The sequence below is a fragment of the Carassius gibelio genome, chromosome A25 (genome assembly GCF_023724105.1).
Source record: "Carassius gibelio isolate Cgi1373 ecotype wild population from Czech Republic chromosome A25, carGib1.2-hapl.c, whole genome shotgun sequence".
In the NCBI taxonomy this organism is placed as follows: Eukaryota; Metazoa; Chordata; class Actinopteri; order Cypriniformes; family Cyprinidae; genus Carassius; species Carassius gibelio.
Genome location: NC_068395.1, coordinates 15,773,113 through 15,844,697, shown reverse-complemented (window position 1 = coordinate 15,844,697; position 71,585 = coordinate 15,773,113). Strand labels below are relative to the sequence as shown.

General features: G+C 39.2%; 4 protein-coding genes across 8 annotated transcripts in view; 1 reads left to right on the top strand and 3 right to left on the bottom strand.

Annotated features, from left to right (window-relative positions):
- nfat5a (nuclear factor of activated T cells 5a) overlaps window positions 1–9,905 on the bottom strand; it is a 20,608-nt gene extending 10,703 nt beyond the window's left edge. Inside the window, exons 1-8 of one of the 4 annotated variants that reach the window (XM_052544083.1) lie at window positions 5,078–5,198; window positions 3,084–3,151; window positions 2,777–2,839; window positions 982–1,558; window positions 696–879; window positions 412–602; window positions 146–318; window positions 1–55 (exon numbers count right to left, since the gene is read on the bottom strand). The exon at window positions 1–55 is cut by the window's left edge and continues 80 nt beyond it. In XM_052544083.1, coding sequence (XP_052400043.1) covers window positions 1–55; window positions 146–318; window positions 412–602; window positions 696–879; window positions 982–1,487 — 1,109 coding nt within the window. In that variant the 5' untranslated portion in view covers window positions 1,488–1,558; window positions 2,777–2,839; window positions 3,084–3,151; window positions 5,078–5,198. Of the gene's footprint in view, window positions 56–145; window positions 319–411; window positions 603–695; window positions 880–981; window positions 1,559–2,776; window positions 2,840–3,083; window positions 3,152–5,077; window positions 5,204–9,583 lie in introns of those variants that run through there. The other 3 variants (XM_052544080.1, XM_052544081.1, XM_052544082.1) reach the window with 3 other exon arrangements.
- A 5,022-nt stretch (window positions 9,906–14,927) lies between these two features.
- dbndd1 (dysbindin domain containing 1) lies at window positions 14,928–23,283 on the top strand. Of its 2 annotated transcripts, none has more exons than XM_052544165.1 (4): window positions 14,928–15,174; window positions 17,287–17,433; window positions 17,587–17,724; window positions 19,963–23,283. In XM_052544165.1, the coding sequence occupies exons 1-4, from the start codon at window positions 15,144–15,146 to the stop codon at window positions 20,133–20,135; spliced, it is 489 nt and encodes a 162-aa protein (XP_052400125.1). In that variant the 5' UTR covers window positions 14,928–15,143; the 3' UTR covers window positions 20,136–23,283. The 2 variants fall into 2 exon arrangements, with proteins under 2 accessions (XP_052400125.1, XP_052400124.1); XM_052544164.1 differs by having other exon boundaries at window positions 19,951–23,283.
- An 854-nt stretch (window positions 23,284–24,137) lies between these two features.
- afg3l1 (AFG3-like AAA ATPase 1) lies at window positions 24,138–34,695 on the bottom strand. The gene is made up of 15 exons (XM_052544110.1): window positions 34,473–34,695; window positions 34,091–34,181; window positions 33,924–34,015; window positions 32,588–32,737; window positions 32,232–32,434; window positions 30,781–31,051; window positions 30,565–30,702; window positions 30,327–30,480; window positions 30,058–30,165; window positions 29,202–29,327; window positions 28,870–28,980; window positions 28,446–28,561; window positions 26,326–26,526; window positions 25,781–25,975; window positions 24,138–24,678 (listed from the first exon to the last, which is right to left on the bottom strand). Exons 1-15 carry the CDS (start codon window positions 34,578–34,580, stop codon window positions 24,454–24,456), a joined length of 2,289 nt encoding a protein of 762 aa, XP_052400070.1. The 5' UTR covers window positions 34,581–34,695; the 3' UTR covers window positions 24,138–24,453.
- Window positions 34,696–41,403: 6,708 nt separating this feature from the next.
- Window positions 41,404–57,887, bottom strand: tdrd12 (tudor domain containing 12). Its single transcript, XM_052543728.1, has 34 exons — window positions 57,834–57,887; window positions 54,544–54,708; window positions 54,100–54,236; window positions 53,581–53,700; window positions 53,439–53,494; window positions 53,275–53,360; window positions 52,914–53,139; window positions 52,676–52,782; window positions 52,509–52,594; window positions 52,296–52,338; window positions 52,110–52,168; window positions 51,904–51,984; window positions 51,764–51,824; window positions 51,577–51,684; window positions 51,154–51,339; window positions 50,254–50,407; window positions 50,029–50,156; window positions 49,750–49,941; window positions 49,542–49,670; window positions 49,188–49,305; window positions 48,577–48,716; window positions 48,280–48,497; window positions 48,077–48,158; window positions 47,717–47,898; window positions 47,335–47,542; window positions 47,158–47,250; window positions 46,884–47,056; window positions 44,566–44,781; window positions 43,931–43,989; window positions 43,745–43,838; window positions 43,524–43,637; window positions 43,247–43,400; window positions 43,080–43,140; window positions 41,404–42,525 (listed from the first exon to the last, which is right to left on the bottom strand). Exons 1-34 carry the CDS (start codon window positions 57,855–57,857, stop codon window positions 42,452–42,454), a joined length of 4,134 nt encoding a protein of 1,377 aa, XP_052399688.1. The 5' UTR covers window positions 57,858–57,887; the 3' UTR covers window positions 41,404–42,451.
- Window positions 57,888–71,585: the final 13,698 nt, after the last annotated feature.

Below are 71,585 nucleotides of genomic sequence, written 5' to 3'. Positions count from 1 at the left end.
ACAGAGCAACTGTGAAGACTCTTCTTAAGGATTTCAGGCACTCCGGCTGGTTGAGCTGAAAATGTGACAAATGGAATACAGTTAGAAATGTGTAAACTAATATCCCTTAATATCAAATCTAAACCCTTATATCTTTGGCACTTACTACATAAGATAGGAGAGGAGAGGGCCTGGAGGGTTAGGACAGATCCATCAGGTCTTGGGATGTTGACTCTAAAGGCCAACCGAGCTCGAGTGCTCTTCTTTTTGGAGCCAGCAACCCCTATACGAGCTTCAACATCTGCATTCCTCAGCTTCAAGATGCCAACACAGTCCACGCTGCCAAGACGCATTACATTACACTTTAACAATACATAATAACTAAAAGAGACCGTAATTGCCACCAGAAACCACAGACAGAATGATCCTTACGCTAGACTCATAGAGTTGGTCGGCTCAATGTTCACTTCAATAACTGTGGTCCCTTCGATATCCACTTCCTTACAGGCCGTTGTGTTGCGGCCCGTCACTCTGCAGGCTTGATAAAACCCATGAGGCTTCACACGTCCAGCGTCATTAGCCACAAACACTTGGAGCACCACTGGTTCACTGACTCCCTCTAACTGATGCACCATATTTAGAAACATTACCACATAAACTGTATTATCCATAAACCCATATTTGTCCAGATAATGTGATGTGCATTAAGTGCTTACTTTGATTGTAGGAAACCCTTGCTGTGTGCGGTCTTTGACGGATCCCCTACTTCCCTCCGTCAGGTATCGTGCTCTGTGCTGCGTCTCCGGCTGAATCAAAATCTTCAGCTCCTTCCCTTCGCTCTTCTGCGGGTATTGAATGGAAAGAATACCCCCTTTCTGATTGTTTGACCCTTCCAGGGAGCTGAAGGGAAAATAAAGCAAAAATTAAGATAATAGCAACTACATAAACACAGTGACTCCTCTTCCATGACATTTTTTGAGGTCAAAAACTACATTCACCAACCTCACTTTGGGTGTGACTTTGGTGTCTGAACCCAGTTGTGAAAGAACAAAGTGCGGCGCTTTAGCGCTATCTGCATCAAATACATCCATTCCAGCTTCCTCCCGGGCCGCAGGCTTTGGCCCCGGACGCTGGCGTGGAGTTCTCTTCCGGGACTTTCTGGGCACTTCAGTATTGTCGTTGTATGAACTGCTGCTGCCCACGCTAAAGTTGGACACAGAGTCGTCCATCCACATACTGCTGCTCTGCTCCGAGTCCTGGTTGGGAAGCACATCATCCTGGCAGGACATGCGACTGTCATCCAGCAGGTCCTCTGGAGGGGGCGAGATGCTCAGGACGGTCCGCCGCTTCGAGGGAGTCGCCTGGCTCTGTGTGGCTCCGACAGTATCCACCGCACTGACAGACACCACTGATCCAGGCTCCACACCCATCCTCTCTGGCATCCCCTCTGCGGCAGGACCGCTGTGGAGCCTGGAAGCCTGCTCTGGGGCTGAGGTAGCAGAGAGCATGCTGGGACAGGAAGGAAGTGTACTGCTGAGTCCTCCAGGGGAGGAGGCAGCGGCGCAAGTGGCAGCAGCATCTGTAGTGTGCACAATGCAGAGCGTTAATAAAACCTGTCCGTGCAAATCTGGCTAGCAGTCCCGATCAAGCAGTGAAACTCGACATGATATCTGGTCATTGGCTTTTATCGGTTTTGAATGTCTTGTTACTGTGCGTTCACACCGCCGGCGTCGAGAGTGTCAAAGCGGCCGGAAGTCATTATTTTTCAGTGTGAGCCGGCGTCGAGCAGCGGCGAGGAGCGGCGCGGCACGGCGCGACTTGGCCGTTGAGAGCGTCGAGGAGAGTTGAAATCAAGGCAACTTTATGATAATGATCTATGACGCGGTTGGGCATCAACCAATCAGAACGTAGAAGTCCAGCGCTTGAGAGGATTCCAGAGAACGCAGCTCTGACCATTAGTTCCCAAGCACAATCAAGGACAGGTTGTTTATTGCTGTTTCGCGTTTGCAAAAATCTTTAATGTGTCCCTGTTTGCGTACAGGGACATAAAAAATAAATTAAAAGTGATACGTGGACCAAGGTGTCTGAGATTTGTTCATTTTAAGTAAAGGATGTTAATATTTCGTCCACAAGAATATTAAATGAGGTTGTCTTATAACGTTACCTGGGTTAGTCTGCACGAGATCAACAAGCTTGTTTGCTTTGCGGCCACTTTAAATACAAAATAAGTATCGATCTACGTCAGAGCGTCTGAGAGCTCACGAAACTTTCTGCAGCGTCGTGAGCAGAGCGGCAAGAGCGATTTTTGACGCTCTCGACGCCAGCGGTGTGAACGCACAGTTAATATTAAATCGCTAATTAAAATAGGCTTAATTAAGCTGACACATTATCCAATCCCTAATTTCTTTCTTATCTTTATCAGTTCATCTTTGGAACATTTTAGCTATTTTGTAGAATCTCAATAATGGCCCAATAACTAGTCCTATAATAAAAAAGCAAAAAATAAACATGCGGAAGGGGTATACAGAGCATTTGTTGTTGCTTCTGCATAACCCAGTGATGATCTATAAAAAAAAAAAAAGCCAAATTACATTGGCCAATGATAACTAATGCATGCCAACTGGGCAAACTGGTGTGGTACTGGTTAATATCCCAGAGCTGATTTATGAAACACAGCCTCTCATAGACAGATAATATTGCACAATGACAATTCTGCGGTGTCGATTAATGCATGCCAATTGGAAGATTTGGTAGGGACTGAACGTAGCCATGGAGACAGAATAAACAAGCTTCTGACCTACGAAGCAGAGAACTGCAGACCATTTTATATGCAGACTCTCCCTGATTCAGAGGGAACTCCCTGGAATAAAAATGACAAATGACAGCGAATAAACAATAAGTGCTGGTCATCCAATGTAGATATCAGCAAATTTTGGTCAGAATCATTTGAGCAAAATCATAATATTCATAAAAACATATGTTTTGTTGTTGTTGTTTTTAGATAACAAATGGGCCAGTTTTTTGTTTTTTTTTACAGACTCAAATAATTGGTTTTCTCACCATCCTATTTTGGTGGTGGGTTTGGTTTTGGTTGACTGTTTAACCTCAAATTTATTGCTGCAAAAACTCTGATATTTGTCTGGGCTGCTTCACTTAAAGATCCCTCAGCTTCCTGTCAAAACAGGAAGTAGTGTAACGTTAACCTGGCTACTAAATTACAGTATTGCCTTTCAATTAGAATTCAATTAGAACTGGGCAATATATTTGATATTATTGTGTTGACCGAAGCAAAGTTGTAAATGTCAAAATGACCTTAAACACATAAAGCAATAAAAAAAAAGATATTTTAATAATGTCTCTAATTTAAAGTTCCAGAAATCACAACAGTTTGATTTCTGCAAATTAATTTAATCAAAAGTATCTGTTCACTCTAGAATATTCACAGGCATCCTTATGTGGCACTGAATTTTTCATGTGACAATTTTTTGAATACATATATATACATAAAACAGAAGTGAATTTCCAAGTGAAACAGGTATCAATTTGTTTTTGTTTTTTATTAGAATTAAGAAAATACATAGGACCACTTATGATGTAATCTCAACTAAATATTGATATTATGCATTATGCTGTCAATATGCATTCTTATATTGGTGCATTTAAGTAGAAATAATTAAGCAATCTCTTTTATATTCAGTTTATAATACATAGAAAACAATTTGTGATTACATTTAACTATTCAATTACATTTTTCATAAATAATTTATATTTTATTGTATCTGACATTTCTGAAAAATAACAGAAACATTTCTGGTTTTGTTTGTTTTGTACAGTTCCACTGTAAATGCATACATAAACAAGATGTGAAGTATTAAAATAAAAACTGTTTTTTGCTATATTGTCCAGTCCCAATCTGATTTAAAGCAATTTTATCTTTAGTTCAGAGAAGCAAAGGCCTATAAAGCAAAGAAAAATAAAAAAGATTGAGAAAAGCCTCAAATTAGGTCTAACACCAATATAATTGATAACAAAGAAGAAGAAGAATTTATGGTTTATGTTTTTCAGATGTCACCTAGTGTGCCATGGACCACTGCTAGTCAGTAAGTGCGGTTTATATTGCCTTGACTGGCTTCGATTAGGGCCCTATGAAATCCACTTTATTTTTTCCCAAATTTCATTAATTATTTTGTCCAAATTCCGTTTTTTTCATTTAACTTTTTCTGGATTCCAGTTTAAATTACATTTTATCAATCCAAAAAAAGGTATAATCTCTAATTAATTAAAAATCATGAAACTTATACAATTTAAACGTTTTTTAAAATTACATTTAGGAAATTTGCGATTGTCGCACGCTCAGTAGTAAAGGAAACTGCACATATGCGCCATTCACTACAAGATACACTCAGAACATTCAGGATTCAGATTTTATTTGTCTTGCTTAATAAGTACAGGTAGTAGTCTGTATCGAGATTGGATTTAAGTGTAATGACCTACTTTTGATGAATTCACTCAAACTTTGACAAATTATGTTCCACGTAATACAGTAAATTCCATTTTTATGACTGGATTCCGCGATTCTGTCCGTGTTTTCCACATTGCGGAAATCATAGGGCCCTATTCAAACATAACATGCTCTCCAGACTGGGAAAAGTCAGGAAATCACTCTACCCCACAATCAGCAATAACAGGAAGCTCTTTTTAACAGGTTTAATGGGACAGGTCAAGTAAGACACTTGAAATGAGTTAGTCTGCAAAATCTGAAATGATCTTAACAGCCAAAAGAGATGAAAAAAAAAAGGTCCGGACGTGCAGATGGGTTTAAAAAAAAGTGTGACAAGTGAAAAAGGAAGCACTAGTCAGCAGCACTAGAAAGCAAAGTCTACAAACACATATGCTGAGACAGAAAAAAAGAAAAGAAAAAAAATTAAAACACCACACCACTCAAGAGAAAAGTTTAGTAAAGCTCCAAAAACACAAAAATCTAAAGAGAAGCTTCACAGCAAGTCACCTGAACACTGAGACTGAGCGAAACTGATTAGGAAAGTCTTTCTAGCTTGAACAGAAATGGAGAATAGGAGCGATGTGTACAGTGTCCTACCTGAGGCCAGGGCCGCCGGAGGAGGAGGTCCGGCCTCTCCACCGCTCTTCTGGCTCATGCTGGGACTGTCCTGCTGTACGATCGAGGGCAACTGCAGCTCTTTAGGGAGCAGGTCATACACCGACTCTGAGTGAGAGAGAGTCAGGGTGAGCTCAAGATGTACAAAGATGTGCTAACAAAGAGCAATAAACCTTGAGCAATGATGACATCTTCCTGCATGCAGTGCTTCATCTTTTAGGAAACACTGAACACGTAGGGTGTTTTTATGTTTCACTAAATCCAGGTTTAATAGCCTAAATATCCATGACCAAGACAAATGAAAAAAAAAATTTGGTGTGTGCCTATTAAAGTTTAACAATGAACAAGTTATCATCAAGCTACCACATGCCTAAAAGAGATATTTTTTATCAAAGTTAAGAGTCAACCCCGTGCCCCACTAAGACGACTCATTTAAACACGCCCCACATGTCTATGTCACTGTGTGGGAAGATTTGCATAATGCCGCCTAAATGATCACGCAAAGAAAGAAGACGTGGTTTCAGTAACACAGTTAGTGTTGACACAGTCATGTCAGGGAGATGTGTGTGTTTCTAGGAGAAAGCAAAAGCACTTTATTTGTTCTCCCGAAAGTAGATGCATTTAGGAATACTTAAGATTACTTACAACAGAACAGAAATGCATCTTATGGACTGGATTTGTGAACCTATGAGACGAGGTCATTCTGACTTTGCTATGACAATTTGGCTCTTCTGAATCAGCTACTGTAAGTGTGTTTTGTTATTAGTTTTTAAGTATCTGCTATTGACTGTTCAAATGTGGAATGTGTGTGTGTGTGTGTGTGTGTGTGTGTGTGTGAGAGAGAGAGAGAGAGAGAGAGGGTCACACAGTGGAGTCAGCTGTCTTAATCGTCCGTGGCTCATGCGCTGCAAACACATACGAGCTTCATCACTGTGTCTGTCACACTTCTCTGTTCCTCTTTCAGACTTGAACTGATTAAAACTAAGGACATTATTAACTGTCTTTACATTTATATTTATATATAACTGTCTTTATATTTACATTTTGAAAGTTGAAGCTTGCGATTATGGAAAGGGGCATTACATTTCCAATGAGTGTTCGTGGTGTTCGGCCAATCACAATGCACTGGGTCAGTTGGCCAATCAGAGCAGACTGTGCTTGTCAGAAGGAGGGACTTGGTAGAAAACTACGAGTTAGAGAGAGGAGGGACATAGAGGACCTACAATAATGTACAGTATTTGAAAAATAATGTGTTTTTTGAACATTAAAGCATGTCACCATATTCTATTACACCAAATACACAAAATAATTATCTTTTTAAAAAGCATCATAGGACCCCTTTACCTTAAATATGACACTTTTTATTTTAGATCAATTAGAAAAACGACAAACAACAAAAGCTGCGTCACTAACATGATTTCCTGCTGTATTAGCCAGCCAATTAAATAAATATTAAAAATTTCGAGTTACAAGTTACCCTAGTGTTAAATCTGCAAACTTGTTACTTGTTCTGTCATGTTAATTTAATTCATACGTTTATTAATGTTCCTAGAAAATATAAATATTACACAAGTCAAGGTTGTGTTCAGAAGGACTTTGTGATCTGAATATAAGGCTGAAAATGCAAATTGACAAATAAAACCAGCTCATATATTAATTATAAAAAAAGAAATAGGGTAGTTAATAGAAGCATGTTTTCTGTTTTTAAAATGGGCCTAGTTCGTAACTGGGAATAAAGTTTAAGATTAGAAATCAGGTCACATTAAGATGTGGGCTTAAGGGCTGGGTATCATTCAAAATGTTTAATATCGATTGCGAGCCACATCTCTGGGCAAAGCCGATGTAAATTATTAGGTGTGTTCAATTTGAACAATCAGTGTATGACATGAAAGTACCGTGAGAGCTATAGAGAGCAGACAGCTTGAATTGCTCTCGTACGTTGATCTCAAACACGATCGATCTGCGCAGCGCTGCTTCGAGTTGAACACACCTATTGTTCTTCCTGGACGCCTCACTAGACCAATCACCAGCACTTGATTTAGGCACATCGAGAATGTTGCATGCTTATTGGCTCACTGGGGTTGACAAGATTAACCCCTTAGGAATCAAAATTAGATGCAAAAGTCAAGCCATTTTTCGATACTCTATGTTATCGAGGCAATTCAGTTTTCTGCCTGAAAGGTATTGAACTCCATAGCTATGAGACAAAGTCTCAACTGTGATTAAGTCAAAATAACAAGAAATAAAGGCACCAAAAATACGCCGCATTCTAGGTAGACAAACAATATTTCCAGAATGTTAAGCATGTTACCAACTTTTTGTTAAAGAACAAAATTTTGACCTTTTTTCGAAAAATAACTACGGTTATTTTCAAAACCGCAGCTTTTTCTACACGGTCTGGCCGTTCGTCCACACGCAAACGCAGCAGGTCAGTGAAACCCAACATTTTAGAAAACTCCTGCCAGGGTGAACATTTGCAGTGTTGCAGTGTCATCACGTAGACAACGAAACCAGAGTTTTTGGCTTCTGACGTCGAAGCATGCGCGCTCATCTCCACCAACTGGACGTTTTTCAGGCTTCTCATTGGCCAACATGGCTTTATGGTTGAGATTATATCGCCACCTGTTGGCTTGGCATGCTCTTGACAGTCCTTCATCGCATGAGTTTGCATGAAGTGATTGCAACGATAACGTTCCTCTGTATCATTATCATTGCAGCCGTGGAGTGGGCCTTGCCAATGCTATATTCCTGCAATACTGCTTTTTTAGGACCCTTTCTTTTTCTTTTTGATAATGACACCCATCCAATTCTGTTCCAACAGAGACGACCTAATTCAAACAAAAAACAAACAGATGCAAAGACTAGATTTATTTATCCATCTCTCCATCTTATCTCTTTATACTGTATTGTTATAGTTACTGTCCTTGCTGTGAACGGCCTTTATTCACTGAACAATTTCAGGATCAGTGTAGCATTCTTGCCCAGAGACACAAAGTGGACAAACAGAGATGGAAATCAGAGCCTGGATCAACACTCCCCTACAGAAATGCTTTGTAAATAAAAGCGCTGGTGCCTGTAGTGAAACTGAAGCCGCGGTCAGCAGGTCTGCATACCACATGTTCTGCATTCCTGCTATTTTAACACTAAGCATCCCTGGACGACAAAGAGATAATGGGATGGTCCGGCTCTCCTCAGCCTAGCCGCTGTTTTATATTCCAGGGATTAAATCTGTTCAAATGAATTCAAAAGTACAGAAAAACTTCTCTTGGAGCAGGAAAGGAGGCCAAAGTGTCCCAATAATTACACACTTCTTCTTCGTGAACACAGGCTTTGTACAAATCCACCAAACGCAGGTGGAGCCACATGATGAAAACAAAGCAAAGTATCGACAAAGCAATTCCTAAAAGGAACCATTAAACGTGTCCATCACTACAAAGTCAAAGTGAGATGAACACACAAGACCAAGCATTATCAATAATGCCCTCTAATATAGTTCCTGCTATAGTTATCGTTTTCCATGTGAACAGGCCTTAAGGCTGTTTAAGCCTAGAGCTCTGTCCTCGCAAATGTGTTCTGGATTTATCTGCTTTATCGTCATTTGAAGAGTTATTCATGTCTGTAACGCAAACAGTGCTATATGAGAAACAAAAGAAGTGCATCAATATAATAAGACATTCAATTCATATTCAAATCTGCATCCTTAATCTGCATGTAAACCCAAAAAAAGGATGTTGTCCACTTCCCGGTGGCTCGCCACAGAGGGACTGTCTGTAGCTGTATCTGTCTTAAACCATTCACAGTACAAATAAAAGGCTTACTTGTACATAAGCCACTAACTTTTAAGTCTATTATCATCACATCAACAGAGGAACATCATATGGTCAAACCAGTCCATCACATGCGAGGAGAACAGTGCCAGATTCAGCCATGTTAGTTCTCAAGCTGAATGTGTTGCTGTTGGCAGATGAAATATTAATTATAATAGCTGAGGATCGGTTTCTGCACATGGCATCCTCTACGATGGCACTAGTCCAACATTTATAGTGCATACAAGCCGATTAACACGAAACACCACAAACAGGACCTACAGTGTGTTCTTGTTTTTATTTTTTATGAGTAGACAAGAAACTTTGGTTGTCTCAAAGTCACGAGTCACTTAAAATGTGTATAAAGGTAAACAAACACACATACACACCCACCCACCCACTCCCTCTCTCTCTCCCTCTCTCTCACACACACACACACACACTCACACTTAAACACACGCGCATTTATATATAGACTCACACACACACAGACTCACATTCACTCGTTCATATGGACTCACATACACACATTTATAAATACACACAGCTAGCGCGTGTCTGGTCGTGCTAAGTGACGTTAGCAATTCTTCATATTTTATGCTCAGCTACACGTCTCCGTAAAGACCAGTGCAACTCTAGATGAATGAAGAAAGGATGTGCTATTATAAAAACGCGTTCTTACCTTTGGAATACAGCGATTTGGGAGAACTGGGGTCGATATCGGTGCTCAGTAGAGATATAAAATCAGAGGGCATGCTAGCATGCTAAAGCCTCATGAGATCAAAGGAAACGACTCATCACGCTCAGCTTCAAGAGCAATGCATACAGAAATAGAGATGGTTTCAATCATAAAATCCTTATAAAGGCTTTACAGCAAATGTACTGTTGTAATATTCACACTCGGGAAGGTTTTAATATGCTTTTTTCCCATCTGATTAGCTAGTCAGCCATAAGAGCCATTCACCTTTTTCTCAGCGACTCCTCCCCCCTTTCTGCGCATGCGCACGAATTCGACTGCTTCTGACACTATTATTATTCGAACGTAACTATGTGATTAGTGTTGGGTTTCTATCATATTACCTGCAGTTTAGTTATAGTAAAATGATAAAATTAAGTGTATGCTTTTTAATTATTCAAGTTCCTATGTCCATGTTCAATAAATCAGAGAATCTATCAAATGTATAACGCATTTTGTTTGGGGAATGAACTGAACTGAATAACGCACTCTGTCGAAACGCAGATTTTCTTTAGATTTTCTCAGGAAAAAAAAGCGCCCACAAAGAAAAAATAAAAAAGTGGGGGTAAAAATCTGACAAAGCGCCAGCGGTTAGAGAGAAAGTCGTGGGAGTTATTTTTCAGAAAACCTGAAAGCAGCATTGCGACACTTGAATAACGAGCTGCTCTGGGAATAGAGTCGTTTTAACAGTGAAGACGAGTGTGAGAGAATGAGAGTCTCTATCAAAAACAGGCAAAGATCCCTTTTAAAATGTTCCCTTTTGAATTTAGGCTAAACACCTGTTTTTAAATTAGGATCATTTGTATTCATCATTTAGTTCTCCAGTATATGTGTAATTTTTGATGCTGGCTATAAAGTGAACCAAATAAAACTGATGTTATGGCAAGATTCAACTATCCACCTTTTTTCTACACCTGCATGACGCTTTGCATGAATTATGGAAGTATAGGGAAGAAATAATCCGCAGATTCAACGTGATGAAAACCAGTTTCAAAAACTGGGTACAATGAGGGGACATTTTTCCCAGATAGCACATGTACATCTGCAAGATGTCTGTTAAAGATTGCCTCATGAAAGCATCTGCTGTGTACAAACATCTGATAGATGTCTGTAAGATGTCAGTTTTACATGCATTCTAACTCACAAACATCTTAAAGACGTCTAATAAATGTCTGTTTGACATCTGATAGGAACTCTAAAAAAATGTCTTGAAGATGTACATGAAGATGTCAAATAGACGTTTTCATGATGTACGTCTGCTATCAGGGTTCTTCTTACCCTTCAACCATCAAACATAAAAAATAAATTTAAAAGAGTTAAAGCATTAACAAATTACTACAACAGACGACGAATAACCCAAAAAGCCTGATTATTTCTGCAGCAATATTATGGAGTATGGACATGTTAAATAGGCTATCACTGCATGTAGGAATGAATGTTTGTTTAACATGCACTTCCTTCACCAAAAGTTTTAATTATCTGGAACATTGAGGCATAATATAAAGTACATTTCAATACTTTATAAATATAATATTATTATTGAACATTTAAATACAAGGCATTATGTTATTCTGATGTCTGAAAATAGGATATTTTCAAAAATAGTTAATTCAGTCAAACTGAGAGATAAGGACTATTTGTAGGCCAACCTTATTATTTAAAAGAATTTGTTTCAGTCTTTGTTAGTGGAACTTCCCAAAACCGGAAGTGCCTCCCTATAATCAGTAGACACGTTAGGAAAAAGCTAGATACGGCAGATTTATTTTTGTGGCTGATTTACTAAGTTTATGATTTGCACCACCAATCAGAATTGAATACAGGTTAAATGCCAAATCAAATTGACAGTCTTTATAATGGCAAACACTGTATAAAGGTCCTAGATAATGTAAATTTCACAGCTCACAACTTTCTAAGACTAAATAGACTAAAACAGCATTGCTTTTGGCTTAACCAATAGCACTGATGCCACTAAAATTAACAATCAACCAGGCATTCAATATTGTTTTAATTCCTCTGTTGATGATACAAGACGATGATATCCAGAATTGTCTTTCTGTTCTATACATATGCCGCATTCCATTTACCTTGGAAGTCAGATGTCATAGTTGGGAATGACGTCACAGCCAAGTGGACAATGTTACAGTAGAGAAATCCTAAAACCAAAGTTAGCAGTACCAGTCAGTTAAAAACACATAAAAATTGTATTTTGCACAAATTACATTAGTATCATGTCCACAGATACAGAGTGTATAGTACTGTGTGCACCACTGAGTTTATTGAGACAGAGACGAACATTTTTATATTTTTAATCGCTCACAAAAAATGTTATTACTACTGTCTCTCTTCAGTTGATGAGCAGCCATATTGGATTCTGAAGTTGGAGTTGTTGCGATTCCTCCAAGATTCCAAGTTGGAACTCTGACTTTGAAGGGCATTCCAGCTAAAAGTTCCTACTGGCGACTCGGAATTTCCAAATTCTAAGTACAAATGGAACACAGCAATACAACAACAAGGTTAAGCACATTTTAACAGTCAAAGAACCTCATTGCAAGTCAACATGAAAACTAAATTTTTATAGAATTTGTATTAAAATATTACGTAACCACAGCAAACCATTTTGGAAAGAAACGGTATGAAAGCATCTCAAGCAATACATTTTTTAAACACAAAAGAAGCATTGCAAACAAACATATCAAAAACATGTTTTGAGGGAAGAATAAAAGACTTGACTTTTGATTTTTCATAATTACTTTCTGATGGACAAGTTCTGCCCAATCTTTTTCTTTTTCTCATTGAATATCTTGTCTTACTAGGGAAAATGTCAAACAATTGGAGTAAATGAGTTTCTGAATGCTGTTTCATGTTGTCTTTAAAATAATTTAATGTCTATTTTATTAGCTAAGGCATGAAGGCAGACCATGAGCCTCTAAATGCATTTTGTAAGACAACACAAGTTTTTATAAATCGTATCTGAAGTGTGTTATTTATTTGATATTAAAATACTTTATCCTATTCCTTCTTAATAGACAATGAACAGATTGCACAGGTTTGGATTGTTCATCAACATATGGAAGAGTTTCTCTGCTAAGCTGAGGAATCTGCTGACGCTAATCCAATTTGGCACCACATACCTGTGTGAATCAGCCTTGGCATACCATAAAAACAAGTACAGTAACAGACCGAGCCCAGAATAGATGTCTCAATCAACTAAACAAACATTAATTCCTCTTTAAAATGGATATCTTTAAGTGTATTATTGCAACAGTAAGTCCAACATTGGCCTTCACATTTATCTGTATACATACATGTATGCATGTTCAATGGTCAACCATTTAATTGTAGTTAGCTATCCATCTTTGAAACATATGCACAAAACCTGTAATGATAACACTTATAGATAAACTAGGTCAATTTATTATTATTTTAGTTTTTGTATTTTATTCATTAACTTTTTTGATCGTATTGTGTATCGAAATGTTTCAGAGTGCAAATTCACATCGTAACGTATTGCAAGTACACATTGCAATCTCAGCATTGCCACAAAGGGCAATTAATGATGTGCACCTACAAGTGTTCTAAAAACAGTTTTCATTTTAGGTCAACTACCATCACGACCATTCACAGAGAGTGTTGTCGAAGTGTGTCAGGACAAGGCAGTTCACTTGGCAGCCATCTTGGGAGTGCGCTTAGACAGCTTAGACAGCTATTTTCAATCAGGCCAACCAACATCAGTTGGCTCTTTGGATGGCAGGACTTATGCTGTGCTTTGTGATTTCTCCCATTCATCATAAAATCAATGGTCCAATCAGTAAACCCCTCCCCATAGCCGATTTCACTGGTCAACTCAATCACCTGTCAAGAGACGTTCAGACTTCATGTATTGAGTTCAGAATTTACAATGGCATGGATGGATCAGTTTGAGATGGACAGTAATGCTACCAGGATGCTCTGCCAATTCTCCACTGAAGGTAATGAACAGGGGTTAGGGGGTTTTCAGCATTATGTAGGCAGTTAAAAATACAATCTTTAGAGAAAAGAAAAGAAAAGAAAAAAACATGTGCCATGTGCAAGTGATTTGAGCATTTGAAAAGAAAGGTCCACTAGGTTTGCACACTGTGTACAAGGACAAGCAGAACACAGAAAATGGAGTATACCTAGGCCTTTAGTTCAAGTTGATTTTATAGTGTTAGCTACCTGAATAATAACGTCTGAGGCGTAAGGCACACAAAACGGGAAACACTTCAGGAGTTTCAAAGTAGACATCGGAGAGGATTTCTGGGAGATGTGTTTGTTGCAATCACGTCTAGAAAATTAAAGCCAAAACATTGTGAATTCATCTGGTGGCTAGCTGGGTCAAAAACCTTGCCCTCCGGAATGCAAAGCAAACTAAATACTCTAATACACTTAGAATGTATTTTTCCCCGAGATGGTTTCCATCATTTTTGGAACTTCTTATCACACTGATGTATGTTTTTCTAATACGTTTTTGTTAGTCATTTGATGCTGGGTGTGGGTCATATTTGTGTGCTGGGTAATTGGGTGGGACTTTGATAATGCGGCTCCAGCTCATGACCACTACTGCACAGACTTGGACCCCTAATGATGTCATCGGAGCAAGACGACATAGGCCATAACTGGCACATTTCGGCTTCACTTTTGTACAGTGGAAGTGGAGACATGTCATCCATCTTGTTTTACAGTCTATAGTCACTTTCTCTATCAGTCCACCTGGAAACAAAAGACTGATGCCAAACTCTCTCATGGAAGAAGCTGTCATGTTCACAGCTGTGATAACAAGCACTTATCAGGAGATGCTAAACACTGGGTTTTCAAAAGTATATGGCAGATTTTCCACGGCATACACTCTTGACGACTGAAGACGGTGTTGTTGAGTGATTTACCTGTTGATGATAAATGGTTCTACGATCAATTTAGGCTTACAATGCTTTTGGGAAACGCTGCCGAGACCTTTTGAAAATCTGGCTATGTGAGACTACCTGAATAATGACACTGACATTTGAAAGTAAATCTATTGCCCCCTTGAGTACTGGAGTTGTAACTACAAGAGCCACATGCTAGTAGCATCTGTACTCAGCCTATTTTTCCGGCCTTCATCTAATACAACTATTAGACAGACACACAGATATGCCTCTTTTTTCATGTCATTGTAAAAACTAGATCACTAGACCTCTGCCTCCCATATGAATCCTTTTTATTGTCTACGGGCACCTCCCTCCCCCTATCCCTCCCTCCCTCCTGTTTTGGTGTGTCATGCAGTGGCTGACTGCGTTTCTCTCTTGTGGGACCCTTTATGTGTCACTGTTGTGTGTGCTGCAGTGACAATGGGAGCTAATGTGTGACAGTGCATGTAGGGGTGGGGAAGAGAGAGAGAGAGAGAAAGAGAGAGAGGGTGGCTAGATAGAGAGTGCACACGAGGCGAGAGGCGCTCCCTCTAATCCCGGCTGCGACGCCAAACAGCATTGCACCGGCTGCTACGATAGTCTTAATGGAGGCTCAGGCAGACTCTGGTGCTGCAGGTAAGAGCAAACATTTCTTCAGCCGGCACGCTGCAACACATTTAAATGCGTACTCCCATTGAATTCAATAGCCCGCTGTAAGAGCTGCCACCATGTCTTTTTTTCTTGAATGCACAGACAAAGCAGGCAGTCAGAGGAAGCCGGTAGTGCTCAGTGGCTGGCAGCTTGCATTTGTGCACATGGGAAAGGGTACAGCAACTTGACTACATTTAGGGTGGTGGCTTATGAATAATAGCAGAATTGTCTAACGATTACTAGAACTGCTATGTGAATAAACGACAAAGCTCATGGGCGAGGGGGATTTTTGGATGCAAGCCTTTTTGAGAATTTGACATTGAATTTCATCTTTGCAGTGGTTGCTTTGGGACAATGAGAGTTGGGTACCAATGGGTGCTACTAAAAATATAGTTCATTTCAGCACGTATGGTTTGAATTGAGAGCCTTTTGGAATACGCAAATATAACCCAATCCTTGCACCAATATTTGCATGACTGGCATGCACAAAAAGAGAACAAGCCAGCAGAATCGGCTGTGTGTGGGCTAATGAGCGGTGTGAAGCAGGGAGGGATGACCCGCAGACTGCGGAGAACGACCACAGCTGGAAGAGTCTGTATCATCACATCATGGATTCTTGAGATGTGGTGTCCTACAGAAGTGAAAAACAAGTTAACGAACATGCTACGGAAATGAAAAATACGTTTATGTACCAAGAAATGTGTTGTTAGGTTGAATGCCATCTCTTGCTACTTTTCACAAAATGTATTTAGTTTTTTTAATGATATTGTCGTGTAATAATTAAAAGAAAACTGTGTGAAACCATTAACACATTTTGTTATGCCTTCTGAACTGTATGCAAATTCTATAATTTCCTATATTGCTTTTGCAGTCAACGCAGCCCCAATTGCAACTACAAGAAAAGGGCCTCGCCAAACCACAAAAAGCACAGACCGTATACTAGAAATACATATACATAATACATATATTTATAAAATACAATAAATATGATCAAATAAAATAATATTATTAAATAATTAAATATCATATAAAATTTATTATTAAGTAATGACACATATAATACTTTAGAATAGTCTTGTTTTTAAATTTCTGGACATGTTTGCTACATATCTTAAAAATTAGCTGTGTATGCATTCTAAAAATAAACCGGTTTAGATCCAGTTGTCCACTTGTTTTTTTTATCCCATGTGTGTAATTTAACTGCCTTCAATGATATGAAACGATTGTCTGCTTTGACTACTGCCGCAAGAAATCAATAGAGGGCTGAAAGCTTGTTAAACACTCAGGGAAACACAAGCATCTTCTGTTTCACTTCTTTGGCAACCGCTGGCAAACCCTTTTAGAGAACGAGACACGGAAAGCAAGAGATCAGCTTTAGACGTAGAGCTAAACAGTGATTGAGAACACCAGAGCAACCGCAATGGTCAAGGTATCACAAAACAGAACATGTGCTAACAACCCCCCGTAACACCATAATGACTCCATAGGAACATGCTAGCAATCGCACAGCAGTGCACTGACAACTCAGAACATCTTAGCAACCACTTAGCAATGTGCTAACAAACTTCCAGGAAACTCTAGCAACAGCCTCCTGTAGCAATGCACTAACGACCTTTTAGGACACCTTATAAACTACGTACATAGCAGTTTTCTGGCTACCACTCAGAATAGCAACCACACAATGTGACAACCATCTAGAAAACACCCTACAACACCACCACAACCAAATAGCCATATGCTAACAACCATCTAGCGCACCCAAGCAAATTTCTTCTGCAGCAGTGCACTAACAACCACTTAGAACATCTTATCAGCTACATTAATACATTCTCTGAATACCAACACTCTAGCAACCATATATCAACATGCTAACAACTACTTAGGACACCTTAGTAAATGTACAGCAATGATCTGGCTACCAGGCAGAACACACTGTTATTGTGACAGCTCTGAATGGGCAAGCACTACTCACATTTTGTTCAGAGAAAAATAAATAGACATTTCATTATCTGTTATATATTTAACAGCAGATAGTCAATATACATAAAGGTTATAGGCTACAATAATAATGCTCTATAAAATGCCTGTTTTTTGTAGAGCCACTTAGAGACAGAGAGTTCCAGAAGCTTCTGAAGTCCTCCAGCTCCGCCAGTCTCACCACTGAGGCATCCCACAATGCCTCAGGAGAGTACGTTGGCACCCCAGCACATCACGGCAGCCAGGTGCTGATCACCGAGAAACGACGTGAGTGGAAGATTGCATGCAGGCCATATTTCATATTTAATAGTGCACAACATGTCTGAGCATGTCTGAACAATGAAGTCAGTTTAAGAATATCAATGAAGTACTCTTAACCAGTGATGCAGGTAGATTCTGATATCTTCTGCCTGATCTCAGAGCCTCTCAGCAGTGTGTCCTCTCTGGAGGTACACTTCGACCTCCTGGACCTGACGGAGCTCACAGACATGTCTGACCAGGAGCTGGGCGAGGTGTTTGCTGATTCAGATGAGGAGAATCAAACAGAATCCCCAGCAAGTGAGTCAGCTCTCCGTTTTTACCAGATCAGGAGGCTTGAAATGAAATCAATCCATTCCTCGAACATATTATTCAGAATCTGTTTTAAAAAAGTGAAGTGAGGGAAACTGAGTGCTGCAGGAATGATGACGTATTTTTGTAGGCCAACCCGGATGTTAGCATCCCCCTGGTTCCCTCAACAAGAAATCAATAGGATTTTCCCACTGCCTTTCGGATAGTTGCAGAAAATAAGCTCTGTGTCTAACAAATGTTAATAAGCTTAAATACAACCCTTAGAATTAATGTGATGATGATAATGTCCTTGACAACCTCTGGAGTCCCATTAGCAACTTGTTAATAACCAGGAGAAGTAAAAGCTTTAAAAAAAAAAAAAAAAGAGTGGGATATTACATTTATATTTGAATAAAAATAATAAAATGTGAAAATATCTTGAGCTTGTGTTTACAGCTGGCCTTATTTCAGGCATGAAACCAAAAACCTATTCAAATTGCATGATCAAAAATAGTTTTAGGACTCGTTCCTGCAGCACTCTATTGTCCACGACTGAATGTTCACTGTGAAGCAAGACAAATAAAATGGATAGCATTTTGAGTAGAGTATGTTGGATACTTGGCTGCTAGCAATGTGAGGTGATTCCATGGAAATCTACAGTGAGCACATTACTATTTGATTAAGCTCTGAACTGAAGTGCACAAATGTGAACATATTAAATATTTAAACTATGATGCAATGTCAGTGGCATTATGAAAAATCTAGATTAGCATTACCTCGAACCTGCTGCATAAATGTTATGCTCCCTGGTCTCTAAGTTATGTGAATAACATTTGTCTAGACCCCAAAATTTGTCAGGACTTAAAATGAAGACAGATGCATTTTTATTTCTGCTTGTTAGTAGGCATTCCTTCTTAATTGTTGTACCCTTATACATTATTAGTCACCTCAGTGTATCGCAATGCACGAAATTAAACTTTAACTAAACTCTTACAATGTCTGTCACTCATGAGGCCTCAGATGGCTGAGTTTCACTGAAAATGAAAGAAATACAGACGCTTTCTTTTTTTCTTTTCTTTTTTTACTGCAAATCCCTGTCAGTGTGAACATCCCTAAAGGCAGCATGTTGAGGAGTCAAACAGACATGACGCATATGATCTCTTTATCAAAATCTAATGAGCTGCTTTGCTGTGTACATTGGTAGCAACTCTAAAGCAGCATCCTAACTGTCATGGAACCTCATAAGAGACTGGTTTAAATAGCTCTTCATGGGCAGCAGCTCAGTGTCTGATCACTCACACCCAGAAGTGGAGCTAGGGGTGTACAGGTGTGGCCATGGCCACCATAGACCGAAGCGTGGCCATCCCTGTGGCCACTCTGCTAACCCCCCCCATTTCCCAGGGATCAACATCCTGCAGAGTTCAGCTCCAACTTGCCACAAACACACCTAGTGATCCTGAAAGTGGTGTGAATATCTGGTTCAGGTTTGTGTAATAGGGGTTGGAAATAAACTGCAGGATGGTGGCCGTTCCAGGAGAAGGCTGGACATCCCCGACTAAAATCACCCTTCCATGATGCTACTAATGTAGAGGAAGCCAACCCTGCTCCTGGTGGACTACCCTCCTACAGACTTCATTTCCAACCCTGCGCTAATACACCTGCCTGTAATTTAAGGAATCCTGAAAATCTTGATTAGCTGGTATAGGTGTGTTTGATGGGGGTTAGAGCTAAATTCTGCAGGAAGCTACCCTCCAGTAGCAGTGTTGGCTACCCCTATAGCAGGGATCTCCAACCTGCTCATGGAGAGCTACCATCCTGCAGACTTCAGTTTCAACCCTGCTCCAACACACCTGCCTGTAATTACCAAGCTACCCTGAACACCTTGATTAGCTGGTTCAGGTGTGTTTGATTGGGGTTGGAGCTGATATCCGCAGGACGGTAGCTCTCCAGGACCAGGGCTGGAGACCCCTGTCCTATACTAATGCTATTCATATGGAGATAAAAGACACTTTTCTTTTTTTTTTTGTAAATGTGAAAAGTACTTTATAATTGCACCCAAAACAAAGGTCAGTTAGAAGGCAATTTACCTGTTGGAAAAGATTGGACAATGGTACCTTAAAATGCCATCGTGGCAGGCAACCGACCATGTTTTGGAACAGAACTATGGTCTCCAAATTGTTTAAAAATGGTTTGCCAGTCATCATGAATGTGTTTTTCATTAGTGGGTTTTGTAAGTTCACCCCTCAGATCGGCAGCAGCCACCATTACCTAGATTTCCACACGGCGGTTACGTCCGCTCACCATCCTGGACCCGCGGTGGAAAAGCGGAACAGCAGTCGAGAGATCGAAAGCACCACAGTGACTCCGAAAACACAGAGCCAATGCTGAAGATAGAGCGCTCCCAATCCCAGCAGCCTTGAGCCAGGGGAAGCTACAGGGGCTTAGGAAGAAAACAAAGCCCTTGTGCTGAAAGTGGAGCTTCATTCACAAGAAAGAAGTTGAGGAACTCCTGGGATCAAAGGACATAGTCATTTCCACCTAAAGATAATGCAATCCCTTTGTCCATTATGGACAAGAAGAGAACTCCAATAAGCTAGAGTAAGTGTAGACTCTTCCTCAAGATGCAACAGACTTCATACAACTAGGATTTTGGGACTCCTCTTTTGGACCGAGTTACTTTCAGTCTTCTCCATGTGACTACTGCATATGGAGAACTTGCAGCATGATGTAGCATAATGGACAACACTGGCTCAAGCAATGTGAACCTAAGAAGCAACTGAGGAAATCCACAGTGTTTTGAATCTTCAAGGAACTGTTTAAGGAACAGTGCAATGGGTCGAAGCAGCAACTGTGATAAGACATTTCCAGAGAATCTACAGCATAGTTAAAGACATGTCAATGCAGCGTAAAGTGAGAAGTTGCAAGAATTCCCAAAAAATGTGTCCTTTGAGGAGATTCTGCATGAAAGTATGGATACCTAGAAACAAAGTCAAATGTCTAAGGCCTGAAACATACCCTACGCAAGTTCATGAACGCATACATTTTGATTGATTTCATATCTTTGTGTTTCAGAGCTTGTCAGAACGGAATTGATATCGCAGCATATTGCACTGTGTTCTCACCATTGCCAACAAGAGGGTGTTTCTGCTAGAATTAGCATAAGCCAGTGAAGTGCAATCCTGATATGAAAGGTCACCTTCCAGTGGGCTTTATCTTTAACCTGACCTAACAAATTGGCTAGGACTGGATAACCCTTTATCCCCTTTAGGCAGTGTTTCCCAACCCTGTTCCTGGAGGCACACTGACAGTACACATTTTCAAACTCTTCCTAAATACAATACACCAGATTAAATCAACTCAATAGGAGACACTGCAAGACCTGAAGGGATAGTGTTAGGAAATACAGCGGTCAAGGTGGAATATCAGTTTCAAGAGCATACAAGTGCTGGTCATATAATTAGAATATCATCAAAAAGTTGATTTACTTCACTGATTCCATTCAAAAAGTGAAACTTGTATATTATATTCATTCATTACACAAAGACTGATACATTTCAAATGTTTATTTCTTTAATTGTTGATGATTATAACTGACAACTAAGGAAAATCCCAAATTCAGTATCTCAGAAAATTAAAATCTTAAGACCAATACAAAGAAAGGATTTTTAGAAATCTTGGCCAACTAAAAAGTATGAGCACGTACAGAACTCAATACTTAGTTGGGGCTCCTTTTGCCTGAATTACTGCAGCATGCGGCGTGGCATGGAGTCATTTAGTCTGTGGCACTGCTCAGGTGTTATGAGAGCCCAGGTTGCTCTGATAGTGGCCTTCAGCTCTTCTGCATTCTTAAGTCTGGCATATCACATCTTCCTCTTTACAATAACCCATAGATTGTCTATGGGGTTAAGGTCAGGTGAGTTTGCTGGCCAGTTAAGAACAGGGATACCATGGTCCTAAAACCAGATACTGGTAGCTTTGGCACTGTGTGCAGGTGCCAAGTCCTGTTGGAAAATGAAATCTGAATCTCCATAAAGTTGGTCAGCAGCAAGAGGCATAAAGTGCTCCAAAACTTCCTGGTATATGGCTGTGTTGACCTTGGATCTCAGAAAACACAGTGGACCAACACCAGCAGATGGCATGGCATCCCAAACCATCACTGACTGTGGAAACTTTACACTGGACCTGTGGATTGTGGTGGATGGTGTTCCTTTCCTCTCTTCCTCAAGACTCTGGGACCCTGATTTGCAAAATTTACTTTCATCAGAGAACATAACTTTGGACCATTCAGCAGCAGTCCAGTCCTTTTTGTCTTTAGCCCAGGCAAGACACTTCTGACACAGTCTGTTGTTCAAGAGTGGCTTGACACAAGGAATGCGAAGCTGAAACCCATGTCTTGCATATGTCTATGTGTAGTGGTTCTTGAAGCACTGACTCCAGCTGCGGTCCACTCTCTGTGAATCTCCCCCAAATCTTTGAATGGGTTTTGTTTCACAATCCTCTCCAGGGTGAGGTTATCCCTATTGCTTGTACACTTTTTTTCTACCACATCTTTTCCTTCCCTTCGGCTCTCTATTAATGTGCTTGGACACAGAGTTCTGTTAACAGCCAGCCTCTTTTGCAATGACCTTTTGTGTCTTGCCCTCCTTGTGCAAGGTGTCAATTGTGTAGCCTACAGAACTAGACTGAGAGACCATTTAAAGGCTTTGCAGGTGTTTTGAGTTAATTAGCTGATTAGAGTGTGGCACCAGGTGTCTTCAATATTGAACCTTTTCACAATATTCAAATTTTCTGAGATACTGAATTTTGGGTTTTCCTTAGTTGTCAGTTATAATCATCAAAACTAAAAGAAACAAACATTTGAATTATATTGGTCTGTGTTTAATAAATGAATATAATATACAAGTTTCACTTTTTGAATGGAATTAGTGAAATCAACTTCTTGATGATATTCTAATTATATGACCAGCACCTGTACTGCTGAACGTTTTATTTTAAATTTGAGCAATTTTGATGGTAGTTATCACCCCCTTGATTACTGAGGTTTGTTACAACCACAGTAACACACGAATGCACATTAAATATGTACAGCAGGACCACACAAGCGTTCCGACTTGTGTAGAATATGTTTCTGGCCTAACTTAATGAGTACAGCATTTGAAGTCGCACTTGAATGGACGAAAGGGATAATAATCTTTTAGCAATATGTTTTTTAACCACTCTGTATCATTAAATGCCATTCATAATTTCACATCAGGATAACATTCAAATCAAAGTCCTCAGTTGTGATCACCAGTGCATAGTAGTAAATTATGGCTGATCCACAAAAGAGAGAAAAAAAAGCTATTGGGTGTGAAGTCCAAATGCAAATCCACAAATTTCTGAACTCCAATCAAACAGTTGTATTGTATATGTCACCAGGGTTTTTACAGGGTTCAATGATGTCAAGCATGATCTATACACAAGGTCACATCGGAGAAGAAATTTTCAAACTTCCGGAATCATTAACAAGTCTGCCAAATCAAGGAGGACAAAAAACTAACAGGAATAAATGTGAAGTGACAAAGATCAGATTGTTTTTCTTCTTTTTCCAATCCATTTTACTGTATATATTACTATAGAAAGCCTGTCCTGTGACACAACACCTTCTCAATTAGCTCTAAATGGAGATAACATGGTACAGTTTAATTAAAGAGATTATATGAACAGCACTGGTCATGCAGACACCAAAGCATGATACAGAAAGCAGCATGTGATGCGCACCTTAAGAGGCTCGTCTTTCAGACTAAAGAACAGTCCAACAAAGGGTGCTTTTGTGTAAAGGGAAGCCTTTTGTAAAGAATATCCACAAACATAAACTGGGCTTTTATACTCTCCATAATTTTTGTTAACAACCAAAAATAGATGGAAAAAAAGATGTTGTAGTTTATTACCATGATATTTGTAGATAGCACTGATTCTGGATGCTACTTGGCTAAATCTCACCCATCTAAAATAGGAGCGTCCCTAACGAACAGTTTGCTTGGAAAAGGAAGTATGATAAATCATCTAGCTATGCCCTACTTTTGCTGATGTGGTGCAGAGATGTGGTGCAGAGATACAATATAACAGCATTTTACTACTTTAGAAGCTTTTTGCCCTTTCTACAGATTAGAAACTGTAAATATGACCATGGCGAAGTGGTGAAGTTTCAAGCTGCAAGGGTCAGATAAAAGGTGGAAATTGATCATGAAAGACTGTGCAACCGTATGTGTTTAACCTTGACTTACATTCTGAGTAGACCATGAGAAATATACTGCATGAAACAAAACCTTTAATTTAAATAATCACAATTTTACTTTCAATATTTTTTTTCTAAAAACACAACTGAAAGTTGTACAGATTTACATTTCTTGCACTTCTATTAAGAGGAAATAGAGAATAAAAAGTATAGAATTTTGTTTATTATATAAATGGCAGAAACGGAAGGATAAAAACAACAAATAAGATAATTCTAAGTTGTTGACCTCATAGAGAGTTCATGGTGTTAGGTGTTTAAGTTTATCAGGTATAGTTTATGCCAACATAATGCACAGATAAGGCATTTCAAATTCAGTAAAAAACCCCTGCTTTGAATTAACAAGGGAACTGAAATGCAGATACCAACAAAACGCACAATCTCTTTTAAGCCAAGAAGACTCTGCTTTCCCACTGAGTTTCCACAGTAAGGCAAGTGTGAGAGGCAGGTGGAAATGATTTGTTTCAAGCAGCCTGTTTGTCCTGTGAAGCTGGAGGTTCTTCCTGGGTTTCTCCTCTCTCTTTGTTCCAGTCCTTCAACCCTTCTGGAAGACTTGTATCTTCCTCAAAGCTTCCAGTGCCCTCCACAAACTCCTCATATGTGGACTTCTCCTCAAATGGCCTGGGCCCCAGCAACTCTATCATATCAGCTTTGTCTATTACTTCTTTTTCCAGCAAACGCTTGCCAACCTATTAAAAAAAGCAAATGCATATTTGCATCAACCACCTGATAGAGATGGTTACTTTCATGCAGTTTTTCATGATTGAAATATTTAACCCTGGGTCAGTCTAAATCCTGGAACAACAGAATTCTGGGGTTATTTTGCATTGTGTTTTACACTGATTAAAATTTTCCCAGGGTTAACAATTCATACTTTGTATTGATAATGTACATTCAAGTTGTTCCTGAATTAACTTTTTGGACTTTAAACATAATGATTAAACTCTCCAATTAATGGTTTTCCATCTGTATTTGACAATTTTCCCTGAATATGTTCCGGTCACTTTGCAAAGCATATGAATATGAGGAATGCAACTGGATGTCTGTTGCTGAGCATCTAGTAGTAACATTGTAATACTGCATCGTTTCACAAGGTACAAGTTGGTTTGCCACTGCAATGCAGGGTCAATAGCACAAAGCATTGCCAGTCTTAACCCCGGGTAAAAAGCAGTGCTAGCCCCACTTCTAAATTACAACCATAAAATGTTCCTTTATCCAGGGTTTAAAGCAGGGTTTAGATTGATGATAACCCAGGGTTAAGCACAGTGTATAAAGCCCTTTTGAAAGCTTAACTTCACTTAATTCTTTAATTAAATCTCACAGTATGAACTAGAAACTTTGAGTCAAACTGAGAATTGTTTAGTGTGGGTTTCTAATGTATCATTTTAGTTTTATGTTTGTTTCTTTATAGTGTGTAATTTTTTGTTTTGTTTTATTATTTGTGCCTCTTGATCTGTACAGTACTTTGGTCAACCTTGGTTTGTTTTTTAAATGTGCTTTATAAATAAATAATGAATGAATGAACTGATTTAAGGTAGTGACCTCAACATAACTGTTAAAGATTATGGCTTATTTAAAGAAAGTAAGCAAGTAGATGAGAAAAATAATGGGACCAAGGACTGAACCCTGAGGCACTCCACAGGTCACTAGGTCTGGCATCTCTGGCATTATTTTGATGGCTGTTGTAACGGCAGCTTGGTTTTACACTATTTAAAGCTAGAAATCCAAGCACACCATGAGGCACCACTGTTTTCCAGTATGAAATAACATCAGTATGTTGGTTGTTCTCACCATATCCACCTGCTCTCGTTTCTCAGTGATGAGTTCCAGTGTTCTCTGAAAGGCCCGATCGATCAGATCTCTGACCTCCTCATCAATGAGTTCTGCCGTAGCCTCACTGTAGGGCTTCTCCAGAACCATCTCACCCTTCCGGGGTAGGTCAAATGACACCTGCCCCACTTTCTCGCTCATGCCAAACTGCACAATCTACAACAGAAAAGAAGGGGGAAAAAAACTGTCAAATAAAGGTGATATGTGCCAAAGATTTGGCTTGTAATCAGAAAGTTATAGGCTGAAAGTCTCAAGAAGCAATAAATGGGCTATCAAAACTGTGTTGATTTATCATTGCATTAACAGCCAGAATCAATCGATTAGATTGTTAGCAGATCAACAAAATAATTATTAGTTTTAGCTCTACTCCAAATGGATTGTATATTTGGATAAAAGCTTCTGCTAAATGAAAAAAAAAGTGCATAATGTTGCCATTTTGCTGCAGCAAATGCTGTAGCACACTGAACCACTAAATTTATGATACAAAGCAAGCACAATATCTCTACCTGAGCATATGCTGACTGTGTGACCTTCTTAAGGTCATCATGAGCCCCAGTCGTGATCCTGTCAAAAAACACCCGCTCTGCAACACGTCCACCAAGCATCATACACATCCTGTCGAATAGCTGCTCCCGTGTATATAAATACTGCTCTTTCGGAAGGTACTGTGCATAGCCCAGGCCTTTCCCTCTTGGAATTATAGAAACCTGGAACATAAAATTATGGAATGTGAGAATATGGAGCCAGAAGAGTCTCAATAAAGATAAATGCACACACTACAGTCACATATGCACACACAGGATTCATAAATACACACACAAGATGCACAAATGCGCACAAAATTCACAAATGCACACACAAATTTTAAAAAGCACAGAAGATTCACAAATGCATACAAAATTCAGAAATGCACACAAAAATCAGAAATACACACACAATTCAGAAATGCAAACAACATTTACAAATGCACTCAAGATTCACAAATGCACAGGACAAGATTCAGAAATGTATTTCTGATGCACACACACATATATCTTGATTCACAAACTGCTTGCGGTCTGTGAACTTCACTGCATTTGTGTGTGAATTTTGAGACTCCCTTGACTTGGCTCGACACACAAATGCTTTTTTTTAAACAGGGAATGATCAGCAACCAATCAGATATCTCCCTTGTTTTAGCCAATCACAAGAATGCACCCCATGTGGGGGGATTGTTTACTTATAAGCCAATCACATGAACGTGTTCACACAGCAATTGTATTAAATTGTATGAAAATACAGATGTTTAGATTACAATTCAGGTTTATTTTTTATTATTTTTTACTAAATATAAATTTAAAAATGTCTCAATACATATAGCCCAGTGACTGCAGAAAAAAAGTTAACCATGGATTCATAAATTTGCAATAGGCAATTATTTCATTTTATTGAAATATTTTAATGAAAGTAAAAAAAATTTTTTTTAAATCTTTTTGAATATTTAAATATATCTAAATATTATTTTGGATCCAATATAGAAGTCACTTTAATTATAATATTCAGTCCCTACATGAAGAGAGAGTCAGTGGTCCGCTGCGAGAGGAAAGTGGCTCTCTGGCTGTCGTTCGCTTAGGAAAGTGAGTTGATCGCTGCTTGAGGAAAGTGAATCGTTCGCTCAACTTCGCTGCTTGAGGAAAGTGAATCGTTCGCTGAGGAAAGTGAGTCGCTCGCTGGGTGAGGAAAGTGAGTCGTTCGCTGCGTGACTCGTGAGGAAAGTGAGTCGCTCGCTGGGTGAGGAAAGTGAGTCGTTCGCTGCGTGACTCGTGAGGAAAGTGAGTCGTTCGCTGCGCAAAGTGAGTCGCCGGCTGTGTGAGGTAAGTGAGTCGTTCGCTGAGGAAAGTGAGTCGTTCGCTGCGTGAGGAAAGTGAGTCGTTCGCTGATTGGCTTACAAGTAAACAATCCCCCACGTGGGGTGCATTCTTGTGATTGGCTAAAACAAGGGAGATATCTGATTGGTTGCAGATCATTCCCTGTTTAAAAAAAGGCTGACAAATGCAGTGAAGTTCACAGACCGCAAGCAGTTTGTAAATCAAGATATATGTGTGTGTGCATCAGAAATACATTTCTGAATCTTGTCCTGTGCATTTGTGAATCTTGAGTGCATTTGTAAATGTTGTTTGCATTTCTAAATTGTGTGTGTATTTCTGAATTTTGTGTGCATTTCTGAATTTTGTATGCATTTGTGAATCTTCTGTGCTTTTTAAATTTTGTGTGTGCATTTGTGAATTTTGTGTGCATTTGTGTATCCTGTGTGTGTATTTATGAATCATGTGTGTGCATGTATGAATCCTATGTGTGCATATGTGACTGTAGTGTGTGCATTTATCTTTATTGAGACTCTTCTGGCTCCATATGAGAACGAATCCGATACGTTTCAATATTTTTTTTTAAAGATGAATGGCGCAATTTAAATTGAACTATTTAGCTACAATACTACTTCTGGTGATGTAACATGAAGTTTATAGTTCATACATAATCAGTTTTTCCCCATGTTGATTGTTAACTGTATTTAATCAAATCAGTTATTCGTTTCATTTGGTGACTGAAGTCATTGGGATTTAAAATATATTTTGGGAAATGACATCACCTTGAGCAATGGGTCAGCATGTTGGAGAAACCAGCCGACTACAGCATGCCCTGCTTCATGATAGGCTACAGTCTTTTTCTCAGTGGGTTGTAAAACCTGAGTCTTCTTCTCCAGACCTGTAACATTAGAGCAAAAAAAAAAATAATGAAATGCATTTTATTTTAAATTTAGGATAGTTAAAACTGCATAAGCCAACTCAAGCTTCAGCACCGCTAAAAAGACAAAAAAAATCTATATCCCTACTTTGCGTTATCTATTGTAAGGAAGCATGCAGATAAGAAAAAGAATGGGGCCCAGGACTGAACCCTGAGGTACACCACATGTCACTGCTGACGACACTAATATGACTTACAGATCTGAACATGTAAATCATACTTAGTGAATGTTTGTAGGATATACTGCAATTCTAAGCTCTTCTGTTTACCTCCGATGACTCTGTCGATGGCCTGCTCAAAGTGTTTAACATTGATGAATTCATTCAGATGTCTAGCAGCAATGAGAGCTGCTTCATTACAGACATTTGCAATATCAGCACCTGGAGGAGAGAAAAATTAGGGTCTTTATATTTCAATAACACAGCAATATTATGGCTACACTTATGATTATTTAAATATCAAATTAACTACATCATTCTATGCTCAAACACGAATTTCAAATACATAATTAACATACAACACATAATTTTTCTGCTATGGCTTGCACATTAATTCTGTTCAATAGGAAAATGGGTGTCTAACTAAATCACTGCTCACTCACCAGTGAACCCAGGCGTAGCAGCTGCCATCTTCCTCGCAATGGCATCACGGTCCAAACTCGGGTTCAGTTTGAGTGGCCGCAGGTGCACTTTGAATATGGATGCTCGCCCCTTAATATCAGGAGGTCCTGAAGGATTGACACAGTACAAACCTTAGATATTGGTACATATTTGTTCGAAGCCCACTACAGGTGAATATTGTCAGTGGTCAGCTCAGTTTTTAAAACGGTAAATAACACTTGCCGCAATTAATCTACATAATAGATTTACTGAATTAGAAAAAAAAAGTAAACTTTAAAAATAACTTTAAAAATAAACAGACTTGACCTTTAGATAGCAACATCTTGTTTCTGAAACGCTAATGTAGTGTTTGTTTTTTTAACAGATAAAGAAATATAGTAAAAAAAACACACACACTAACACAGTGCTCTGGAAAGCATGTTCTCTGAATAAAGAAATACATTTAAATACAAAAATTTGTCAGATATTCAAAGATCTGTTTACATGATTTAACTGTGTATTTGCTGATGGTATATTATAAACTATTAGAGCATTTACCTTTCTACTAATACTAATAATAATGGGAATTCAGAATCTATAAAATACCATTTCTTATACTTTTTCCTTTTTACATAATATATTAGACAGAAAAGTTAAAGACAGATAATTTCAGGTGCTGATATTCTCAGTACTGTCAAAACAAACGTCCCTGGGCTGTCAAAATAAAAAGACACACTTCTGAAACTTACTGGCTAAACAGAAAAAAAATGCACCAAGCATTGAATGATGCAATATATCCCTTGATCACTAAATGTTACATACATTCTCTGGCACTGAACTGAAGGGGAAAGCTCTTACCCAAGTAAATCTGTCTGTCAAACCTCCCTGGTCGCATCAGTGCAGGGTCAAGGACATCCGGCCTGTTCGTACCAGCCAGAACTACAACATTTGTACTTGTATTGAAACCTGTACAACCCAAAATAGTTATAATGTTGATTAGACAAAGGATTTTTCTGATTAAATACAAGTCAAGATCTCAACAGCGTTTTTCCATCTCAAGAGTTTTCCATAACTTGCATGACTTTAATCTCTCCCATGACCTCTTTATCAAACCTCGGACCGCTTACCGTCCATTTCCACCAACAGCTGATTGAGTGTGTTTTCCTGTTCACTCTGGCCACCGAAATTCCCTCCGCCCCGTTTCCTCCCCACAGCGTCAATCTCATCAATGAAGAGGATGCATGGGGCGTTCTTCCTCGCCATAGCAAACATGTCTCTCACCTAACAACAACCACAAATCAAAGCGTTACAGGTCAAAATTATTTATAATCATTGGAAATCAAGAGTTCACTGCTTCAGACTTACTCTGGCTGGACCAACTCCAACAAACATCTCCAGAAACTCGGAGCCGTTGACTGAGATGAAGGGAACGTTTGCCTCTCCGGCTGTAGCTTTAGCGATTAGCGTTTTACCTGTCCCCGGAGGACCGGACAGCATAGCACCCTGAAGAAACACAAAACCTCAATTAATAACAATGCTCTGCCAATTACCTCCACTTGTTTTCCTTCTGGAAGGTCGTACCTTAGGGATCTTAGCACCCAAATCCAGGTACTGTTGTGGGTTCTTTAGGAAATTGACAAACTCCATGATCTCCACCTTGGCTTCTTCGCATCCGGCCACATCTTTGAACTTGATGTCTATATCGTCCTTCATCATCTTGGCGGTTGATTCGCTCATGCTGAAGGGCCCGCCCCTTCCTCCGCCCATCCCTCCTCCCATTGGCCCACGTCGCAGAGTGAAAAGCAAGAAGCCAATCAACAGCAAGGTGGGAATGAAACTCATCAGAAAAGACCTGGAGGAAGAGGTAGTAGCAAAAACATGTGTTTACTAGTTAAGTTTTGATGTTGAATTATTTGTTTAATGTTATCTAGACACATCATTGCATCCGTAACCTTGCACCGATCAACATATCAGACTCTGCTCATTGCTCAAAAAGAACAAACCAATTAATTTCCCAAGTGACTGTAATTGGTAATTAATTTTATTAATTCATGCAATTAATATTTATGCAATAATTTACGCGATTAACAAATAATATTTTGTTTTACTTGAATGGAACTGATGAAAATGTATTTAAAATAATTTTATTCATTTTTTATATATATAAAAAAGTTACATTATTTAATTCAAAACACTAAATAATTATATTTTAATAATAATAAAAATATATATATATTATTTGAACACTTTTACTGACGGTTATTGAAAACTATTTACTAAAAACATAATTCCAATAAATATACCGAAACTAAACTACTTTCAGTATACTTTATTTTAATGGACTGACATTTTTTCAGTCATCATATTGTGCGGATTACAGCTAACGCAAAAAATCTGACCAAAACTTTGGGCAAAACAGATTAAAATAAAATATAATTAACAGGAAAGAACTATTACAAAATATTACATTTTATAAATTAATAAACATAATTTTGTTTCAAAGGTTCAGAGTCATTAAGATTAAAAAATGAATATATTTACTTAGAAATTAATATTAATATTTAATTAAATAAATAAAGATTTTTTTTTTTTTTTTTTTACTTTCTATTCAACAGAGATACCTGAAAAAAAAATGCATCACTAAAATATTCAGCAGCTCAACTGTTTTCAACATTGTGAAATATTCAGAAATATTTCATAAGCAGAAAATCCTCAAATTAGAGTGATTTCTGAAGGAGCACGTGACACTGAAGACTGGAGTAATGATGCTGAACATTCAGCTTTGATCACAGAAATAAATTATATTTTAAAATATATTACGATAGAAAACTATTATTGTATTAATATATCACAATATGAAGGTTTTATTGTATTTCTAATCAAATACATGCAGCCTTGGGTGAGCAGAACAGCCTTCAAATTATTATTTTTTTTTTTTACCCCAAACTTGTGAACAGTAGTGTTATGTATGCATGTGAAATAGAAATGAAATATGAAGTAGTGAAACATTGGTTTGATGGAGTCAGACTGACCCGTCGCTCTCGGAGGTGTAGACCACCGCTGCTCTATGGGACGGCTCCAGACCCAGCTCATATTGAGCAGCCTCCAGATTCCTTTCAAACGTGTCCACACTGCCGATGTTAAACCACACGAAGCTCACTCCTTCAGAGCTGTTGGCCCCGGGGACCAGGATGACCCTGACAAACTGTTTGTTCACCACCTCCAAACGCTCAACCTGTGCGGAAAACCACACAACAGCATTTCACTGTGTGCTGTGACCCTTGGAGACCTTTGAAATGTGTTCATTATCGAGAAAAAGACACAACACTGCCAACATCCTTCACACAAGTCCTAACTCTCTCCAGTAAATCACAGGTGTTGTTCTCACCAGTCCTCTGTCCAGGTACCGATGGACGAAATCCTTCCAGGTAATCTCTCGGCCCGGATCTCGGAGGTACAGGTACAGCAGGACAGACGCAACGCCTCCCATTGTGATCAAAATATAGCGGAAATCCTTATCGTCCCACGGTACGTCTCCCTGAGGGACATATTAAACACACATGCTTCAATCTTACTGCAATAATACCAAAACACTAGTAAATAAATAAAATAGTAGTAAAAATAATTATATATTCATACGATTTATTTACTGCTATTTTTAATAAATACAAGAAACACTTTTTTAATGAATTCAGATCAATTATGAGTTTACATCATTGTATATTTTTTTCACGACCCTTTCGTTATTTTCGTGGATGAAAGCATCCACTCAATTAAACTGCTGTAAAAATGTATCAGATAAATATTTTTTTCAAACTTTTTTGCATAAATCTATTAATTAACCTCAGTTCTGATCAAAACTACCAAATGTTTAAAAAACAACAACAAGATTTTAACTCGTTAATTGCCAAGTTCATAAATTATGTCACTGATTTGGGGGAAAAACCCTCAACATGACTTATTTTCAGTATAAAAAGTTATTGTGGACTGGTTTACCTTTTATCACAATCTTGGGCATGTCAAAAGATTAGTAACAACATTGGCTTTGATGCATTTTTTGTTTTTGTGCAGCATTAAATTAAAAAATGTTCTCCCTCATTTATTGTTTGTGACTTTGTGCTACATTGACTTCCATTATGTTATTTTTGCAGTTGATCACTAGGTTTAGATGGGCCTGTGCAAAAAAAGGCTTAGTTTCTGGCTTGTATAGAGTTAAATGGAGTATAACAGCATATTATATTGAGTGTGTGAATCTGTGTGATCTGAAATAACAAATTTGATCTCCTCCCAAAAGGGAAAACCATCAACAATCAAGAATGCATGATTATATGGTGTCATGGCTTTGCAACCAGAAAATGTCATCATAATGGAAGCCAATGGGGCAAAAACAGCCACCAACAACAAATGAGGGAGAAAAAATTTAAATTTAATGCTGCACAAAAACTAAAAATGCATCAAAGCCAATCTTGTTACTAATCTTTGACATGCCCAAGACTGTGATAAAAGGTAAAAAAATATCCAGTCCACAATCACTTTTTATATTGAAAATAAGTCATTTTGTGTGTTTTTTCCCCCAAATCAGTGACATCGATTTATGAACTTGGTAATTAAAGAGATAAAAAAAATTTTTTTTACATTTGGTAGTTTTGATCAGAACTGAGGTTAAAGATCCTAAAACCATTTCTTAAGATTTGGGGGTAAAACATGAATGTGTCAGTGTTTACCTGTAATAATCGACTCTTCCAGTCCTTCCTCCCTCCTTTCCTCCCTCCTCCTCCTCCTCCCGGCCGATGCTCTGCTCCGCTTGCTTTACCATCTGAGAGTTTTATAACAGTCTATAATTATGACTCAGGTGTAAACAAACACTGTCACACGTCTGGTGATACCTTACCTTTGGGTGCATCGGTAGAATAACACAAGAGCGGGGATGTGTAACGATTCCCTACAGATAATCCTGGTTTAAGGTGGTTCAGGGCTAAAACCTGAGAAAGAAGGAAAGAGTCATCTGTCTTACATGAAACACACAGCTAGAGCAGTTCAAGCTCACTCATCATGACACAGGGATCTGTTACATCACAACAAAGATGTGTTACATCATAGCACACACACGTCAGTAGTGTATATAAGACTGATGGATAATATAAATAAATAATTATATATATATAACTGAACTAATACACACTGAGACACAAATTTTAAGGTGATAACATCAGATATAATAAGTCAGCGTGCGCCTGATGGAATATAAACACATCTCTCTCTGTCTCTCTCACCCGTGGCCGAGCGGCGGTTAGTCTCGCAGCAGCGGTGTTGAAGCGCAGTAAAGCTCTGGATCCGGAGCGCACGGAAGCAGCAGCAGCGGCGGACAACAGTCCTGCCATGAGCCCCACTCTTCAGTCTGAGTCACGACAGTCGCTCTGAAGCCATCTCCATGAGTTCAGTAACCGGTAACCGCTGCGCTGAATGACATTTCCACCAACAGGACCCCACGGGCCGCCTGCGTGACCCCTGATAAGATTTCCAATATGTTGCTTTCGATTTGAATTATTTTTAATTTAAAAATAAGTCATTTTGTTTTTTTTAAGTATATTTTTGATGTTATAATTATTTTTAGTGTTATATAGATATATAGCCATCAACAAAATTTAATTTAGCTTTGAACAGGCAGTAAAAGGCGACTTTGGGTCCTTGTATGCATGCAGTCGCATGCAGTCAAGGGGCAAGGAACTCGACCGGAAGTTGAAGTCGGGTGGGGGCTGCCATCTTTTAGCAGAACTTCACTTGCGTTAGCATTCCCATTGACTCCCATTCATTTTGGCGTCACTTTGACAGCGAATAACTTTACATCTGTGGCGTTTAAAGACTCTGTTTGTCCATTATTTATTTCTAAAGATACACGACAATGTATAAAGGGCTCCATTACCTTCTATGTTACATTATGGCCCCGTATAAACAGTTTTTGTAAAAAATAGGCTAACGATTGCGTCATAACCACTCGGCTCTCTGTCGCATTACCGTACAGACAGGTGGAGAAGCTCGCAGGCAATTAACTTAATATGGCGTACTGGCGTTACATTTTAAAATACTATACAAAATAATTAATCAGAATACTTACTCCTGCTCACTCACGACAAAGAACTCCCCGCTCAAGCTCGCCGTCTCTGCAAGATTAACGATGGCAGTTTGCACACACAGCTACTAGAAGATTTACATCTGTCAGACAGGTTGCTGACGTCGTCAAGCTTCGTTTGAGTCTGCGCGTCAGAAACGGAAGTGCTAAAAAACGCTAAAACTGGGCTTCATTTGTCTCAATTGAGTTCCAATGGGGTCGCTGTGTCCATTTCTTTTACTGTCTATGCATGCAGTGCATTGCGTGAGGGCGTGACTTTTTTGAGCGCAAACCCCGCCCCGCAAAAGATTCTAAGGATTTCATTGGTTGTGTAAATCATGTGTAACTTGCCTCTTCCTCTAGGGGACGCTCAGTGGCTCGTTGAGTCCCCTTCAAGAGTCTCACAATCAGGTGCTTGTACTGTCAGAGGTGTGAGCTGAGGATTATTATTAGTTCCGATAATTCTCACCACGCCACAATCTCTATAAAATGATGAAATAAATAATACACTGAACACATATAGGTACAGCTGCCAACATCTTTTCTTATCTAATAATAAAATACACAAAAGACAGACAGTTTGTGCATTTTAACAGAATATGCTAAACTAATTTCCAACTGCTTTTAAAACACTGGAATAAAGCAAATATAAATATATAAATGGGTATGTGCTTTATATTAATGTTTGACACAACACCATATCAAAATGTTTTTTATTATTATATTTCCTATAGATAAAAATAGTAATAGAATTTAAAGTGTATTTCTTTACTGCAGCTCTTCATGTATGAAGCAAGTTGTTGGTTTCTCCAGTAGGGGGCGTCTGTTTCACATGCAGTATATGTAACGGTGTATTTGTAGCAGTGTATATGCAGCAGTGTATATTTAACAGTGTATATGCAACAGTGTATATGCAGCAGTGTATATTTAACAGTGTATATGCAACAGTGTGTATGCAGCAGTGTATATTTAACAGTGTATATGCAACAGTGTATATGCAGCAGTGTATATTTAACAGTGTGTATGCAGCAGTGTATATGCAGCAGTGTATATTTAACAGTGTATGCAGCAGTGTATATGCAGCAGTGTATATTTAACAGTGTATATGCAACAGTGTATATGCAGCAGTGTATATTTAACAGTGTATATGCAACAGTGTATATGCAGCAGTGTATATTTAACAGTGTATATGCAACAGTGTATATGCAGCAGTGTATATTTAACAGTGTGTATGCAGCAGTGTATATGCAGCAGTGTATATTTAACAGTGTATGCAGCAGTGTATATGCAGCAGTGTATATTTAACAGTGTATATGCAACAGTGTATATGCAGCAGTGTATATTTAACAGTGTGTATGCAGCAGTGTATATGCAGCAGTGTATATTTAACAGTGTATGCAGCAGTGTGTATGCAGCAGTGTATATTTAACAGTGTATGCAGCAGTGTATATGCAGCAGTGTATATGCATCAGTGTATATGCAACAGTGTATATGCAGCAGTGTGTATGCAACAGTGTGTATGCAGCAGTGTATATGCAACAGTGTATATTTAACAGTGTATATGCAACAGTGTATATTTAACAGTGTATATGCAACAGTGTATAAGCAACAGTGTATATTTAACAGTGTACACTGTTAAATATACAAAAATCGGTCATCATCCCTGTGCCTAAAAACAATAAACCCTCTTGTCTGAATGACTATCGTCCAGTTGCCCTCACATCAATAGTCATGAAGGTCTTTGAGGGACTGGTTAAAAACGTCATCTGCTCCTCCATCCCGGATACTTTGGACCCTCTTCAGTTTGCTTATCGCCCAAACAGATCCACAGATGATGCCATCTCTCACATCCTGCACTCTTCTCTCACACATATCGACAGCAATAACAGGAACTATGTAAGGCTGCTATTTATTGACTATAGCTCAGCTTTTAATACTATAGTCCCCATAAAGCTAGCTTCCAAACTCATAGACCTCGGACTGAATTATTCACTCTGCGACTGGATCCTTGATTTCCTCACCGGCAGACCTCAAGTGGTGAAACTAGGCCAGCACACCTCCAGCTCCATCACCCTGAACGTAGGAGCCCCGCAGGGCTGTGTCCTGAGTCCCCTGCTCTACTCTCTTTACACACATGACTGCATGTCTTCGCACAGCTCCACATCCATTATCAAATTTGCTGATGATACTGTGGTTCTGGGCCTCATTCACAACAATAATGAGACCGCATACTTGGATGAGGTAGAGAAATTGACATCATGGTGCCAGGACAACTGTCTCTCTCTGAATGTGAGCAAAACTAAAGAACTGATTGTGGACTTCAGGAAGAGACAGCAGCAGCCCTATACTCCTCTTATGATCAGCGGGACCCCTGTGGAGAGGGTGAGCAGCTTCAAGTACCTTGGTGTAAACATCTCTGAGGACCTCACTTGGACTACTCACATTCAAACACAGGTTAATAAATCCAGGCAAAGACTGTACCATCTGCGACAGCTGAGGAAATTCAGGGTCTCACCAGCAATCCTGAAAACTTTCTATTCAGGGGCCATAGAAAGTGTATTGACTCAGTGTATCTCAGTGTGGTATGGGAACAGCTCCAGTCAAGACTGCAAAGCCCTGCAGAGAGTTGTGCGCTTAGCTGAGCGCATTTCGGGGTCTGCTCTCCCCTCTCTGCAGGACATCTACCTCAAACGTTGCAGAAGTAGAGCTGCAAAAATCATCAAAGACTCCACCCACCCCAGTAATCATATTTTCACTTTGCTGCCATCTGGTAAGCGCTTCCGTAGCCTGATGGCAAAAACTGAGAGACTCAGGAGGAGTTTCTTCCACCAGGCCATCAGGCTCTTAAACTCTAAACCAGCTTCTTAACATCTTCATGCCTCCACTTAATGTTCACTTTATCTTTTTACTATATTCACTACCTCACATAGACACACTGACAGTGTCGCCCTGTTTTGCACATTTGCTTCTTGTACATTCCTGGGTATCTTAATATTTAAGACTACAGTAAAATGCATATATGCACATTGTACATCCCTGTACATCTTAATATTTAAGACTACAGTTTACACTCATGCACATTATTTTGCGTTCTATATTTAATTCTACAATATACATTTTTTATATTTTATTCTTATATTTTTATTGTTTACTTTTATTTCATTCTTACATAGCTTTATTTATGTATATTTTCATCTGTGTTGTTTTCTTTAATAATTGCACTGTCCATGGAGCGGACCTGACTCACATTTCACTACTGGTTATATATGCTATATATAATTTTGTATGTGACGAATAAAAATCTTGAATCTTGAATCTTGAATCTTGTATATTTAACAGTGCATATGCAACAGTGTATAAGCAACAGTGTATATTTAACAGTGTATATTTAACAGTGTATAAGCAACAGTGTATATGCAACAGTGTATATTTAACAGTGCATATGCAACAGTGTATAAGCAACAGTGTATATTTAACAGTGTATATGCAACAGTGTATATTTAAGTGTATATTTAACAGTGTATATGCAACAGTGTATATTTAAGTGTATATTTAACAGTGTATATGCAACAGTGTATATGCAACAGTGTATATGCAACAGTGTATATTTAAGTGTATATTTAACAGTGTATATGCAACAGTGTATATTTAACAGTGTATATGCAACAGTGTATATGCAGCAGTGTATATTTAACAGTGTATATTTAAGTGTATATTTAACAGTGTATATTTAACAGTGTATATGCAGCAGTGTATATGCAACAGTGTATATTTAACAGTGTATATGCAACAGTGTATATTTAAGTGTATATTTAACAGTGTATATGCAACAGTGTATATTTAAGTGTATATTTAACAGTGTATATGCAACAGTGTATATTTAACAGTGTATATGCAACAGTGTATATGCAGCAGTGTATATTTAACAGTGTATATGCAACAGTGTATATTTAACAGTGTATATGCAGCAGTGTATATGCAACAGTGTATATTTAAGTGTATATTTAACAGTGTATATGCAACTGTGTATATTTAAGTGTATATTTAACAGTGTATATGCAACAGTGTATATTTAAGTGTATATTTAACAGTGTATATGCAACAGTGTATATGCAACAGTGTATATTTAAGTGTATATTTAACAGTGTATATGCAACAGTGTATATGCAGCAGTGTATATGCAACAGTGTATATTTAACAGTGTATATGCAACAGTGTATATTTAACAGTGTATATGCAACAGTGTATATGCAGCAGTGTATATTTAACAGTGTATATTTAAGTGTATATTTAACAGTGTATATGCAACAGTGTATATGCAGCAGTGTATATGCAACAGTGTATATTTAACAGTGTATATGCAACAGTGTATATTTAAGTGTATATTTAACAGTGTATATGCAACAGTGTATATTTAAGTGTATATTTAACAGTGTATATGCAACAGTGTATATTTAACAGTGTATATGCAACAGTGTATATGCAGCAGTGTATATTTAACAGTGTATATGCAACAGTGTATATTTAAGTGTATATTTAACAGTGTATATGCAGCAGTGTATATGCAACAGTGTATATTTAACAGTGTATATGCAACAGTGTATATTTAAGTGTATATTTAACAGTGTATATGCAACAGTGTATATGCAGCAGTGTATATTTAAGTGTATATTTAACAGTGTATATGCAACAGTGTATATGCAACAGTGTATATTTAACAGTGTATATGCAACAGTGTATATTTAAGTGTATATTTAACAGTGTATATGCAACAGTGTATATTTAACAGTGTATATGCAACAGTGTATATTTAACAGTATATGCAACAGTGTATATTTAACAGTGTATATGCAACAGTGTATATGCAACAGTGTATATTTAACAGTGTATATGCAACAGTGTATATTTAAGTGTATATTTAACAGTGTATATGCAACAGTGTATATTTAACAGTGTATATGCAACAGTGTATATTTAACAGTGTATATGCAACAGTGTATATTTAACAGTGTATATGCAACAGTGTATATCCGATTGCAGTGTGTGGTTGGACAGTGGAAGGTTTGTTGATGTGAAGTTATATCTTGATAGTGATGGGGGGTTTTTTTCAGCTCAAGCTATGCTACGGTTTTAATTTAAAATTGGCTAAAAACAACTATTGTTGTTTACACAATCAGGACAAATAGATGAGGAATATTTTAGGTTTGTTTTAACATCTTATTATTTAATATCATATTTTCTCCACTCCACTGAAAAAAAAAGTGTCACCACTTGTAAATTAATATAAATTTTTAATCGCATCATTGATTATTCTCGCTAAAATATTTCTCATAACATGTGGTATGTACTTTAGTTTAAAGATGAATTATTGTGCACCTATAGCACTCCTCACTGTCATTAAAACATAGAATGCCACATGGAAATTATTTAGCCTATTGTTAATAAAATTATGTAATTATGTTTTTTGTAAAATTATGCATTTAGACTGTTTCTCTCCATTTATGTGAGTGCAATATTTAATGTAAATGTGTGTATATTGACATGGAAACAGTTTGAAATCATTATTTACTTAATTACTTTTCTCACTTAATGAAAAAGAGTTCGTAAGCATGGTTTATAATGTCCGTACGGTGCATCCTTATTTACGCCAAGTTTATTTTTTGTAAATCCCTATATGTGCGTGGAAAATTACCTATGCATTTACTATGCCCATTTTGTGCGTAGCCTATGCAACATTTATAAAGTAGACCACAGGGGGCCTACAACAGAACCTGCGCAAAAATCCCTTTATAAATCTGTCAGGGGAAGATTGTGCGTACGTGCTTCTCCACCCTGACTCCTCCCCGAAATCACCATATATGGAGCTTACAACGCCTAGTTTTACTATGCATAACCTTATCTGCATATAATTTCTATGCATTTTCCCATCCACGTGTCACCATATTTAACACTGTTAATGTAGATCATATGACTAGCCATGCCTATGATTTTAGTTCAACTAAAACATTATATATATATAATGTAATGAGTGTAACTCATGCAACTTTAATCTGACAAACCATGAAACTGTATTTTTTTGGTATCACTTTATTGCTTCATAAAGAACACACAAAATTATGTTACACAATGTGTATTAATTTATGAAAACGAAAAAAAAAAAGATTATGAAAAAAAAAACATTTTGCACTGCAATCAATCAGCAAGGTTGACATTCACAAAACATTTGAACAAAACTAGTTGAACTTAAAAGGAACACTCCATCATTTTTGAAAATAGGCTTATTTTCCAACTCCCTTAGAGTTAAATGGTCGAGTTTTAATGTTTTCAATCTCATTCAGCCGATCTCCAGGTCTGGCGGTAGCACGTTTAGCTTAGCATAGATCATAGGATCAGATTGGACCGTTAGCATCTCGCTCAAAAATGACCAAAGAGTTTCGATATTTTTCCTATTTAAAACTTTACTCTTCTGTAATTACATCGTGTACTAAGACCGATGGAAAATGAAAAGTTGCGATTTTCTAGGCCGATTTGGCTAGGAACTATACTCTCAATCCGGCGTAATCATCAAGGAACTTTCTTGCCGCACAATGGGTGCAGCATGCGCAGTAATATTAGTCCCCCCCAAAACAATAGTCCCCAGCTAGTTTGTCCTGTTGAGCCGGAGTCCTGCAGAGTTCAGCTCCAACCCTGAAAAAACCCCTCACTTTTCTGTAGATTAGTAATCCTGAAGACATTGAGGAGCTTGTTCAGGTATGTTTGATTAGGGTCGGATCTGAACTCTGCAGGACCAAGGCTCTCCAGGACCCAACTTGCTTACCCCCAGCCAAGAAAATAGTAACTATTCATTACACAATTTTTGAGTGAGATGCTAGCAGTTTAATACGATTCAATGATCTATGCTAAGCTAAGCTAAAAGTGCTACCGCCAGACCCGGAGATCGGCTGAATGGATTCTTAAATGGTAAAAGTCTACTGTTTAACTCTAGGGGAGCCATTCAATAGACATTGTATAAACAAAACAAATACTGAAATTACTATTATTATTATTATTATTATTATTGGGCAATTAAAGGAAATGAAATGGATCTGTATTTCAGCTACTGAATGTACTGTACAAGAGTTCAGTATTTGGGATTGGTTGTCTTCAGTCACTGTCGCTGTCGCTCTCAGAGCTGACGTAACAGCCCTCCTCTCCCACCTCAGCCAGGAACAAGTGCCCTGATCCACAACAACACACGCCATTTAAAGTGACACAATAAAAATGCAGTTTCAACTCCATTAAAATAATTATTTAAAATGAAACTTTAAAAATAACTATTATTATTTAGTTGTTTTCTTAATCTGATTGGTTCAAAACTTGATATATACACGATCTAAATCAGGGGTTCCCAAACTTTTCAGCCCATGACCCCCAAAATAACAGTGCCATTACTTCAGGACCCTCACTTACCTAATTAGTTGGGTAGGCTATGTTGGAGTTTTATTTTTAATTCAACTATCTTTTTTTTTTTTTTTTTTTATGGGTAAAATATGATATTTCTAATCCTTAAAATTTTTTTGTTGATTTCTGGAAATCATCTTGCGATCCCTCCTCGTGGTTTTGGCGAACCCGACCCCTGCTTTGGGAACCCCCGATCTAAATCACCTAGAAACCTCACAAAGGTGCAGAATTGTATTGTTATCATGGTTTAAACTAAATGACACTGTTGGCATCCCCAATCAAACATCATCTCAGGAAGGTTTACTCCATCAGATACAGATCAACTCCTCACCGTTTACTGAAGAAACACGAGTCTCGTCAATGTGGTCAAATTCATAGCTGACAAATGGGCTCTGTGGATTAACAGACATGACAAAAACAGTCATTACAAATCAAACTTATTAAACCCTTTCTCTGGTCTAATGAACTGTCGACATTGTAATAAGATCTAGATGGTGCCTTGTGTTTGAGGAGTGAACTCCAGTCCCGCTTTTCCTTTTTCTTCAGCTTGATCACAGGCTCATTGCATCTCATTTCCCACGAGGACTCCTCAGCGAGGATGTCACCGGACAGCTCGAGCTTTGTGTAGTAATGCCGGTCATTCACGTACCCACTGAGATTCAAATACATGAGAAATACCCATCAAATATACACGTGTAAAAAAACCATACATCCATTCTTAGCCCAAAAATGTTAATAAAGAACTGAATAAACAGATGGTCTATGAGCATGTGACCTGTAAATGACTGCGTCTGAGAGGAATTCACACTTCTGCATCACTGGACTGATCAGCTTTATGTAGATCGTGACCAGCTCGGCCCTCTGGAACCATTTGATCTGTGGGTGAAAACTACCCGGGAAACACTTTGTGTTACTGTCAGATGTGAACGATAATCAGAAAACCTTCACACGTGGTATCACCGAGTCTCAACAGTTTCTACAATACTTCTAACTCACCCGGTCGGCTGGAATAAGAAGGCGGCTGGATTGTGGATATTCTGTGGTTCATTGACTGCCTGCAATTTGTCGATGTTCAGGGCTTCATCTCTGTCTACATAATGTGGGAAAAACCAAGTGTTACTATATATGGGAACAGACAGACTAGTTGACTTCAAACTATTGCTTAGATGGGAATAAACATGCCTGTTTCAGAGCTGGCAGGTCTGGTCGGGTTCGGAGATGAAAATCCATTCGGATCAGGGCTGAAAATTTAAAACAATGAGAAAGTCAGTTATCACACACCAGAGAAGAAGACAAGAGTCAGTTCTTATTCTGAACTGGTTGAAAATAAACCAATGTAGTCTGATGACGAACAAATGAGGTTTGTGTTATATAAATCAATCACTGCAGAGGATCCACGGGTGAACACGTGATGCAATGCTACATCTCTCCAAATCTGATGAACAAACTCATCTACACCTAGTATGGTCTGAGGGGGAGTAAACTATTCTTTTAGTATGGACACACTTACTGTATGTAGGTTGGCGGTAAAAAAAAAAAAAAAAAATGCAACCGCTCGAATGGAAAGATTAGGAGGATGCCATAAAGCAAAATGTCATATGTAGCGAAAACAACAGAAAGAAACTGAAAAGCATCTACACTCAATGTATCCTGTAGCCTAAAGTCAGTTAGTATAACAAACGGAGACAAATATAATAATCTAATGGATTTAAGATAAAGAACTCAATCTTACTAATCTTGGCATAATACGGAAGATGAAAAAACTAAATTCAAAAATACATCAGGTGAGATTTTTTGAATACATCAGTAAAACGAACCTCATGATATCCCCGCTTCCCTCTGAAGAATCATCATCATTCCTGTCCTTCAGGTCTCCATTGCACTGGACAGCACTGTAGTTCTGGGGGCTGATGGGAGTCTGGCTGAACTCCATGACTGCATTATGACTGCTCACTAACTCCTTCATCTTACTGGTCAGAGCGTATTCTAGAACATCAGCTCTCTGCTGAGAGGATGACGACGGGCTCTCAAACCTGTCAAACAAAAATTGTGGTTTCTTGAAACAAAATCACTCTTTACCTTTTTTTTTTTTTTTTAAGTAATCCTGGTTCTCTGAGATAACAGGAGTTAGCATTGCGTTGATTCATGTTTTGGGGGATGAGTTTCCATCCTCCTCCGAATACTAACACTGCAAGTTAGTAAGCCACCCCCTTGAATGTCAATCTCAAGAAGGGTTCGTGATGAGGGGCTTTTTGGATATGAAAGTAAGTGTTGACTTAATAACACACAACTGTTTTTAGCAATAGCACTCTTTACTGCTCAGCAATACGTCTGCCCACTGCTCCGGGTGTGTGTTCACTGATGTGTTCACGTGGATGGGTGAAATGCAGAGCACAGATTCAGAGTATGGGACACCATACTTGACTACACGTCACTTTCACTTGATTTCTGGAACGTAACGACCAATCAGAGGAGTTTCAGTTAGAATCCAATCCAATTAGAAACAAATCAGTTTTCGGAAGAAGAGTTTCCTCCCAATCGTGATTCAATGCAATGTGGACCATTTCAAAAGGAAAATATTAGGGATGCACCGATCATGATTTTTCATGGCCGATTCCGATACCGATTTTTTTTACAAGCAAATTGGCCGATTCCGATACCGATTTCCGATTTTTCTTTTTCTTTTAAGCAACAAACAAGAAAGACAGAAAATGTACATAAACAAGATATTTGGTATTTAATAGGCCACACTTGCTTTTGGTTATTGAAAACGATAACCGTAGCCATCTGAAATTAATAAATAGAAATATAAAGATTAACTGTAACCATGTGAAATTAAAGTCAACAAAACTGCATAGTTCTACAGTCCACACAACACAATCAACACATTCAATAAGATGTTTCTTAATCAGCATTCAGTATTTTAGTTTTTAAATTTGGTTTTAAATTAAAAAAAAAAAGCTCTTTACTAGTGAGACTAAATAAAAGTATGCTATATAAATACATTTTCCAAAACTGGTGCGAATAAAACAAAGATGCACAGCAATTTTTTTTTTTACTTGAGCCAGTGAAAAATAAATAACTTATTGTCTCAAGTAAAAAAAGAATATACATGTGAATCATTACCCTAAAATGTTTTAATTGGATGAATAAAACACTATTTTTCAGTGTACTACAGCAGGTGATTTTTAAATTAAATTAAGTCTGTAATTTTAAGGTAAAATAAAAAATAATCATCCTAATGCAGAACTGACGCTTTCTTCTGGCTTTTCAAACGTGTATGCAAGTTCTATAAAAAAAAAACAAAAAAAACATTTCAGTTTTGTCACAGTTTAGTCCGTTTCGTTTCTCATGCAACACGTGAGAAGTTGAGCTGAACATCTCTTCACGGTCTACCCGTGTTCAGGGCGCGGACCAGTAAAGGGACTCTTATTTGTGCGCCAGTACACCAACGGCTGATCGCTTCCTGCTGCTATCTGGGCCTCAGACATGTAGCTCTGCATTTCCAGTACTGATCGGCTGCCCGTTTCATGCGCACAGATTTCAAAATACTCTTCCACACAAATGACATAGTGAACGATTACAATGTAGTGTGTGCACGCGAGCGAACTAATGGAAAAATCGGCCGAAAAAAAGACCAAAAAACCGGCCGATTGCCGATCGCGTATTTTAAGCAAAAACCGTCCGGTTCCGATTTATGGCCGGTCAACCGGTGCATCCCTAGAAAATATATTTCAATTTTTTTCTATTGTAAAAAATGACCTAAATATTTAATACGGGAATGATTCACTGAGCAAGGCTGGGTGCTGAAACGTTTGATCCATATGTGCTTTTTGTATAATAAAATAATCAACAAATCTTCATAAAATACACAAGTGAGTTCGGATCCTGCATTTCCCATTTGACATCATCATGATTTTCAATGATCTGCACAGCCAAGTGTTAATCTGGGTGCAGTGATTTCACTTTTTTTTAAATTAAAAACAAACAATAGCAGTGAAAAATAACAATAACAATAACAATGAAATAAGCCTTAACGTACCTAAAAATAGGTTTGATTTTCTTGACACAAAATATAAATTTCTATTCCTTTCTATTGTAAACCATTAGACTGATCTGAATATTAGTAATAAACCTGTCATCCGTTAAGTGCTGGAGCATGACTGCGTTCTCGTCTCCCTGGAAAACGCTCTTCAGCAGATCCACATGCTGAGGATTATTGACACCAAACCCAGAGGCCAAGATCTCCGCATGGACGTTATACTCATTAATGTAGGTCTTCAGACCAGGAACACGCGTCATGCGCACCTGTGTGAAGAGAACAGATCCAGAAAAGAGCATCAGAATGACTTCAGACTGGACCAGCGAAACCTTGTAAGGCAACTGATGCAAACACGTTGAACACGTACCATAGGATCAACCCAGACGGTATTTCCCACACTCATCACAACCCTGGCCTGATGCAGCTTCCCTCTGATCTTCTGACTGATGGCTCTGGTCACCTGAAAACAGACATTCCTCTTTTCTAAAACAACCGTTTATGTTCAAACCGAAGAACGGTGTTCTTTCAGAAGGATTATGGAGACCTTCGGGTTCCAGTCCACCTCCCCATCGACGGGCTGCGCTCTGCACAGGATGATCTCCACAGCCTGGTCGGGCACAGCCTGGAACCGAGGAGGAAGCTGGAGAAGCTGGTGTGATTTCACTTCCTGTGTGCGGCCCTCATCTATGAAGCAGGCAGTGACGCTGCTGAACAGCTGCTCTCCTTTCTCCGGCAGCTCTGTCACACGCACCCTAGAACCAATCAAACAACTCTTCCCCATCAACTTACATTTGATACATGTCATTTATTCATTTACACTCGGAAAGAAGTGATACAAATAAAGCAGGATATAAGGCGTAGTGGGAGTGACTCCTGGTTAACGTAGTGTTAACGGGTCGTGTTCACGAGGGCGTCTGTGTGATTACCGGTTATAGATGTTCTCCTCTTGGATGGCGTAAAGCTCTCCCTTCAGCACTTGGACAGCACAGAGTCTCTCACTAGCGTAGTGTGCGTTCATTTCAGCAGCGAGAGTCTCGTAACGATCCTCTTTCTGGCTCACGATGCGGCCCGAGTACACATTCGCTGACTTTATGCACAGCGGCAAAACCTTTTGAAAAGTTTCAAAAGAAACATCTACAGTCAACCGCTAGCAGAAGGGACACTGAGACACGAAAAAAAGGTCCAGAATTAATATTCAGCGCTCTCTCAAAACATAAAAGAACCGATTGTAAAAAGCTATTTTGTGGCCACGTGAGACAAAAACCAGAGAAGTTATGATAACGAACCATGATATTCCCAGAGTCAGGGTGCTTTGGCTGATCCAGGGCTTTGTTGATCATGTGTCGATCCGGACAAACTGTGCTGTCTCTGGAAAGAGGTCGCATACATTTTCAAGTTAGCAGCATGTGTTCACAAATGATGTATTACAATTTCTACTTGCATTTAACACTATTAACGCCTGGTGGCAGTACTACAGTGAAGCAGAGACCTGCAGAAGCCGAAGCTCTTGAGCGAGGAGCAGAGGTGTCTGTCGGTCTTCTGCTCCTCTTTGGCCTGCTGGACGCCCAGAGCGAACGTCAGCAGCTCCGGGGGCAGAAGAGCGCCGCTTCTCCTCAGGTACCGCAGGACGCCACACACGTGACGGGCGTTCAGCTCCGACAGCAGCCACACGGACTGAGCTGCAGGAGAGGAGCTCTCGGCATGATCCTGTGCGGGACGTATATTTTTACAACATTCACAAATGTCCCAAACAATTGGAGAGAACAAAAGAAATTGAAAGAGGTACCATATCCGAGAGGTTTCTGAAATGCTCTGACATGCAGAACAGGCGGCTGCCGAAGAGTTTGGGGGAGCTGGGAAACCCATAATGCACCACGCACGTGGCGTCCCGGATGCCGAGAGCCTTGAGACAGTCATTGGTGGTGACTGAAGAAAGAAGAACCAACGCTCCCTAATATTAGCACATGATCTCGTTTGGTTATGTCTTCGCAACCAATTCTTAACTTCTAGAAATGCTGTCTATAGTGTTTTTGTTTTTTTGTGTATGCGACCATAAATTAATGTTATCTCGTGTGATGGTATATTATTTCGTGGTAATGATAAAGACCTGTTTATTTATTAATTATGAGACTCATAGCTTTTAGTTAACCAAACAACAAATAAAGAATAAAACTAATGTTTACTAATTACTGACATATAGAAGATAATCATGATAAGAAGGATAACAGAACGTAACAGGAACGTTCTCCAAACCTCAAGGAAACGTTTTATTTACATAAACTTTTTTTTTTTTTTTTTGCCTAACCAACAAAATGTCTTTTCAAGGAACCGAAAATGAACCCTAACAGTGTAAAAACAGAGACACCTTGACACATTTAGCATATTACAGATACTTACCCAGAATGACTTGCGTTCCACGGCTGATGTCTTTCCTCCACTGATCAATGACGAAGTCAAACTGATCCGTCACGTCTTCATGAGCTTTCAGTGTGAAGACGGCCGTGTTGACCACAGCCTGAAAGACAGATGTGCATTAGTCAAATCCATCAGAAGCGGAAGCCAATCAGCATTGAGACATCGGTGGCTTCAAATATTGCAAACATAATAAACGATTTCTCATTAAATCATACTGTAGTATTGAGCATGACGGCTAAATTTAGATTTTCACCACCACACAGGAATGATTTTATACATTTAATGCGATTGGTGGACCATGACTCATCCTTCGCTGTGATTGGTGGAAGTCTGTACCTTATACACATGCTCGGTCTCCTCTGCGGAGTTGGTAATGATGAGGGTCTTCTGAGGTTTGGGCGGGTGGAAGTCCAGCGACCCGAGCAGAACGGAGATCTTGTCGCAGTCCAGACACAGCTGAACCCTCTGAAGGGGAAACACACAGACAGGAAGTCAGCGCTCAGCAGAGGGCGGGAGAGATATAACTCAGTTTGTGAAGACTGACCTGATGTACCCTGCCGTAGAGAGCTGCCTCCTCCATCACGGTGATGATGACGGAGGGGTAGATCATGTGCTCTCTGACCAGAGCCTCAATCCCGGCGCTCCAGCGGCTGCCCACTGCGATGATCTGCCTGGGGCACGACGACCTCTCCTCTCCAGAGACCACCTTCTGGAAGTGCTTCAGGATTACGGACATCTTCACAGAGAGGTAAAGAGCAAAAACCGGTCAGGCAAATTTGAGTGTGCCATTTTCTAAAAGAGTGCTGTCCTCTTCTCTTGTCACCTGCTCAGGTGCTTGTGAATACAGGACATCAGCCTCATCCAGCACCAGGTGACACAGTCTCAGGAACAGGAAGCACTGAGCATCCAGCAGCCTCATCATGGTGAACGGTGTGGTCACCAGCAGCTGACCTTTATTAACATCACAGCAACATTAAAGCTAGCTTCAGCATCGGTCCAGATTCAAATGAGTTGAAACGCTCCACAATCTACTGCAGACAAAGCTCACAGTTCCTCTGGATCTTGAACTTCTTGGGCTCTTCCTGGTCCACACCCAGCAGCACACTGGTGGGATGGAGGTTGTACGTTGCTTTACTGTCCTCCAGGAGCTCCAGCACTGTCTGAACCTTCTCCCAGCCCGGACACAGGATCACTGCTATGGGCTGCAGACAGAAAAAAGCAAGATGTAGCAGCAAAACTGGGATCAGATCATAAATAAATAAGGTGGAGCTGCACTGTCTCAGAGATGTTCTGTGAAGTCTTGTGCTTTCACCGTAAGCTTTTTCAAACATGCTACACCAAGCCTTTTTCTTCCCAAACCACATGAAATCAGCAAAAATTAAAGCCTTATTTTGTCATCATTCAATGTTATTTGATTAGATATGCCCAGAGGTGGAGCTGCACCATAGGTCCCACCAAGCCCAAACATGGAGGTACACCAAAGGGACCAGTAAGGAGGTGGATCTGCACCATGCCAGAGATCTTCTATGAGCTCTTGTGCATATGTATGGGCTGTGCCATACAAAGTTGGAAATTTGAAATGCTCATTTTGCCCTAATTTGAGGTTGTTTACACTAATATGAGGTTTCTGAACACCCCTTACAGTGGTTTGAGTGACTAAGTTGCATTAGCCACCTTTCACATGGGCGTTCAGTGTGGTATTGACTTGTAATTAGATCAACCAAGACTGATGGTAGAGGTGGAGCTGCACCATGGGCCCCTCTTGAGCTCAAAGGTGGAGCTGCACCACAGGGCCCACCAGAACCAAACATGGACCAGTAAACCCAGAGGTGGAGCTACATCAAGTGGTCTCCTGAGCCCAGAGGTGAAGCGGTAACATCATTTTTTTAAAGCCATTTAGTGTGTAACACTATTCTTCTGTGAGCAACAACAGAGCAGTGAATCTCACCCCATTGCGAGCAGCGAGACTGGAGACGACAGAAACCGTCTGTAACAGCATCAGCAGAGGAGGAATATAGGACAGAGGGTTGTCTCCGCTGTGTGACACCAGCACAGTGTCAAAACCTCGTGCAACAGAGGGCCAACAGTAACTCTCTGCTACATTCGGTCCATTATACTTCCTCCACAACAGGAACTAAAACAAACAAATGCAACCTAATCAGACACAACAGGTCAAGAATCATATATTAAAATCATTAATACAATGGTCCAATTATACCTCACAGTCCTCGATTTCTGTACACTTACAGCATGAATTTAACTGAGTTGGACTGACTTTCCATTGTACAGCAGAAATGTGTCAAATAATGCAAAATGATAAATAATGCAATGATTATTCTGATATGGATAATATTAAAGCACGCTGGTCCACCTTTCTGAACTGTTCACTGATGGGTGCACGTGTCAGGGTACGGCAGGGTTCAACACGAAGGGCAGAGTGCACTATAACTCCCAAGTGTCCCGGATTACAGCGTTCAACCTGTGAAAACCACACAAGCAAGACTGAATACCACAATACATATGAGAACCAAGAAATTATTTAACTAAGAGGCTCTTACTTTGGCATCAAGAGACTCTTGGTCTGGATTGAGTGGATCAGGGTTTAGAAACTGCATAAGTCTGTCCACAATTACATCAAATAAATAGTGGAATCAGATGAAAAAGGCAATAGAAGTTTAGAAGTAACGTAGAAACCTACCTAGAAGAGGTCAGCTGATCTTCAAGACTGGGCTCTTGTGAGAGAGCTGCCACTTTCTGCTCTTCAGAGGAGTCACTCGCACTATGAAGACACGTCGCACAAACGAAACCACATTTTGATGTCAGTTAGGTGGGTTGCAGAATGAATAACTGGTCTGAAGTAAGTATAATGAGGCTGAGTTCAGATGCACTAAATCCCAATCCTACCATGATGGTGAGCTTGCAGCTGGTGTCGGAGCAATGCTGTTATTATCGGTTTGATCAGGCTGAAAATATTAAGAGTGTCATTTCACAGTCACTCATTTTCTGATCATTCTTCACTCGGGTACTAACTGCTTCAATTTCACAAGATACATAAAGTAATAAAGTTTTGAAAGACACATCAGTACTTACTTGAGGAATCTGCTTTGAATGTGAAAGTGTGTCAAACATGTATCTGTGAAAAGAAAAACTACTATTTACTAAACTATTTTGTTGGCAAGTTTACTTAGTTTGTGTATTTAAGTTTGGATTGACACCTGACTTAATGGTAATTCAATCAAAAACTGTATTATACACGAGTAATGACTTAAGTCAGGAGGGATGAGGTTCAGGTGGAAATCTTACTGAGGCTTGTGCATGCGAGTCTGACCACAGCATTCATCTGAGAAGATGTCAGTGGCCTCCGCTCTGATACGCCATCCTCTGCCAATCTGATCCAACAAGAAATAAAGAGTTTTAATGGCAGACACACAAACACACACACTGCCATATCATTATAAACGAACACTCACAGTATCGGTTCCAGCATTGCGCGTCAGTTTAGGAGCTCGACGTGGCGTGTGCGCTTCCTCTGACACCTGTGGTTTCTGGTTTTCTGAATGAGAAACTTCATCTGTTTCTAAATGAGAAACAAAATTAAATGTAGTGTGATTAATCATTAAAAAAAATGCAAAAAAAGAAATACACACGACATAAACCCTTATAATAACTGATGTTCACTAATTTTGTCCAACCCTTGTATGACCTTACCCGTATGTGGAGCATCTTTCCGCTCTTTTCTGATGGGAATATCTGGCGGTGGAGGTTTGATAGGGCAGCGTCCTTTCATTTCTAGGAGCTGGTGAGGGCTGGAGTAGATGTCCCACGCCAGGCTGATAGGAGTGCGATCTCCATTCCTGTTCCCCTCCAGCGCACTGGACTCCTCTCTCATGAAACAAGCAAACTTCTTTGCCACGAGCTCATCGTTCACACAGATCTACACAATCACAGTGAATCACAACATAACATTTAACCTTAAACATCTGCAGTCCATCTCGCTTCTTCAAAGTCCTGCTCAGGACAGCTGTATGATTTGAGGATGGCAAAATAATGTAATGTAAACATAATTTACCTTTGTTTCATTGATAGTCAAGTAGAGTTCAATGGCAGAGCAGCCTAACTGGGTTTCACACAGAACGGCTTCAACCAGAGTCGACACTAAAAACAAGCAGAGCCTGAGAAATCAATACTTACTGACAGTAAGCATGAGCTGGACTAACCAAAGCACACGTTTACCTTGTAATAGATTGTGCAGGTATTTTGTGGCAGAGCTGTCCCATGTTGAAGATGGACTGATATCAAGACAGATACAAACAGTGGCTCAGAATGCATGCATGAATATTGATGCAAAAAGGTTTCTTCAGGAGATCTGACTTACACAAGCTCTGCTGTGTTTTCTGAGATGGGCACCTGTAGTGTCATTGGACGAATTCCAGCCAATTTAAAGCGTCTCACTCTGAAAGGCAGCTGCAGGAACCTCTCAAGAGGAGATCTTACACTGAGAGAAAAAAACACTATAAACCCAAGTGCTAATGTAATGTGGATGTCCGGTGGATGAAGTGTCTCAACTGTTGTAGCAACTCAGTGTAATATCTACACATAGTGTAATAAGCATTACATTATTCATGTGATAAAATGTTTATAATGTAATAATTTTCTCAAAAGGTAATAACATCTTGGGCACAATGTGATAGTATTTACATTATGATAAGTGTATTACACCATAAACTTACCAAAAACAGTCACACTGTTATAACTGTAATAGTTTAAAAAAGAAACATCATTGTGGACATTGTGCTTTTGTAAAATAAAGAAAAACAGGATGCACTTTCTGTCATCTAGGTTTCCAAGATTTTATCACATTTTGAGAAAATACAAACTGCAAAAAGTCTCGTACTCATCTGCTCTGACGATGATGCGATCTCCATGGTCTAATAACAAGCACCAAGCCTGAGTGTCCCCCGTCCCCTGAAAGACCGACTCGACTACCGCTCGACACCAACTCTTCAGATCCAGACTGAACAGCACACACACCTGAGGGAGGAGACGGGACAGCTGACAGATCAATCATCTGAGAGCAGACAGGCATTATTCAAAGCCATTACATCAAACAGCATCAACACACTCTCTCAAAACATTCTCTTAATTTACCCTCTTTAAATGAACTCCAACGTTTTAGTTGAATATTTACATAAATGCACATTTGTGACACAAATTGTCATCTTTTTTAAGTTTTGGTTTTTAATCAACTGTGTTCCATTACATCATTTAAAATCAGTTAAGATCATTTATTAGACAACTCAATATCCATCTATCATATCCATATTCTGAAATGGCATACCAGCCCCTCCTTCAGTTCAGCAGGCTTTAGTTTTTGAACGTCCAGGTCGACATCATGGTAGAAGAGGTTCATTTTCACTCTCAGGTTCTCATAATCCTCCGGACTGTCCGGCTGAATGCCTGGTCCTTTCAGAACTCGAGCCCACAGACATCCTGGATCTTCAATCTGACAAAAAACAGAGTGTGTGCGTGCTATATACCAACTGATCGCTGGAGTAGACAGAATATTTATTAAATCTTTGCAATAAAAGCTTCTGACAGCTGTGTGTTTTAATCACCATATACACACTTTTTTTTTTTAAGATACAAAAGGAAGATAGCTTTAATTTCAATGTCCTTTAAAGGGATACTCCACCCCAAAATGAATATTTTTCAATCACTTACACCCACGTCGTTCCAAACCCATAAAGTTTTGTTTGTCTTTGGAACACAATTTAAGATATTTTGGATGAAAACTGGGAGGCTTGTGACGGTCCCATAGACTGGCAAATAAATAACATTGTCAAGGTATGGGAAAGTATTAAAAGCATTGTCAGAATACTCTTGTAGAGGAATTTGGAGAGACACAGAGGAGAGGAATTGTCTTCTTTGTGTACAAAAAGTATTCTTGTAGCTTCATAATGTTACGGTTAAACCACTGATGGCAGATGGACTATTCTGACGATGCTTTTCGTACTTTCCTGGACCTTTACACCGTTATTTACTTTGCAGTCTATGAGACAGTCGCAAGCCTCCCGGGTTTCATCCAAAATACCTTCAATTGTGTATCAAAGATGAACAAAACTTTTACGGGCTTGGAACGACATGGGGGTAAGTGAAAAAAAAAAATCATAGTTTTCATTTTGGGGCGGAGCATCCTTTTAAAGCAAAACAGGCATAATGCTCAATGGTGTCTCAAGAGACATTACAGGTGCTGGTCATATAATTAGAATATCATCAAACATTTTATTTCACTAATTCCATTCAATATTCATTCATTACACACAGACTGATTTATTTCAAATGTTTATTTCTTTTAGTTTTGATGATTATAACTGACAACTAAGGAAAACCCCAAATTCAGTATCTCAGAAAATTAGAATATTGTGAAAAGGTTCAATATTGAAGACACCTGGTGCCACACTCTAATCGGTTAATTAACTCAAAACACCTGCAAAGCTTTTAAATGGTCTCTCAGTCTAGTTCTGTAGGCTACACAATCATGAGGAAGACTGACTTGACAGTTGTCCAAAAGACAACCACTGACACCTTGCACAAGGAGGGCAAGACACAAAAGGTCATTGCAAAAGAGGCTGGCTGTTAAAAGAACTCTGTGTCCATGCACATTTATAGAGGCGAAGGGAAGGAAAAGATGTGATAGAAAAAAAATAAAGTGTACAAGCATGAGGTAAGATAACTGCTCGCTGGAGAGGATTGTGAAACAAAACACATTCAAAAATGTGGGGGAGATTCACAAAGAGTGGACTGCAGCTGGAGTCAGTGCTTCAAGAACCACTACACAGAGATGTATGCAAGACATGGGTTTCAGCTGTCAGATTCCTTGTGTCAAGCCACTCTTGAACAACAGCCAGCATCAGAGGAGTCTTACTTCAAAAAGGACTGGACTGCTGCTGAGTGATCCAAAGTTATGTTCTCTGATGAAAGTAAATTTTGCTTTTCCTTTGGAAATCATGGTCCCAGAGTCTTGAGGAAGAGAGGAGAGGAACACAATCCATGTTGCTTGAGGTCTAGTGTAAAGTTTCCACAGTCAGTACTCCAAAGTAAAAATCTTTTCTTTGTATTAGTATTATGTAATATTCTAATTTTCTGAGATACTGAATTTGGGATTTTCCTTAGTTGTCAGTTATAATCATCAAAATTAAAAGAAATAAACATTTTAAATACATCAGTCTGTGTGTAATGATTGAATATAATATACAAGTTTCACTTTTTGAATGGAATTAGTGAAATAAATCATCTTTTTGATGACATTTTAATTATATGACCAGCACCTGTATGCCATTTTAACAAAGTGGAGACTGGGCACTGCATGTGCTGAACCTTTGTTCGGAATTTCTGTAATACATACGTAAATTAATATATGAAAAAAAAAAAGCCTGCAAAAATAGGTTTTTTTTTTGTGGGGGGGGGGGGGGGGGGAATAATTAAAGGGTTGCCATGGTCCAGAATGCTAATAAAACTTCAAAGTAGTCCATGTGACATCAGAGGGTCAGTTAGAATTTTTTGAAGCATCAAAAATACATTTTGGTCCAAAAATAACAAAGATTACGACTTATGGGTCTGTTGTGAGTGTGATTGTTGTGACAGTTGTCGTACAATGCTGCTGATGTGTTTTCTGGTGCACCCAATAACAAAAATAACACGTCAGCAGCGTGTTTTTATACAGTTTATGGTAAATACATGTAAAAAAAACGTATCCTTGTGGCGTGGCTGAATCAGAAGAGCATACACCATCTGCGTACAGTTCAGATTTGCCAAAACAGTGCTACGCTGATTTGGAAAGACAAAGAGGAGAGGAATTGTTGAATATAGTCGAATATATTTTCTTTGTGTACAAAAAGGTATTGTCGTCACTTCATAAAGTTACAGTTGAACCACTGATGGCACATGGACTATTCTGACGATGCTTTTCATACTTTCCTAGACCTTTACAATTATTTATTTGGCAGACTATTGGACAGTCATAAGACTCCCAGTTTTCATCCAAAATATCTTACATTTTATTCTGAAGATGAAAAAAGCTTTTACGGGTTTGGAACGACAGGGGGGTAAAGTGATTAATGACAAAATTTTCATTTTGGGGTGGAGTATCCTTTTAAGTCAAAAACAGCATAATGCTCAATGGTGTCTAAGGAGATATAATGACATTTTAAAAAAGTGGAAGTGGAAAAGATAGTTGTTGTTTTTTGTTTAATGATTAAATTCTTAGAAATAAGCCAATACTGTGTTGCCTACTGTAAAGCACTTAAGGGCAAATACATAAATATCTTGTCATAAATTGTTTGAAAATATCACCTAGCCTTTTTTTCTTTTCGTAAACAATTATCAGTGTTGCATATGACATCCCAGCAAGAGCCTTACTATTAGGGCTATTATAATTTATTTAGACTTTTCATCTACTTTTACTTTATGTACTACTACATAAAACGCAAATAAAAATGAATACTATATAAACATAAAAATGACAAAACCAAAACACCGTGAAATAATGAATAACAGTATCTTTACAATACTAAAATAATACTGGTTGCTTTGTATCTGATAGAAACAGCCAATCATGTAGTGCTCTACCTTGATTATTTGTATTTCTAACATTTCTCAGATTCCACAGCAAAGCCTGCAAAAGAGTGAAAAAGAATAAGATACTCGTAGTTCATACTTCACAAGACGTCAACATGATGGCAAATGTATAGCCAATGTGGAGTGCTGTGAAATACTATGTAGTTTTTTTTTTTTTTTTTTTTTTGGGGGGGGGGGGGTGATCTTAGTGACTAAAAAAATAAATATATATTTAAAAAAAAAAAAAACATCACAGAGGGCAATTTCTCCTAGTTGATGTAAAAAGACTGATGGACAAATTAGGAGACAACCCTCAAAGACATTACTTCTGCAAAAGAGCAATATACGTCAGCTAACATTGGATGAGCTATGTTTTTACAAAGACAGTCAAATTAACTTCGTTGTTGTAGTTTTAAATGCCAGTCACATTTGTATAACTTGTAGAAATATATGGCATCACATCACCCATCAAACTGGTCCAAATGAAGTCTTGTAGGACTGTTTTGGAGACAAAGACTCACAGCGTGTTTTCTGTCAAAGTCTGGTTCAACCGATGAGTTTAGCACGGGGCAATCTGTTAAACGAGACAAATTCGGAGTAAGTTATCTGTTGGGAAAATAGTCGATAGTTAAAGTAAATCCACGCTAACACGGTTTTGCCGTTGCGATTTAAAAAATGGCCAAAGCCTCCGTTATTGCTAATAACAATATGAACTAACAAGAACTAGCAACAATGACAATGTGAGTTGTTACTGGGAAGCTAATGCTAATTGATGGAGCAACAAGGAGGCAGCACGATCGCTTTTATACAAAAGTTAATAGCAAATAAACAAGTTAATATCGAGTAACCGCCGCGAATCCGAGCAGCACCTGATCTCTTTCCTGAATCTTCAGTGATTGAACAAAACGGTTCAGTGGATGATTCAATGACTCGTTCAGCGGTTTGAACGAATCGGTTGAATGAATGATTGACTGCCATAAAAGAGTTTGCTCGCGAGTTATTGATCCGAAAAAGTCGAATCTGTTAATATCTTGCCATTTACTACTTAAAAAAGGTCATTTGTTGTCATCTAGAGTTACTGTTGTAATGATGTGACCAGCAGAAAGAGTCACAATCAGATGACGGTTTTTAAAAATTAATAAAGTTTTTATTACACGTATAAACTGCACGAGGACCACGCTGACCAAAACAACAGCACAACCGCAATATTTAATGGAAGATACTACAGGACAGGTGAAACTTTTAAAGTTATATAAAAACGTAAACTATTTGTTAACACATATTGGATGTATTGTGGAAGTTTGTGAGTTTAAGCAAACGTTTTTGCACAAAGTTGGTGTTGGAAAGAAACTAGAAACCCTATTTTTCTCGAGTGCTTCTTAACGACATTAAGGTTTATTAATAGTTAAATGTGATAATTAATAGCGTGTGTGGCGTGAAAAATTATCGTTTAGGCATAAATACGAAAGAAAAAACAAGACTTACCTCATCTGCTTATATCAAGAAATGCTATAGAGACGTGCACGTGGAAATCAGTGACGCCATCAATCAAACGAGCAGAGATTCACGTGCAACAAATATAAATCACATTTATTATTTAAAACAAAGATTTGGTTCTCCAGCTTTAACCATAGTTGCGCAAAAATATTAAATATTATCTTTCTGTCAGGAAAACTCACCTAAATACTGATGACGTCATCCCACATTTAGGGGCATATGCCAAACTTTTGTTCAATAAAATGCGCTTCAGTCAAATGCATTTGCTTTCATTCTATTTATGAAAACTAAATTAATTTTAAAAATTAATAAAATACCTTTTAAAACCCCTCAGCACCTTTGAACAGAAAAGACAAAATCCACTTACAAGCACTTTACATTACATCACTCCAAATCAGAAAACACCTTTGCAGCCAACTTTTTAGCCAACAAATTAACAAATATTTAGTACTGGTACAATTATCTGAGTGGGGTGTTTATCATGGTTTTAGGCTTTCCTTTTTTCACATTACAAATTAATTATATACATGCATGCATAGTGTGCAGGTCTTGGCATGACATAATTCCTCTCCCCCACCTCCTCTGTGGTATCCAAAGACATTCCATTATAGAACTGGAATAGAACAGAATATAATTAACAGTACTACTGAAAACATTAATTAATGGAATAGTTCACTTCACCCCAAAATTTACTGACATTACTTACTCCTGTCACAAAATTTTATTACTTTAGGACTTACTTTGTTCTATGACATGCAAAAGGAGATATGCTGTGTGATGTAATGCTCATCCTTTTCCGTGAAATTACAGTGAATGAGGGATTTCTTCTAGCAACAAACCAGCATTGTGTTAATTAAATATTCACTTAGTTATCACCAAAGCTCTGAGCTCTCTCTATTTGTTGTAGATCATTATGCTTCCTCAGAAGCCTGTCGAAATTAGTTTTAGCAGGTACCTTCAAACACAAATGCTGCCTGAGAAATCATTGTCTTTTAGGGTAGCGAGACAAGTCAGCTGCCTAAGCTTTCAGACACAGCCCTCATGTTTTATACTTCCATTTAGGTAAGTATAATATCATCTTGGATAAGTAAACATGTCAATTTGCACCTTTGGAATAAAAAAATGTATTGCCAGTGCTTCATTTTGCGTTTTGCATTTTAACATTAATTTAACCCTTATGCGTTGGTGGGGACGTTTTCGTCCACTAGGAGGTAAAGTTGAGTTTTATTTTGTCCACAACTTCAGATTAGATTAGATTCAACTTTATTTTCATCGTAGATGTGGGTACAAGGCAACGAATACAGTAGTACAGGGGAAGATGAGATACAGCATAACATTAGGAAAGAAAGGAGAAAAAACAACAACACCAAGACTTTGCTCCTTTTTCTCAGTTTAACTTTCAATTCTACAAGCTTGTGTATTTGCGTCTGGTTTTTGAACAAACATAAAACATTACTCATTGCTCTGATTTTCCATTTCTCTGTTTTGCTCGATGATGCAGGTTGTATCACATTACTTATGAGCATTTTTTTAATGGTTTGTTATATGCAATGGTAATACACAGCAAAGACACATGAATGATGAGTTTACTGTGTGTGTAATTGCTTTCAATCCAAGGTTGTTTATTATATTTGTAAGCATAAATATTTGCCACCCATTTTAGTGTATTTCAGATTCTGTATATTTGTTAAGTGTTACCAGTGTACTAAGAATTTGGACACAGCAACAAACTGTGAAATCTTTTTTTTTGATCATCTATTACTGTATTATTCATTGAAAACTTACTTTAAGAAGTCAAGTCACCATTCCGTTTTTCCACAAAAAAAAAAAAAAAAAAATTACTGCCCCCCCCCCCCCCCCCCCCCCCCGTTCCAACCATTTTAGATTAGATTCAACTTTATTGTCACTGCACATGTAGGTACAAGGCAACGAAATGCAGTTAGCATCTAACCAGAAGTGGAATAAGCAGTAAGTACAGAATAAAGGTCTATAATATGTACAATAACTATACAGGTAAGTATTATGGACATAATTTACAGATATTAAATACTATGAACATACTATACAGATGGGCTATGTAAAAGTGTATGTACACTATAGGCAGAACTATGAACATAATTTACAGTATTGCAATGGACAGTAAAGTGCATAGAAAATATTACAATGTTCAAATGGATTATACAGTGTTCCTGGATGAACAGACAGTAGTGCAAGTAATAACAAGTTACTGTTTTTTGCTTGTTGTGAATAAATAAATAAATCAGAGTGTTGAAGAGGGGGAGGAGTCTATGTGTGGTGTGGGGGGTGTTGAGGTGTGTCAGAGGGCAGAGTTCAGCAAGGAGACAGCTTTAGGGAAAAAGCTGTTCCTGAATCTTGTGGTCCTTGTCCGGAGGCTCCTGAAGCGCCTCCCGGAGGGCAGGAGGTTGAACAGTCCGTGGTCAGGGTGAGAGGAGTCCTTGAGAATGCTGCGAGCTTGACGTAGACAGCGTTTCCTCTGGATGTCCTCAAGAGCAGGAAGTGGTGTCCCGGTGATGCGCTGGGCAGTTTTCACCACCCTCTGCAATGCCTTGCGGTCAGCCACTGAGCAGTTCCCATACCAGACTGTGATGCAACTGGTCAGGATGCTCTCGATCGCACACCGGTAGAAGTTCACCAGGATGGATGAAGACAGCTGGTTCTTCTTCAGTGTCCTGAGGAAGAAGAGGCGCTGGTGAGCTTTCTTGACCAGGCTGGAGGTGTTTGTGGCCCAGGACAGTTCCTCCGAGATGGTGGTTCCCAGGAACTTGAAGCTGGAGACACGTTCAACAGCCAGCCCGTTAATGTGGATGGGTTCATGCGTGCTTCCATTCTTCTTCCTGAAGTCCACAATGAGCTCCTTGGTCTTATTGGTGTTAAGGAGCAGGTTATTGTCAGCGCACCATGTGGCCAGGTGCTGTACCTCTTCCCTGTAGGCAGTCTCATCGTTGTCACTGATGAGGCCAATCACCGTGGTGTCATCTGCAAACTTAATGATGGAGTTGGATCCATGCACAGGCTTGCAGTCATGGGTGTAAAGGGAGTAGAGGAATGGGCTCAGCACACAGCCCTGTGGTACGCCAGTATTAAGTGTGATGGTGGTGGAGTGGGTGTGACCTGACCGAACATGCTGAGTCAGAAAGTCCATAATCCAGTTGCAGAGGGAGGTGTTAATGTCCAGGTCTCCAAGGTTTGTGGTCAGCTTGGAGGGAATGACGGTGTTAAATGCTGAACTGAAGTCAACAAACAACATCCTAACATACGTGTTGTTATTGTCCAGGTGTGTGAGTGCAGAGTGCAGCACTGTGCATACTGCATCCTCTGTGCTCCTATTTCTGCGGTAAGCAAATTGGTGTGGGTCCAGTGTGGGTGGGAGGCAGTCTTTGAGGTGTGCTAGGACCAGTCGCTCGAAGCACTTCATAATGATGGGTGTGAGTGCTACGGGGCGATAGTCATTCAGGCACGTTGGGGAGGAGTGTTTTTGGAACTGGCACAATGGATGTGGACTTAAAACATGTTGGCACAGTTGCATGGGTGAGGGACAGGTTGAAAATGTCTGTGAAGACCCCTGCAAGCTGCTCTGCACATGCCCTAAGCACACGTCCAGGAATGCCATCCGGGCCAGCAGCCTTGCGTGCGTTGATCCGGCTCAGTGCAGTGTGGACATCTGAAGGGGTGAGTTTAAGGGGTTGGTGGTCTGCTGAGGGTGAGATTTTGGTGGCCGTCTCCTTGCTGTCGCTGTTGAAGCGAGCATAAAAGTAATTTAGCTCGTTAAGGAAGGAGACGTCCGTGACTGTTGGTGTGGAGTTGCTTGACTTGTAGTCACTGATGATCTGGATGCCCTGCCACATGCGTCGGGGGTCAGAGTTGGAAAAGTGTTCCTCTACCTTCAGCTTGTAGCAGTACTTGGCCTTTTTGATGCCCCTTTTCAGGTTAGCCCTGGATTTACTGTAGGCCTGAGCGTCATCTGACCTGAAGGCAGCGTTGCGGTCTTTCAGCAGAAGTCGAACCTCCTTGTTCATCCATGGCTTCTGATTAGGGTATGTTGTTATTTGTTTTTCTGTTGTTACACTGTCAATGGTGGAGTTGATGTGATCCAGTACAGAGGAGGTGTAGATATCAATGTCCGTGTGAGAGCCACAGGCAGCCTGTGAAGCAAACATACTCCAGTCAGTGTGTTGAAACCTGTCTTGAAGTCAAGAGTCTGCTCCAGTTGGCCACACTTTGATGGTCCTCACTGATGGCTTCACACGGTTGATGAGGGGTGAATACTTAGGGGTGAGAAACAAAGAAAGGTGATCAGACTGTCCGAGGTGGGGGAGGGGGCTCGCGATGTAAGCTCCATTGATGTTTGTATAAACATGATCCAAAGTTTTGTCTCCTCTGGTGTGGCAGGAAACATGCTGGTGAAATTTGGGGAGTACTGTTTTTAATTTGCAGTGATAAAAATCACCCGCGACAATAAAAGCAGCCTCTGGGTGAGCAGTCTGTTGTTTACTAATGGCTGCATGAAGTTCGTTCAAAGCAAGCTTGGCATTAGCATCCAGTGCAATATAGACTGCGATTATTATGGTGGAAGTGAACTCCCGTGGCAGATAAAAAGGTCTACATTTAACCATGAGAAACTCTAAGTTAGCTGAGCAGTGTCTCCCAACAATGACAGTGTTCGTACATCAAGCTTTGTTGACATAAATGCACAATCCACCACCTCTTGTCTTGCCGGAGTCATCTGCCGTTCTATCTGCCCGGAGCGTGTAGCGTCCTGCTAGCTCAATTGCATTGTTGGGTACGTCGCTGTGTAGCCATGTTTCCGTGAAAACCATGACATTGCAGTCCATAAGTCTCTTACTGTGGGTGATGCGGAGTCGTAACTCATCCATTTTGTTCACCAGTGACCGCACATTAGCGAGGAAAATGCTGGGTAAAGAGAGCCGGAGCGGTGTTTGCTTTAGCTTGGCTCTTAGACCTCCGTGCTTCCCCCGCCTTTGTTTACGATCTCGACGGCGCCTGCGAGCACTTCCGCCCGGCTGGGTAGAGTGCGAAGCCTCGGTTGTTCTAGCGATCTCAGGGATGAGTCGAAGATTGGTGATAAAACTGCTGGTAAAGTCCTCACCGATATCCAAAAGCTCCTGTCGGGTGTATGATGTTAAAGCAAAGCTGTTCAGTACGAACAGACCCGAGATGAGCAGGAATAATACTGCAAAATTGCAAAAACTGGAGAGACGCTGAGCCTCGCGATGTGTTCGCGCCGCCATCTTGGTCAACCATTTATCATTTGATCTGATAAATGTACCCCCTACTTTTTGTTCGTAAATATTATACAGTTGTTCTTGTAATGATGATAAATCTATTAATTCCTGCATATTTAAATCACCTTTACTGGACAATCGCATTATTTCTTTAATGACCTTGAAAATAATCATTTTGTCTTTTACTTGAAGCTATGGATTTCCCCATTGGAATAGCTAAGTTCCTAATTTCATATTTTAATATTTCCCGACTATTGTCCATAAACATTCATTATTTTAGCCTGAGTCTAGTGTTTGTCAATTATCTTTGAAGCCATTATTTTAAAATTATGATCATCTAATAACTTTTTATCCAATTTCCAATAACCTCTTTTGAATTTCGATTCAACTGGGCCATGTGATATTAGGAAAAAATCAATACTTGATTGTTTAGAATAATCTTTGTTATTCCATTGTGACGGGGTGAAGAAGCACACAACACGAGAATGCAGGCAAGTTCCCTGTAAGATTTTATTGATGTGATGGGGAAAAAGGACTAATGTGAGGCGATTTGGTGCTCGGTGCTTGGCTTCTCTCTCCTCTCCTTCCATGCACTGTGCTGTGTGGGTCTGTGATCTCCCTTCATGTTGGTGCTGGCGGTCACACACTGCGCTCTGCGGGAACAATAGAGGGTATGGTTAGCCGAGTCTTTTGGAGACATCTCTAACCTCGATGTTCGTCTTCCAGGCTTATAAAACCGGTGCCTAATGGGACGCAGGTGTGCCCGCTCAGCCCGTGATGAGTAGTTGCCGGTAGTAGCCCGCCAACCCCAAAAAGGCCTATACCTGAGTCTTGAAGGCAGGTCGCTGTGCAGAGAGGATAGCCGCCACCTTTTTCTCTTGGGGTCTTATAAGGCCGTGACCCACCTGGTAGCCCAGGTACTTTGCTTTGGCGAGGGCCAGGTGACAGGCCATTCCAGTATAGTTCCAACAGCACCTTCTGCAGCCGCTCCAGATGGTCTTCCCAAGTCTCAGAGTAGATAATGATGTCATCGAGGTAGGCGGCCGCATAGGCTTGGTGCAGGAGGACGTCCATTAGGTGATGGAAGGTGGCTGGGGCCCGTGCAGGCCGAACGGAAGGACCCGGTTCTGCCACTGGCCGCTTGGTGTTGAGAAGGCTGTTTTCGGTTTGACCTGCCAGTAGCCCTTGGTGAGATCAAGGGTCGAGATAAAACGGGCCCTTCTGAGGCGATCCAGCAGCTCGTAGACCCGGGGCATCGAGTAGCCGTCGAAATCGAAAACATCATTTAGGCTGTGGAAGTTGTTAAAGAAGCGGCAGGTGCCGTCTGGTTTTGGAACAATGACGATGGGGCTGGACCATGGGCTGCATGATGGTTCAATGACCGCTAACCTCAGCATCTCCTGTACCTCTTCCTTGATGGTGTGTTGCCGAGCCTCCGGGACACGATAAAGGCCAGTGCTGGACGATGACCCCAGGTAGTGTGCTTATGTTGTGCTCAAGAACGTGGGTCTGCCCAGGGTGGGGGCAGAACACATCAGAAAACTGACTGACCAGATGTTGCAGCTCCGACTTTTGGGAGGCCGAGAGATGAGGGTCCATGTCGACAACCACGTGAGGTGAGTTGGCGAAGGCAGAGAGCTGGGGCCTGGTCCCAATCCAGCGGGGAGACAGAAGTGGTGACGGAGACGAAGAGGGCAGGGAAGGGCTCGGAGGAGGCGGTCAACCACTACACGCTCAACTACCTGGTGTGCGGTGGGACCCCTGGCCAGTACCCATTGTTGGGCAAGGCGAGAGAGGTTGGCGGCTTGAGCATGGGCCGGCTGGCACAGGTCAAAGGTCCGTTCGTGGAAGAGATGAGCGGCGCTAATCGGCGATAGCCCATCCCGGCCTAGGATCTCCTTCCTCAATCCCTCATAGGAAGCACTCCGCTTGGGGGTGAGTGCAAAGTACGCCCGGTTCACCTCTAACGTCAAGAGCAGTGACATGATTCGCGCCCACTCATCCCTGGGCCAAAAGGAGGGGAAAAAAAGTCCAAATCAATCCAGCAAGGGTGAAACTCAATGTGGAGGCGTCATTGTCGGTGACTTCTTCACTGCAATGCCCACATCCTCCATCAGTGTGATGGGGTGAAGAAGCACTCGACACAAGGATGCAGGTAAGTTCCCCGAAGGGTGGATTTTTATTGATGAGGTGGTGAGGAAAAAGGACTAATGTGAGGCGATTTGGTGCTCAGTGCTTGGCTTCTCTCTCCTCTCCTTCCATGCACTGTGCTGTGTGGGTCTGTGATCTCCCTTCATGTTGGGGCTGGCGGTCACACACTGCGCTCTGCGGGAACAATAGAGGGTATGGTTAGCCGAGTCTTTTGGAGACATCTCTCACGTGACACGTGTCACACCATGTATACATCCTTGTGTCATTTTTTTATTTCACAATGAGTTTCATTGCTTCTTGATGGTCAACGATCTAAATCTTCATCAAATACACCATTAAAATCACCTCCCCATACAATATTCGCCAGGGGAAATTTATTCTTAATTTGTTTCAATTTAGTTTCAATATATTTTCACTGGTATCGGATCGGATTTGAGAGATACTCAGAAATATTGGTATCATTGCAACCCTAAATCCAACCCTGTGGAATTTACTTCGCTCTTCTCATAGTGACAGCCAATCACATTAGTTTTCTGGTATTGCATCTGGATTGGCTAGCATCTGCGCTAGGGTATTTGCATAAAGTGATCTGATTGGAGGACAGTTAAAAGGGTAATGAATCAGTTAAAAAAATACTGATAGTAGCACTACTGGTCCTGTAACTTATATACAGTTTTATTTATTTTAACAAGTCAGGAACCAAATTAGTAGCAGTTCTTAAACCCAGTATATAATAATTGTATATTGTAAATGTGTAAATATATAATATATATTGTCACATGTGTACATGGGCGGGGGGTATGAAAAGAAGGTTGGGAACCACTGCTCAAATGCATTTATACTGTAAAAAAAATAATTTTCTGCAGCCATGAAAATATCATTTCTGATGATATAAAATTACATGGAATCATCGCTGGACAAACAGATTAGTTGATGGTACACTGCTACATTTACAACTACATTTCCCTTTTGAGCTAATTTGCTACATTTACACAATATACTGTTTAATACTACTGTTCTTAAGACACAGATAATAGTGTAGTGCACATTAATGATTTAACAAAAGAGATTTTAAACACAGAACACAAAATTAGATTATGTTTTGCTATGATTACAGCAGGCTAATTTTTGGTGTTTGAATGAGAGTTAGTTTGATACTGGCTGCTGTTTATGCCTTATGCTAAAGGCCTTTTTTTCACTCCATCAAAGCAGGCTTATTGGTTTACAAGACTGGCAGGTTAAGAGATCTGGTTGAGCCATAGAAGGTAAATATGACCTTTGCATTAATCATAAACTTTTGATCAAACTGTGTGATATTGTGTGTGTGCAAGCATGTGTGATTGCAGTAATGAGACAGAAAAGTTTATGCATGTTCTTATACTGCTGCCGCCCAGTTGTTGAATGTTTTATATTTACCGTAAATATTAAAATGTACCTTTGGAAAATCGTCTGTCATGTTGTTGTTTTCGTTAATCCTGTGTGCTGCAGTTGTACTGTGTGCTATTTTACGTTATTTCAGTTAACTATGCGAAGTGATATGGAACTGTAATGTGGTCAAGAGAGCTGTCCACTTTGCATGGAGAGCAGAACCAGAATACAACATAAAGACAGAAGCAAGGCTTATCTTAATGTATTATATATCTTTATCTTAAAAACTTTTACTACTTGTACTGTTGATTTACATGAATTGCATATATACAGCATGCACATTTGCAGAGTGTAAAGATACCTTTGTGATGAGTGCAAAGCAACTATAGGTCTATGAAAAACCTGAAGATGGGAGCAGTGCTTATCTCAACACTCCAACCTATAAAAACATCTGCCATTCCTGCACACTAACAGTTTTCTTATAGGTACTACCATTTCATAGTGGAAGCCTCCTCAGGTAAGCGTATACTGTCTCCAATGTCTTTTAGATTTTGAAACATGGTAACATTGGTTATTAGTAATGAGTAAATGCAGTGTGAGTACATGTACATAATATAAAAAACAAATTAAAAAAAGTTAAACAATGTGTTTATTTGATTATATTATTTAGCAGTTGAAAATTATGGTACGTTTTATTTTAAGTGGACAAAGTTATGTTACATAATTTAAGTAATAGATAATTTACTGTTTGCTATAGTAAAAAGTACATTATCCATAATTACAAGCATATAATATTAAACCAAACCCTAACCATAACCCTTTATTATTAGTAGCTATTGTAGGGTTCAAAGTAATTGAAATTTTAAATGAAAATAATTTCTTCTTTTCGAATATGTATATGTCAGAAAAATGATCTCTGAAGTGAGGTTAATGTGTATTGGTGCAGTGTAAACTGTCAATTACTATGGAATGGGATATTGATTAATATATTATGGAAGTAGAAAGCATGGATGTCAAACAAAAGAACAAAAATAGTGGTACTTATCAGCATTGGCAGTTATGCATAACAAAGATAGTATATTACTTTTTACTATAACCCAGTAATATAAGGTAATAAAATTTGGCTAATATTATACTGGTTACAATCTTGGTAATGCACGTTACAACAACGTGTTTTAACTCAAAATTAAGTGGTGAACGAACGAAATCCTTGGGCCAAAGCGGGCCAACTGGGGCTAGATGAGTTGTTATGAACAAATGCAGAGTTTCTCTGCATCTGGAGAGGATCAGCACCGCATAAGTTTTACTTACTTTACTTCTGTTACTTTTAAGAAGTTTTTAAGAAGTTTTCAAATAAACCTAAATTATTAGATTATATTACCTGGATCAGGTGTGTTTAATTAGGGTTATATCTAAACTGTGCAGGACTGTGGCCCTCCAGGAACTGAGTTTCCACCCTTGGCCTGTCCCATTTTTGCCTCCCTCCAACTCTTAAAAAGTAATTTTTACTCTGAGTAGATTTTAAACAACCTACTTTTTACTTTTACTTGAGTAGATTTTTAGACTTTTACTTTTAATTATACTTTAGTAAAATGTCATTGATGTACTTTACTTGAGTAGAATATTTTCATACTTTTTCCACCTCTGAACCTCGGTTCCCTGAGATAAGGGAACGAGTGTTGCGTGATGTGATGTGATATAAACTGCATCAGCAATAGCTGCAGCTTCAGTCGAATGATTCTGATGAGATGTTGCTCCGAGCTGACATACATACCTGTGGACTCTGCTCCTTTTCTGGCGGGGTTAAGTGCCATTGGTTTGTGCAACTACACTTACATACAGGCTTCAGTAACAGTAAACAGGAGTTTCCACTTGTCTAAGCTGGTCATAACTGGTCAGTAGACTGGTTTAAGAGGGATGTTGACCACTTCTTTAGCTGGACAGGCTGGGAGACCAACTAAAAACAGATTACATTCAGCTTAAACCAGCTAGACCAGCCAACCAGCTTAGGCTGGTTTAAAACAGTCTGTAGTACAATCCACACCATTAAACCTGAGCTCGGGCCAAGCATTTGCCTCATTAAGATTTTTTTTTTTTTTTTTTTTTTTTTTGCAGAAAGCACGTTAAGTACAAAGCCTGGTTAACATAATAAATAGTTTACATAATTTACTTAGTAGAACTTTAGCAGTTATATACATTGCGAATATGGAAACATTTGGATTTAGGCCGGATGAGAGAGGAAGGCTGCATTAGAAAAATGGCATTTAAATAAATTAATTTGTTTTGGCTTGTTTAGCAGCTTGTATTTTTCATTCTTGTTTTGTTGTAAATTCTGTTAATTTAAAGGACTAGTTGAGGAGTGAGGAGAACTAAAATAGCATATTTGCTAACTATTGTGTTTACGGCCTATAACATTCTGCTTTATTTACAGTACCGCTATTATTTCTGAAAGTAATTGAGGTTCGTGCTTGAAAGTAAAAGTAAATCAAGATGAACTCAAATGCACTAAAAACTTCATTACTTGAGTGAAACTACAGATGCTACTGGAATTAGCCTATACTACTCCACTACAAGTGAAAGTTGTTAAGACAGGTTTTTACCTAAGTAAAAGTATGAAAGTGCATGCTTTTAAAAGTGCTTAAGTACCAAAGTAAATGCATTGTTTTGTTGTCAAATTGTTGTATACTTACAGTACATTATGCCACTAATGCAATCTACTGAATACACTAGGTATTTTTACATGGACAATTTTTCCTTCCATCGCAATAAATTCATTCTGATTGACAAATCTGAACTTAGTGTTAACATGAACGCTAAAGTGATAAAGTGATCGGGTTGATATGCTCGTTTATATGTCACAAGCTGTTTATATGTCAAGTTTATATGTCTGTTAAAATTAAATTAAATTAAATTAATTAAATGTTAAGGAGTCTTAAACAAGGACTCAGGAGGAATGTTGTCCTGCTCCACTTCACAGACGCTGAGTGAAAGGGGAGTTTTATAATAATGCTTATGACTTTATGCACCCGGCCTGTGTGTGAAACCTCTAAAATGGTCACTCATTTAAATTTTAATAAGGTAATGAATATGTAATGCATCCTCTATAGATGTTTGAGTATATAGGTGGCATTATATTAAACCCAACAAAACTAAATACACAAATTTCAGCAATTCAGAAGAAGGTGGAAGAGAATACTGACATCTGATATTACTTGACTCGTTAATGTTGTTGGCAGCACAATGTACACCATTTTGCTCAAACAAAACTAATCCTTGACTACTTAAAAAAAGAAAAGTTCTTTATTTTTTTGTAATTTAATTCAAAAAAGTTAACTTTTGTATGTTCTAGATTCATCGCACACAAACAAAAAAATTTCAAGAGTTTTTTGTTTTAATTCTGTTTGTTACGACTTACAGCTTAGGGGAAAAAAAATCAATATCTCAAATCATTTGAATATTCTATTTTGAGCTTGATTAGTTTTTT

Excerpts from the sequence above, each read along its gene's own strand:
- dbndd1 (XM_052544164.1), top strand. The coding sequence starts at position 15,144 with ATGGAGGCTCAGGCAGACTCTGGTGCTGCAG. Across the intron at positions 17,434-17,586 it reads GCTGATCACCGAGAAACGAC|AGCCTCTCAGCAGTGTGTCC; the intron begins GTGAGTGGAAGA and ends GCCTGATCTCAG. Across the intron at positions 17,725-19,950 it reads TCAAACAGAATCCCCAGCAA|TTCACCCCTCAGATCGGCAG; the intron begins GTGAGTCAGCTC and ends GGGTTTTGTAAG.
- afg3l1 (XM_052544110.1), bottom strand. The coding sequence starts at position 34,580 with ATGGCAGGACTGTTGTCCGCCGCTGCTGCTGCTTCCGTGCGCTCCGGA. Across the intron at positions 30,703-30,780 it reads TGGGTGCTAAGATCCCTAAG|GGTGCTATGCTGTCCGGTCC; the intron begins GTACGACCTTCC and ends GTGTTTCTTCAG. Across the intron at positions 30,481-30,564 it reads TTGGAGTTGGTCCAGCCAGA|GTGAGAGACATGTTTGCTAT; the intron begins GTAAGTCTGAAG and ends GGTTGTTGTTAG.
- tdrd12 (XM_052543728.1), bottom strand. The coding sequence starts at position 57,857 with ATGTTAGAAATACAAATAATCAAG. Across the intron at positions 51,985-52,109 it reads GCTGCAAGCTCACCATCATG|TGCGAGTGACTCCTCTGAAG; the intron begins GTAGGATTGGGA and ends GTGTCTTCATAG. Across the intron at positions 49,942-50,028 it reads ATTCACAAGCACCTGAGCAG|ATGTCCGTAATCCTGAAGCA; the intron begins GTGACAAGAGAA and ends CTCTCTGTGAAG.